At 47.6% G+C, this 70,055-nt stretch overlaps 4 protein-coding genes and 1 long non-coding RNA gene across 10 annotated transcripts in view; 2 read left to right on the top strand and 3 right to left on the bottom strand.

Annotated features, from left to right (window-relative positions):
• Positions 1–6,613, bottom strand: part of LOC121296402 (phosphoribosyl pyrophosphate synthase-associated protein 1) — a 17,880-nt gene extending 11,267 nt beyond the window's left edge. Inside the window, exons 1-4 of one of the 4 annotated variants that reach the window (XM_041221918.1) lie at positions 6,596–6,613; positions 5,736–5,842; positions 2,190–2,242; positions 2,025–2,091 (exon numbers count right to left, since the gene is read on the bottom strand). In XM_041221918.1, the coding sequence (XP_041077852.1) occupies positions 2,025–2,091; positions 2,190–2,242; positions 5,736–5,818 (203 nt within the window). In that variant the 5' untranslated portion in view covers positions 5,819–5,842; positions 6,596–6,613. The other 3 variants (XM_041221916.1, XM_041221917.1, XM_041221919.1) reach the window with 3 other exon arrangements.
• Positions 6,614–7,999: 1,386 nt separating this feature from the next.
• Positions 8,000–13,077, bottom strand: LOC121296117. Of its 2 annotated transcripts, XM_041221336.1 has the most exons (4): positions 11,624–13,077; positions 10,151–10,415; positions 9,831–10,042; positions 8,000–8,686 (listed from the first exon to the last, which is right to left on the bottom strand). In XM_041221336.1, exons 1-4 carry the CDS (start codon positions 11,637–11,639, stop codon positions 8,358–8,360), a joined length of 822 nt encoding a protein of 273 aa, XP_041077270.1. In that variant the 5' UTR covers positions 11,640–13,077; the 3' UTR covers positions 8,000–8,357. The 2 variants fall into 2 exon arrangements, with proteins under 2 accessions (XP_041077270.1, XP_041077269.1); XM_041221335.1 differs by lacking the exon at positions 11,624–13,077 and having other exon boundaries at positions 10,151–11,614.
• Positions 13,078–27,442: 14,365 nt separating this feature from the next.
• LOC121296052 lies at positions 27,443–31,584 on the top strand. The gene is made up of 5 exons (XR_005947007.1): positions 27,443–27,598; positions 28,288–28,379; positions 29,522–29,592; positions 30,580–30,630; positions 31,194–31,584. It is a non-coding gene; the product is annotated as an uncharacterized LOC121296052 (long non-coding RNA).
• Positions 31,585–38,012: 6,428 nt separating this feature from the next.
• LOC121296426 (inactive rhomboid protein 2-like) lies at positions 38,013–61,308 on the top strand. The gene is made up of 19 exons (XM_041221993.1): positions 38,013–38,156; positions 45,144–45,291; positions 45,608–45,735; positions 46,295–46,472; positions 46,626–46,844; positions 46,962–47,090; positions 47,540–47,676; positions 48,205–48,274; positions 48,757–48,890; positions 49,336–49,447; positions 49,972–50,046; positions 50,197–50,358; positions 50,452–50,555; positions 53,062–53,125; positions 53,292–53,386; positions 55,920–55,995; positions 56,509–56,609; positions 57,273–57,426; positions 60,418–61,308. Exons 2-19 carry the CDS (start codon positions 45,169–45,171, stop codon positions 60,835–60,837), a joined length of 2,481 nt encoding a protein of 826 aa, XP_041077927.1. The 5' UTR covers positions 38,013–38,156; positions 45,144–45,168; the 3' UTR covers positions 60,838–61,308.
• A 3,735-nt stretch (positions 61,309–65,043) lies between these two features.
• Positions 65,044–70,055, bottom strand: part of aanat1 (arylalkylamine N-acetyltransferase 1) — a 5,573-nt gene continuing 561 nt past the window's right edge. For both annotated transcript variants that reach the window (XM_041222262.1, XM_041222261.1), the window contains 5 exons: positions 69,952–70,055; positions 68,803–69,015; positions 67,672–67,952; positions 66,178–66,332; positions 65,044–65,479 (listed from right to left, as the gene is read on the bottom strand). The exon at positions 69,952–70,055 is cut by the window's right edge. In XM_041222262.1, the coding sequence (XP_041078196.1) occupies positions 65,174–65,479; positions 66,178–66,332; positions 67,672–67,828 (618 nt within the window). In that variant the 5' untranslated portion in view covers positions 67,829–67,952; positions 68,803–69,015; positions 69,952–70,055 and the 3' untranslated portion in view covers positions 65,044–65,173. The remainder of the gene's footprint in view (positions 65,480–66,177; positions 66,333–67,671; positions 67,953–68,802; positions 69,016–69,951) is intronic.

The raw sequence follows: 70,055 nt of genomic DNA, 5'->3' as shown, positions 1-70,055 counted from the left end.
GAATCTAAATACAAAAAGAAAATGCATCTCAACACTGATCAACGCTAGCTTAAAATGAACTGCAATGTACTGCCCCTGATAAAGGAAACTGGTTTGAAACTACTTTTTTAAAAAGTGTATCAGAGAGGGCTCCCAGGTGGCGCTGCGTGTGGAGTTCCCTGATGCGCCCTATAGCCTGGACGTTGCTGGTTCGAGTCCAGGCTATTCCACTGCCGACCGTGGACGGGAGCTCCCAGGGAGTGGCGCACAATTGGCCGAGCGCCGCCCGGGGGAGAGGGGTTTAGGTTGGCCATGGTGTCCTCGGCTCACCGCGCACCAGCCACCCCTGTAGTTGCGGGCTCGCCTGTTAGCTACCCAGAACTGCGTTGTCTGCCGTGGCTCTGAGGTGGCTGCACTGTGGGCCTGCAGTGTGTAAAAGATGAGGCTATTCCAAAATTGGGGAGAAAATAGAAAAAAAACTAACATTTCCGGCTACTAAATTTAAAAAACAAAAATAAAAAAGTTTCAGTGCAGCAGCAGGGGTTACAGCACGCGCAGCAGCAGTGGTGGTGGTGGTGGTTACAGCATGCGCAGCAGCAGTGGTGGTGGTTACAGCACGCACAGCAGCAGCAGTTACAGCACGCGCAGCAGCGGTGGTGGTGGTGGTGGTGGTTACAGCATGCGCAGCAGCAGTGGTGGTGGTGGTTACAGCACGCACAGCAGCAGCAGTTACAGCACGCGCAGCAGCGGTGGTGGTGGTGGTGGTTACAGCGGGGGGGGGGGGGGGGTTAAATCCGTAATTACATTTTTTGCAACAGAAAGCATTTAGTGGATCTGTTCAATTTGCCAAATTCTTGTACGTTGGAATTCACCTCACCCCTAATTAGTGTATGAGTAGCATAGTTCTGGTGTCAATACTCCCAGCATGGGAACTAACCCACACTGCTCAGAAATTAGTTTTCATTACACAGTAAAAGTTACTCATCCCGGTACACACCCTGTGTCCTCAAAATAATTAGTCTGAAACTCTTCAAGATGAACCACCAACATGTGTCGCAGGGAGCGGCTCAAATTACTGATGCATTGTCTAATTAGTGCTCAAGTCAATATTTAAAATGAGCTTTGGTAAGGAGTCAAAATAAACAGCCTGAAATAGCAGCTTTGAAATGTGCAGGCACCCATCACGCAGTGGACTATGTTAATCCACCCTTCTGTCACTTCAAGACATGAACCTCAAACTCCTGCTTAAAGTCACTCTGCACATTTGGAGCAAGCCGTGATCGCCTGAGAATTTACTACATAGAAAAGATCCAGGAACAAAGGTCATTCTATTAAATCTATGGGATTAAGAGCAGAAAAAAAAACTGCTGGGCATGGCTCAGCGGGCAGGGAGCGTCTGCATTGGGGGTGTTTTTAACACGCTCGCGGGAAACCGGAGCGCAACCGAGGTGCAAGGTTCTGGGTTCCGGAATGCAAACTATGAATATTTCTATTAGCTTGCACTGCTATCTTCCACTGTGTGCAGCACGCAGACAGTTTGCTGAGAATGGATTTAGGAGAGATGGCTTGCTGAGGCCATGGCTACCTGCTGAAGCCAGCGAGATACTGAAGTCTCTGTTGTAGGGACAAGCAGTTGAGAAGAGAGACCTGGAAGCCAGTCCCTCCAGCATCTCACTCACTCAGCAGGTAGTGTTCTGCATGCAGTTTTATTTAGAAGACGGTTATTCAGAAAGCATGTTGCATGCACATGGTTTAACGAGTCAATACAGTGTTTGCATGCAAGCCAATATAAAGAATACTGCTTGAATTCACACAGGGCAGTGTACATGCAAATTGGGTTTACATGACATTGTCTTTCAGACTGTTGCTAGCAAAGTGCAAAACACCTGGACCGAGGAGCAGGGTTGGGAACCACTGAAACCCCAACGCTGCTCAGAGGTGGTGACCCTGAGCCAAACCAGCTCCAAATAAAAGGCATCAGTAATATGAAGGTGAAGCAACAACCCTAGCAAGGCACTGTGCACCCTCTCACTCCGCCTGCTTACCTGGGAATCGTCTGTATGATGAAGATGTCCTGTCCACGCACAGACTCGTTGATTTCCACTCGGGTTTCTAAAAAATAAATAAATAAATAGAATATTAACGTCATATTTCCGCATGTACTTATTTCAATGTGTCAGAACAGTCGCTGATGGGTAGGTATTGCTTACCTCTGTTGGGTTCCTGGTAGACCACTGCCTTCCCCAGCTCAACACCAAGACGTCTACAAAGAGAAACAGCAGCAGCAGCAGCAGGTCACAACCGGGTTTAAAACAACGCATTACACAAGCTTTGGGGTGTAAGGGTTGCGTCTGTGTGCATGAATTCAGTGTCTCCATTCACACAGAGCAGGCGCCGTGGTCAGAAGGGAGTTCCAAAGCGGTTTGTGCCAGCCACCACAGCGCCTGGACTTGTTTGTAAACACATACACCTTGGTCCCTTTTGCACAATTCCGATCCACACAGATGTCTGTAGAAACTATGTCAGGTCCAGTCAGTCCCAGTACAGGACCTAGTGTACTGCACACCAACCAATAAGCCTTTTAGTTCAGCTTAAATAACTACTGTATAAACAGCGATAGCGTGGCAGCAGAGGTATTGGGTGTCAGCACAGACAGCACAAGGACACTCTCCGGAACAGCATGGCGGGTCTGTGGAAATGGGGCAAGCTTGTAATTCGCTGTGTGTTGGAAAACATGGATTGAGAATTGATTAGCAGTTTGCTACGCATGTGGACTGGCAAAGCTATACTGGTGTTTTTTTCTGAAAAGAGACTAATATTGCAGATAGCAGACTGTTTGGTTCAAATTGCATGTACTGCTAACAATTGATAGAGACATTGCGTCTACAAGCTTCTTGCCCAACATTGAATGCAAGCTAACGAAATAACAATGCTGTGGACTAGAAGGGAACAGGCGCTAGACTTCAGAGAAATCAAAAGAGATAATCCCACTGGCATCAAAGGGGGTCGCAAGGAGATAACAAAAGGCAGATGTATGGACCTTTTGTCTCCAGGAGTGTGAAGAATGCACTGAGTTCAGAGGTTGTCACACTAGACCACACACACAGACACACACACATTAACACTCACACAATAAATTAAATTACCTTGACCATTGGTTAATGTCAGAGAAAGGGGAGGTGGACCATCTATACAGAAGGGTATTTAATGTCATGCAAACATTGTAATGATGAGTATTCTGTTTGTCCTGTACCTGGGACCAGACTCCCTGCATATTTCAATAAACCTGGCAACTGATTGAAGAAAAGGACTCTGTGCATTTTCTTGAATCTACTTAGTCACCATCTATTTTTGTAAGTTACTTCACTGTGCTCTTCAGGAGATGCAGAAATGTTATGTTGGATGTCCTTCTGTTGCAGCTGGCACTGTTGGTAAACTTCTACCCTTACGGTGAAACCATCTCATAATATTTATCGATTTCAGTTTAAGAGATTTGCTGCTCAAACAAGCAGAGCTGAACACTTCTTATATAGGCCTACATTATCCCTGAATTAATGGAGAGCATCCAAAAAAAAAACAAGCTACTGCCATGTACACATACAGTACAACAAAGCAGGCTTCCACAGTGAAAACACGCGTGTAACTCACAGACACATACGACACTGCCACAATCAAAACACAGGTTAAATAAAACTATCAAAAAAACAATGCCATTTGAGGTTTTACTTGGGAGAGTCTGACTCCTGTGTGCGCTAAACAATCAAACACTGATGGGGCTGACCTCACTGTGCAAGCACACACACACAAGGATGGGCAGGACTTTAGACTGAAATGTATTGATACAGGTTGGTTTTGTATACTTTTTTTTTTTTTTTTTTTTTTAAAAAAACAGGCTCCTCTGTTGAGCAACAGTGGGGCAGCTTCAAACAGAAACAGGTTATTTCTGTGACTGACGACCACAGAATAACCCAGCCATTAAACTCGTGAGTATATAGTTGTTGTAACACACACTGCGCTACATGTTCGCAGCGCTTGCTCCAGTCTTTAAGGAACTGCTTTTGAAGCTCTCTAAAAGTTGTGTGCTTCTCACTCCTGTATTATTATGACATGCTTCTTCTTCTAGTAAATCCTTAGGAAATATGGCCCGCTGTCCTTTGTGAAATCTTTACCTCTAATAAGATTATCAGAAACCGTAGCTGCTGCTGTTGCCTGGCCAGTCTTGCTCTGTTACTGTAACAGAAGCGCTGTGGAGTCCTTCGTCTGCTGGGAGCTAGTCTCTGCAGCAGAGCTGAACTGGGAGCTAGTCTCTGCTGCAGAGCTGAACTGGGAGCTAGTCTCTGCTGCAGAGCTGAACTGGGAGCTAGTCTCTGCTGCAGAGCTGAACTGGGAGCTAGTCTCTGCAGCAGAGCTGAACTGGGAGTCCAGTAATAGTCCCTGCTGTACCGGGGTTGGCTACAGATCCCAATTACAATTAAAGACACCTGCAACTAATTTTGCGACCATTCAACTATCAATCCATAACCACTTGCATTATTATTTTTATTTTTATTTTTTTTTCTTAGCAGTCACCCTTATCCAAGGCGACTTCCAGAGACTAGGGAGAGTGAACTATGCATCAGTGTTGTAAGTGCACTCCTGTGTTAATGATGGGCATAACTTGGATATATAACACACCAGTGCCTGCAGTGTAAATTGAAACCCGTTTCTCATATTAAATATGCATTGGAAGTATACACATGCAGATGGAACACGGCTTTCGTAACCTCAGCACCCTTTATCCAGCTGCCATTGCAACCCCCTGTTTTCTAATAGAACCGCGCCAAGCACAACACAAGCTAGACTGAAGCGACTGCTGTTTGACCATAATTTAAAAAGGGCAGGCAAGCAGGAGCTCAGGGGTTAAATGGAGGAATTGCTCTGCCATTGTTTTAACTTGAATTCCCAAGACTGTGTTCACACAGCTGACCAGCAGGTTCTCTTCATAGCTCATGTTTACTACACCCCTGGCACATTATCAAAACAAGCTTATCACACACGTTTGTTTATAGTGTCTATGAAAACTTTCAATTGACTCACTATATTTTTATTTACTATTCCTAACTCCATACAGGGTGAAAGTCAACAACAAACAAAATATTTGGGCACTTTTAGTTTGTTTGAAAAAACAATAATTAAACAAAGTAAAGTGCATCCTCAACTGGTCGGAGTTACATTACCAAACGATTATAGTGGGCTTGCAATACACCAGAGCTCTATTAATAAGAAAGCTGTATCCAACATGCATTACCAAGGAGAGCAGCGAGATAATACCGGACAGCAGGTACAGAACAGAGCCAAGCACAGCCTGGCCCGTGCACATCGGTACTGGGAGCACTGGACAGGCACAGAACCTGAAGCTGTGGCTGCATTTCAACTCCCTCAGACCCCTCCCACAGACCCCCAGGACAGAGCAGAAACTGCAAGTCATTCCAGCATGTTTGGCCATAAATACTCCTGATAACAATAAACATTTACCTGGGGCTCTTTACCTTGGTGGCATTTAAGTGAAAAATCACTTGAACACTAGAAAGTTCTACTGATTGATAACCAGTCAGCTATGTGACGATCAAGAAATAAATAAACCATTCAATACATACAGACATTATCGAATAATGCCACATTGTCAGATTCCAGCATGATACACTTCAATTATTATTATTATTATTATTATTTTATTATTATTATTATTATTTTATTATTATTCTAATAATACTCACTCTGTTATCCTCTTGCCCAGTTCTGTGCACGCTGCAGTCGAATTGGCCGAAAAGACCCGATATCCACTTTTGCCCACATTCATTGTCGAGTACTCATAAGAACCTCTCTGAAAGAAGAGACTTATTTATAAGGGACTAACAGCCGTCTCTTACACAGCAAAACAAAGCAGATAAACTGGACTTTAGATAAAACACACTTCTTCAATAACACAACTAGCACAGCTGTAATTACACAACCCCCTAGATACAGCCTGTACTCCCTGTCCACAAAACTGACAACTCAGTTTCACAACAAGGAAATCTTCGACAAACAAAGCACTATTCATTTAGCAACCTAACCTTACTGTGTGCAGCCGCAGAGGGACGGTCCTCTTAGAAAAACGCGTTGCTATTATGTATTAAATCTATTAAACTACAACGCCATTTTACAAATAAACAAGAACAAAACTGGAAAAATCAAACCAAAACACTTTTTCGTAATAATAATAATACGATTTCAGCCGCGGTTATTATTAGATTACAAGGCAATTAAAAAAAAATATATATATATGTATGCAAAATGTTAGTTGTCGATAGAAAAAAATAGCGTACTGAGCTGCGTAATGTGTGTGTGTATCAGCTACCGGTAAATCATACGAAGTTTACAGAGAGGTAGATGTGCTTTCACTGAGTATCCTTAATCATCATGTTTGTTTACATGATCAGCCCTACCAAGCGCTTCAGCTCAATGCAATGGTGTTTCCCTGATTTAACAAACGGTAAAGAAGACGCTCGGTTCAGGAGTGCCAAAACCCACAACAGTTTTGAGTAAAAGTTAAATATCCAAACACGAACTGCAAACTATCGAGCGCATTAGTTACACTTGGAAACTGCGGACTTCGTGTTGCAATGCGGTCGGCTGGCTGCCCAATAGGAGCTCCGAATTGGGTAACTCGGAGGCGGGCTGTTCCGATGCTCAGCCAATGGTAAGTCGCTCCACAAAGCGGAAGGCTCAGTAATTGTGCCGGGTCCGTTAAAGAAACGCATTGAAGATGTTTCTATTATTTTTATTTACTTATTTGTTTATTTTTTTTTGCAGACTAAGACCCAAAGTTCGAATGGAGCGTTTTGTGAATCTTAAAATCTGAATCATTTGGTAATATTGTTACCACTACAAAATTACTATTCATAATGCATCGCTGGTAAAAAGGTGCAACCCAAAACGTTAGAATACTCTTCATAGTCCAGCTGAGAAAACTGGTCCTAATATTTAAGATAAAAAGGGGCGGGTGCACGGGCAGAAATGCTGGACAGCGGTGACTTTCTTGCGGGCCAGCTGGCGCAGTCTTGTCTTCAGGCGCTCCGTGGTGCAAACTGAAACTGTGGATCGGTCCTGCAGAAGCAGACTGGCCCAGAATCGGAGTTCTACTAGTTTCTACTAGGGTGGCCAGTCTCATTACCGAGGTGCATTACGCTCCAGGTTTACAGTGTCGGGGTCTAGATGTAGGGTTACAGTAATCGATTGAATTGCGCAATTTGGAACAGGGTTGGAGTGGAAGGGATCTCTTCAGCCACCCTGATCTGTATGGTGCTCCTGGAGAAGTGGAAAGGGGGTCTGTGCTCTGACACTTTCTTTGTAAGAAATAATTCTTCTTGCTGCATTTTCTTAGCAACCAACAACGCCACCAAAGACTGAAGCTTTTAACCCAAACACACATTATCAACGTTTTTAACATGAGTTTACAGCTCAAAGATGCTTGGATTCAAATGTGCCTCTTTTCTCCAGCATTAAACCTGGAAACAACAGGCTATGCTCAGGTTATGGAAGTAAAATGTCCTCTGGTTGTGCTGCCCACAGTTTATCATGCAACGAAGGCAACCCAGCATCTTCAGGAAACGCGTTAACTTGGTTCTTTATTACAGCCTGAGTCCCCTTTAGTAACTCTTACTGTGTATACTGTTCTTTACACAATTCACTTCAGAATACCAGCATGTATATCCAATAAAAACAGTACTGTTGACATTTATAAAATGTATATTTTACTTCCATATTTCACATTGTACATTTGTTTTCAAATACAGTGGTAAAGTACAATATTAAACAATTGTGGTCTACAGTATTAAACATATTGAAAAAACTAAAATTGCAATGCCAGATTATCAGCATGCAGTATATCTACTGTTTGGCTAAAGTAAAAAAAATAAAATAAAAATAAAATATATATATATATATATATTTTTTTAAATTATTTTTTAAATTAAACATACAGAAATCTATTTTGGAGTACCAGTTTATATGTTTTTAAACTTCTACATCTTAAAATAAAGCCACTGTTAATTTTTCAAAAGAATAATCTTGGTAATCTGGCTTCCTCTACTGCACATCAGCCACTCAGTTCCTTCTCCAGCTGTTCCTTTCCCTGAGGAACAGCTTTAACTTCCAACTGCTAACTAACCTATTTCATTTTCATTTCAGCACAGACTGAGTCACCTCTCTGACTTCCCACCCTATTAGAGAAAGCCTAGTGGCCACAGCTCAGGTCTGGGTGCAAGGTAAGGTGATCTAAGCTCCGGGATCCAGAGAGGGCCTGGAGAGCCGGACTCCAATGGGAAGCATTGTTGTCTCTCCCGTAGCCCAGTCGCTCAGTACTTCAGCACCCTGTCCTTGAGCAGATCCAGTATGACCTGCCTCTCCTGACTCTCCAGCTGGAACCTCCTCTCCCGCTCCCTGCGCTCTGCCTCCAGCCTCTCCCGCTCCAGTGTGATCTTCCCCCTCTGGATCTCCAGCTCCTCCCTACGCAGGGCCATCTCCTCCTCACGCAGACACTGCTCTGCCTCGGAGCGCTTCTCCAGGAAGGTCAAGATCTCCGAGTAGGTCTGGCAGCAGCATTGGCAAGCGCGCTTCGCCATCGGGGCTGGGATTTCGGGAAGCTGCTCCTGCTCCTGCTCCTCCACCTCAGGGGCGACTGGACCTGATGAGACACAGCACAGAGGGCTCAGAAACACAGACACACACACACACACAAAAGAACAAAAACCTCTCACAACACACCGAGGTTGCTCTCTCAGAGATTTGGTCGATCTCTCTCACACACACACACACACACACACAGAGGACTCAGAAACCATCTCTCTCACACACACACACACACACACACACACACACACACACACAGTCTTTTGGTCTCAGAACCAGCTCTCACACACACACACACACATACACATACACACACACACAGAGGGCTCAGAAACCAGCTCTCTCTCACACACACACACACACACACACACACACACACACACAGAGGGCTCAGAAACCAGCTCTCTCTCACACACACACACACACACACACACACACACACAGGGCTTAGAAACCAGCTCACACACACAGACATGCACACACACCAATGCACTGTACGTACACAGACTCACACACACACACCAATGCACTGTACGTACCTGTGTGTGCCTGCCCCAGTGTGCTGTACGGAACTGCTCTGTACCTGTGTGTGCCTGCCCCAGCGTGCTGTACGGAGCTGTTCTGTACCTGTGTGCGCCTGCCCCAGCGTGCTGTACGGAGCTGCTCTGTACCTGTGTGTGCCTGCCCCAGCGTGCTGTACGGAGCTGTTCTGTACCTGTGTGCGCCTGCCCCAGCGTGCTGTACGGAGCTGTTCTGTACCTGTGTGTGCCTGCCCCAGCGTGCTGTACGGAGCTGTTCTGTACCTGTGTGCGCCTGCCCCAGCGTGCTGTACGGAGCTGCTCTGTACCTGTGTGTGCCTGCCCCAGCGTGCTGTACGGAGCTGCTCTGTACCTGTGTGTGCCTGCCCCAGCGTGCTGTACGGAGCTGCTCTGTACCTGTGTGTGCCTGCCCCAGCGTGCTGTACGGAGCTGCTCTGTACCTGTGTGCGCCTGCCCCAGCGTGCTGTACGGAGCTGTTCTGTACCTGTGTGTGCCTGCCCCAGCGTGCTGTACGGAGCTGCTCTGTACCTGTGTGTGCCTGCCCCAGCGTGCTGTACGGAGCTGTTCTGTACCTGTGTGTGCCTGCCCCAGCGTGCTGTACGGAGCTGCTCTGTACCTGTGTGTGCCTGCCCCAGCGTGCTGTACGGAGCTGCTCTGTACCTGTGTGTGCCTGCCCCAGCCCCGGCAATGGCTGCTCTGGCTTCTCGCTCTCCTGGTGAGCCAGCTCCTCCAGCGCTCTCTTCCTCAGCTCAGCCGGCATCTCGTCCTGGTACTTTCCCTCCACCGAGCCCAGCAGCCCCCTCTCCACCTCCAGTTCAAGCACTTCATGAAGGAGATCCTCCTTCTGGGCGTACAGCCGCTCCGTCCCGAACCTGCCGCGAGACAGAGGCGCAGGCTCAATTGAAAAATTGAAAGTAAATTAGCATCTGGACAGCGGGCGGCGCACTGTTGTTTGTGAGACAGGCTGGGCTCCTTCTCACCTCCGCAGGCTGGGGAAGTCCAGCTTCTTGTAGTAGTCGAGGAGCAGCGCAGTTCTCTCACGGCACCGCCTGGCGTCCACCTCGAAGCTCTCGTCCTGCAGCGCCGCGGTGATCAGCTCGCCCACCTTGGCCCAGACGCGGCCCGGCTCCTTGGAGGAAAAGGGGTTCTGAGCAATCACCTCCCGCAGCAGCATGATGTCGTGGCGGGCCGAGAAACGCACCTGCCTCTTCCGCGGGTTGGAGGACGGGCCTGCGAGGGGGAAGCCTGCAGAAGGGGAGAGGGCACGACCGTGGGGCTGAGACAACCAGGGTCCAGTGCAGCCAGGGCAATCACAAGAGAAGAGAGTTCCACTGGCCTCAGCCTGGCTAGGAGTGGACACGACTGGCCTAATTAAGATGCACATGTAAAAGTAAAACATCACGCATGGCTTTACTCTTATGAAAGTTCACCGTATTTCATGCATAGTGAATTGTAGTAAAGCATACTTAAGCATGGCAAGGCATAGGCAAGGTTGCCATTGTAAAGCCCAGGGAGGTATGGTAAACATGCTATAAAACATAGTAAAGAATATTAAATTGCACATCTACCATGGTAAACTTTAAAAGGCTACACAGGATTTCCAAGTAACTTCACAGACCTTGACACAAAAAACGCCAAAGACAAAAACAAAAGCCCTTGATAAGCCTACAGGTACAAAACTACAGGTACCATTATTATACTTTGAAACAATCTGTGGCGGGTGTTTGCCGCTCAAGAAAGCATCACTGAAGAACGTCTAATTTCTCCACAAAGGCCAAGGGCGATCCTGCCCCCACAAGCCCGGACTCTCCACCACAGCTGTGAGGTACAGCTGAGAAGCAGCTGTTCATTTTGAGGATTGGTGGAAAACAAAACATGACCGGCCACTTTAGTGATTTTTTTTTTTTTTTTTACTTAGCGTGTTATTCAAACAACGTAATTAACATTTTAAATAACTATATTAACACGCATTTCCCTCCTGTATTTGAAACTTGAATGCAACACGTGGGATGCCTCCCGCACTGTTATTCTCTGCTGAATAGCTGTACACGTGACGTAGCAACCGTCTGCACCAGCACTAAAACAAACTGCTCGATACAAAAAACAGTTATGTATAATAATAAAAATATATATACCTCTTAGGAAACTGGTGCCCACAAAATGAACGAATAGAAGAGCGTGAACAGGTCTATTTATTTATTTTTGTTTAGTATTTTTGCTATCATTCATTTTTTTAAAATTATTGTCCGGTTTAAAACGCGATTTGCAGCTGCATACCTCTATTTTGCAAAATGTTTGGATAGAGAGTAGGCCTACGCAGATTGAAAACGCAGCGGTGTGAATTTTTTTTTTTTTTTTTTTAATGTAAATCGAAATGAGATAATAATGTATTCAACTATAACCTGCATATTGATGTACTGGATGAGGTCTAATTGTGTAAAAAGACAGCTTACCATTGTTGTTTTGCATCTGAGCTACACGTTCCTTGCTTCTTGTACACGGTCAGCTGATACGCAGGAACTGCTGAGGTCACAGTACACGTCTTCTCACCAGTACAGGTTCCATGGTGACGTGTAACTCAACTTCTCAGAAAATCTGGCAAAACTGGAAAGTCAAGAATATAGAGGAGTTCCGCAAATCAGCCACACGGGGGCAGAAGGAGACCGTTAAAAAATATGTACCCTTTGTTCTAATCAGAAAATGAAGCACATTTGAAATCTGGAGTGCGGTAACGTACAGCAATCTTAGAAGATGTACCAGTAAAAGCATGGTAAAAGCATGGTGAAACACGGGTAGGCATGGTGAAGCCCAGAGAGGTGTGGTACATCATATTAAAAATAACATGGCAAGCCACAGTAACCTAGCACAAGCATGGGGTGAGGAAACCTCAAAAAATAATTCAAAAATACTGTGGTCAGTTTGTATAAAGGAAGCCACAGCCAAACATAATTAGAGCATTTTACAGTGCTCTATTGTCTCGGAATGAACTGCACCCTGACAGTGTAGGACTGTCACCATTTCCACGATGTGTTCAATCATCGCCCTCCTGTCAAACTGGAGTGTGACTGGTAATGCTGTGAAAACAAAAGACAAGCCTGGTTCCTTCATGTTCCCTCGAACTCTTGTCCCTGTTGTGAGGAGGTGGGGAGCTCTCTCTTCTGAGCTGGCCTAAGTTAGATAGATACAGGGCATTCTGCTGAGGCTGGGGTATTCCTCTAAGATAGACAGATACAGGGCATTCTGCTGAGGCTGGGGTATTCCTCTAAGATAGATAGATACAGGGCATTCTGCTGAGGCTGGGGTATTCCTCTAAGATAGATAGATACAGGGCATTCTGCTGAGGCTGGGGTATTCCTCTAAGATAGATAGATACAGGGCATTCTGCTGAGGCTGGGGTATTCCTCTAAGATAGACAGATACAGGGCATTCTGCTGAGGCTGGGGTATTCCTCTAAGATAGATAGATACAGGGCATTCTGCTGAGGCTGGGGTATTCCTCTAAGATAGATAGATACAGGGCATTCTGCTGAGGCTGGGGTATTCCTCTAAGATAGATAGTACAGGGCATTCTGCTGAGGCTGGGGTATTCCTCTAAGATAGATAGATACAGGGCATTCTGCTGAGGCTGGGGTATTCCTCTAAGATAGACAGATACAGGGCATTCTGCTGAGGCTGGGGTATTCCTCTAAGATAGATAGTACAGGGCATTCTGCTGAGGCTGGGGTATTCCTCTAAGATAGACAGATACAGGGCATTCTGCTGAGGCTGGGGTATTCCTCTAAGATAGATAGATACAGGGCATTCTGCTGAGGCTGGGGTATTCCTCTAAGATAGATAGATACAGGGCATTCTGCTGAGGCTGGGGTATTCCTCTAAGATAGATAGATACAGGGCATTCTGCTGAGGCTGGGGTATTGTAGGTTTATGGAAAGTTGGGGTATAAGATATTACAGGGCATTCTGCTGATTATTCCTCTATTATTATTATTAGGCTTATTATTATATTATTATTATTATTATTATTGTTGGTATATATTATTATTATTTATGGAAAGTTGGTAATTATTATTATTCTTGGTAGGAGACATCAAAGAATCCTAAAACTATTTCTTTTTAGGATTATTAATTAGTTTCTGGATAATCAAAGATCCTAATCAAAATCCTCTTGTATTCAAACCAACAGACAAATATGGCAGGTCTGGAAATCCGTCCACACATCTGGAAACAGGCAAACTTTTTTTTTTTTATAAAAAAAAAAGAAAAAGGAAATTTTAACCTCTTGTGAACAAACTATTAATGATTAATTAATAATATGATTTTATTATTTATTCATTGGGAGAGAAATCAATATATGTTCCTATACATGTAGCGAGTTAATAATAATTCTTGCTGTTTTTGTTTTAGCTCAGTTTTGTTTTGTTTTTTTGTAGCATGTCTCTCTGTGTTTGTCACATTACTGCTGAATGTCTCCCTCTCTGTTTCTCTCCTTCGGGAATCACATCATCCCAGCCCTCCTGAGACACTAATACAAGAGAGAAAGTGAGCGTATACATCCCTGCTCGTGGGAGGGGGGGGGGGGGGGGGGGGCTGTCCTCCACACTCCAGCGACAGTCAGAGGCATGCAAGCATAGGGCTGGGGAAGTTAGAGAGGGAGGCAGGGAAGGATCTGCTGTTGAGAGTGAGAGATAGAGAGAGAGAGAGAGAGAGAGAGAGAGAGAGTTAGGAGTCATCTAGTAGCAAGTGCAGGAGAACGGATTGAAACAAAAAAAGAAAAGAAAAGACCCCGGGAGCGCTTGATTTCTTTTTGTCGGGCCTCTTTCTTGAGGAGAGGTCTTCTGGATGGAGAAGGTCCAGGGAGAAGGCGAAATGGAAAGACGAGAAAGAGTGGATCAGCTCACAGAGGCAGAGAGAGTGATGATCCAGCACACCTGGAGCAAGGTGTACCGTCAGCGTGAGGATGTGGGAGTCTCCCGCGATCTCCTTCTCATCAGTCAGGGAATCTGGAATACAGTAAAACCCTTTCATTCAAACCACATGCAATATACAGATATCATATATATATATATATATATATATATATATATATATATATATATATATATATATATATAGACACACACACACACACACACACACACACATAGAACATAGACGCACACATGCATGCATGCATACAGAACATTCATTCATACAGTAACCTTTTGACATCTTTGAAGTTATTTTTCTGGGAGATGCATCACTCGTCCGGCTCTGTTTCTTGTGAAAGGGGGTCTCAAGCTGACAGATTACATGCACACTAGGGGTTCACTGTGGGATACAGTGTTTTCCCACGGTGTGGCTTGTCCATTCTGTCTGGCTGGGAGTATCTGCACCCAGATATGTGGTTAAGCATAGCCCCTTAAACAGTGAGCGTTTGCTGGGTTCTCTGTGATGTCTGATAGAGCATGTTAATCACGTTTGGAAAGTGTATTATTTACAGTGTGCTCTAGATATACACCGAGTCCTAAAACTGTTTAACGACTGGACTTTGGACTCTGTACATGTGCAGGCACCCAACACACACCATTTAAACTGCTCAATCTTACACTGTATTTGAGAAACTGTTCCTCTTTCTCTCTCTCTCTCTTTCTCACTCACTCTCTCTCACTCACTCTCTCTCTCTGTCTCTAGTTTCTGGGTCTTCATGACAGTTCTGCTCATTAGATCTGTTAGCGCTGTTATTTTGTGTGTTGAAATGGAATCTGTTCTAGAGAAAGATGGTTCACTTTGCAGATTGCACGCCAGGCAGCTTGGCTCTCTCAGCACCTGGAAGGGTTGGAAATGTCTTCAATCCCTCATAGCTTCCCTCCTTCCTCGGAGTAAGATTCAAACTTTAGAAAGATCCTCTCTACCCCTAAGATACCACTTAGTCCTGCTGTGCCTGTGCCATTGTACTGCTGGTTTCAACCCTTTACTGTCCAGGGTATCTTCCCACACCTGTTTAATGCCTATTTTCTCAATGTCAAATATATTGGGCACTGGGCTGCAAAAGGGTTAAAATACAGAGGGAGCACTGTGCATTCAGGTCTGTCGCTCCGGAATAAAACAAAACCCTAACCGGATCCCTGCCACCAGGATCTGGAGCTGAGAACCAGAACCGCACACAAGCATCAGCCTCCAGATCTGCAGCTCACTGCCACACTGGTCAAAGCCTTCACTTTGCAAGATAGCTGCCAAGAAAGCAAATGGAATCCGCTGCATGAGGATGCCCTCCTTCATGCAGCAGCAACTCAGATATACTGTACTGGGGTCCATTCAGTTGATCCAACAGAGCCCAATCAAAATGATGCAGCTGGTTAGATGAGTCGGGCCCTCTGTGTATAGAAGATTTTAATTTCTAAGTTTGTATGGAAAGGCATTTTTGTTTAAGTTTGTAAAATAGAACTATGTACTTCGCCAGGGACAGAGTTTGCACTGGCACCTGCTCGAAGCTGATTTGATGTTATGATCTGCCCTCATTCAGAGCAACTGGCTTGAATCTAGTATTATGTAACACTGAATGCATTGCAAAGTGTCCACATGTGTTATAGCGTTCCTTACAGAGAGATGCTCACACTCACAGCCTCCATGAGTTAAAGGTTCACAGGCAGCACGTGTTGCATTAATGGAGTATGCCGTGTGTTTCAGCTTACATGATCCTGTGAAAGCTTCTCTTTTGGTACAAGGCACATACGTGTGTCCCACAGGGAACACACTAATAGCACCAGGGCTTGCAAAGCTCAAACTGAAACTACAACCCATTAGCACCATGATGCTGCAGAGAGGACACCAGGAGTGTTGCCCTAGCATCTCCTGTACGTGATGAAAGACAGGCAGCTGCTGCATCCCAGAGCAGCCCTGGACTGTCAGGGGTTAAAGAAGAACCCAGAACTCACATTGAGGGATTCACATTGAAATGCTGCCGATGGAAATTTGATTTCTTTATAACTAATCCCAAGCTTGGATTGGATTTCAGCAGTCCCAGCGGTGCTGTGAAGAATACCAAGAATAAGCTAACTATGAAATACAATTGGAAATACACGAGGAAATCTGTGACTCCCTTTCCAAATTCAGAAGCCAAGAAACTGTGTCTCTAGTGCATTTCTGCTGCACCCAGGGCTTGCCAGTAGAGATCCTATGTTAGTGCAGTTTGCAGCGGGCAAAGTTGAGAGCCCCCCCGACCCCTTGTGTCTGCACTAATAGAGCTCCTTATTCAGAAGGCATCCCCGAGCGAGCCTGCTACACTCAGCCCTCAGCCCGCTACACAGCCCTCAGCCCCCTATACTCAGCCCGCTACACTCAGCCCTCAGCCCACTACACAGCCCTCAGCCCGCTACACTCAGCCCTCAGCCCGCTACACAGCCCTCAGCCCGCTACACAGCCCTCAGCCCGCTACACTCAGCCCTCAGCCCGCTACACTCAGCCCGCTACACTCAGCCCTCAGCCCCCTACACTCAGCCCGCTACACAGCCCTCAGCCCCCTACACTCAGCCCACTACACAGCCCTCAGCCCGCTACACTCAGCCCTCAGCCCACTACACTCAGCCCTCAGCCCGCTACACTCAGCCCGCTACACAGCCCTCAGCCCGCTACACTCAGCCCGCTACACTCAGCCCGCTACACAGCCCTCAGCCCGCTACACTCAGCCCGCTACACTCAGCCCGCTACACAGCCCTCAGCCCGCTACACTCAGCTACCTCAGCCCGCTACACAGCCCTCAGCCCGCTACACTCAGCCCGCTACACTCAGCCCGCTACACAGCCCTCAGCCCGCTACACTCAGCCCGCTACACTCAGCCCGCTACACAGCCCTCAGCCCGCTACACTCAGCCCGCTACACAGCCCTCAGCCCGCTACACTCAGCCCTCAGCCCGCTACACAGCCCTCAGCCCGCTACACTCAGCCCGCTACACAGCCCTCAGCCCGTTACACTCAGCCCGCTACACTCAGCCCGCTACACTCAGCCCGCCCTCAGCCCGCTACACAGCCCTCAGCCCGCTACACTCAGCCCGCTACACTCAGCCCGCTACACAGCCCTCAGCCCGCTACACAGCCCTCAGCCCGCTACACAGCCCTCAGCCCGCTACACTCAGCCCTCAGCCCGCTACACAGCCCTCAGCCCGCTACACTCAGCCCGCTACTCAGCCCGCTACACTCAGCCCTCAGCCCGCTACACTCAGCTACCTCAGCCCGCTACACAGCCCTCAGCCCACTACACTCAGCCCGCTACACTCAGCCCGCTACACAGCCCTCAGCCCGCTACACTCAGCCCGCTACACTCAGCCCGCTACACAGCCCTCAGCCCGCTACACTCAGCCCTCAGCCCGCTACACTCAGCCCGCTACACAGCCCTCAGCCCGCTACACTCAGCCCGCTACACTCAGCCCGCTACACAGCCCTCAGCCCGCTACACTCAGCCCTCAGCCCGCTACACTCAGCCCGCTACACAGCCCTCAGCCCGCTACACTCAGCCCGCTACACTCAGCCCGCTACACAGCCCTCAGCCACTTAGCCCGCACTCAGCCCGCTACACTCAGCCCGCTACACAGCCCTCAGCCCGCTACACTCAGCCCTCAGCCCGCTACCCTCAGCCCGCTACACTCAGCCTGCTACACAGCCCTCAGCCCGCTACACTCAGCCCGCTACACTCAGCCCGCTACACAGCCCTCAGCCCGCTACACTCAGCCCGCTACACTCAGCCCGCTACACAGCCCTCAGCCCGCTACACTCAGCCCGCTACACTCACTCAGCCCTCAGCCCTCAGCCCGCTACACTCAGCCCGCTACACAGCCCTCAGCCCGCTACACTCAGCCCTCAGCCCGCTACACTCAGCCCGCTACACTCAGCCCAGCCTACTACACTCAGCCCTCTACACAGCCCTCAGCCCACTACACAGCCCTCAGCCCGCTACACTCAGCCCACTACACAGCCCTCAGCCCACTACACTCAGCCCGCTACACTCAGCCCACTACACAGCCCTCAGCCCCCTACACTCAGCCCGCTACACTCAGCCCTCAGCCCGCTACACAGCCTGCTACACTCAGTCCTCAGTCCGCTACACATGTACTGTGGATTCAGCTTTACTGTTGACCATGTTTTCCAGTGCTTTACTGTCTCATACGCTTTCCTCAGTGGAAAGTGCCCCATGTCAGTGTGAATCTTCCAGCTTGATCCCCAGCCCGCCACTGTCTTTGTTCCTCTCCCTAGGTGGTCAGTCACAATGAGAAGTATTTGTTTTAAAAACGCTCAGCAGGGATCTGCTTGAGAACCACGAGCAGGGGAAAGCAGAGGAGCCGAACTTTCAGCAGGCGCCAGTGCAAACTCTGTCCCTGGTGAAGCACATAGTTCTGTGGCAGGAGATACTAACAATTACCAGATGCTTTGTAGACTAGACTGCAGTTTCTCTCCTTGGACTAAAAACAGGCACACCGCAGAGACTGGTAGAGGTTATTAAAAGAGTTTCAAATCCATGTCTTACATGTTATTAGCACTCAGCATGATCACCTGGGTCCTTTGCTAAAGATCTTTTAGCTGTTTTTTCCTTGCTTGCTTTTTCAATATTAATGATGACAAGCAAATTTCTTTAGAATTTATCTCCATAATTAAAGGGTTAAAACCTTGTGTCCTGGTCCCTGATCACTTCCTGTGCTGTAGGGCAGTGTTTCTAAGTCCCAGGAAGCAGTGCTCTGGGGTACACAGGCAGGTTAGGGCACCTCCAGTCATACAGTAACAGTGATTGTTCTGGCTTCCAGTTCCTTTGTAAGGTGTGGTGCTATCCTCCGTGCCCTTAAAACACAAAGCATTAGAAGCATGTGTCTGATTTCAAGAGGGATTATGGGGAGACAGAGAGTCCACCAGGTGGAAAACTCTCTCGGAAGAAGTTGTTGTTGTTCCCAGGTAGCTCTCTGAAGCCCAGCTGGGTATTGCTGATGGTATTAATTGGTGTTAGTATGAGTGCAGCCCAGCGCTTCTCTCAGCTGTTTCACTTGAAGCACCCGCCCCACATAGATAACCCGAGTTACGCCAAGTCACTCCTTCAGAGAGGAGGACCAGAGGAGCAGGGCAACGCTCACAGCAGAGAGGAGGACCAGAGGAGCAGGGCAACGCTCACAGCGGAGAGGAGGACCAGAGGAGGAGGGCAACGCTCACAGCGGAGAGGAGGACCAGAGGAGCAGGGCAACGCTCACAGCGGAGAGGAGGACCAGAGGAGGAGGGCAACGCTCACAGCGGAGAGGAGGACCAGAGGAGGAGGGCAACGCTCACAGCGGAGAGGAGGACCAGAGGAGCAGGGCAACACTCACAGCGGAGAGGAGGATCAGAGGAGGAGGGCAACGCTCACAGCGGAGAGGAGGACCAGAGGAGCAGGGCAACGCTCACAGCGGAGAGGAGGACCAGAGGAGCAGGGCAACGCTCACAGCGGAGAGGAGGACCAGAGGAGCAGGGCAACGCTCACAGCGGAGAGGAGGACCAGAGGAGCAGGGCAACGCTCACAGCGGAGAGGAGGACCAGAGGAGGAGGGCAACGCTCACAGCGGAGAGGAGGACCAGAGGAGCAGGGCAACGCTCACAGCGGAGAGGAGGACCAGAGGAGGAGGGCAACGCTCACAGCGGAGAGGAGGACCATAGGAGCAGGGCAACGCTCACAGCGGAGAGGAGGATCAGAGGAGGAGGGCAACGCTCACAGCGGAGAGGAGGACCAGAGGAGGAGGGCAACGCTCACAGCGGAGAGGAGGACCAGAGGAGCAGGGCAACGCTCACAGCGGAGAGGAGGACCAGAGGAGCAGGGCAACGCTCACAGCGGAGAGGAGGACCAGAGGAGCAGGGCAACGCTCACAGTGGAGAGGAGGACCAGAGGAGCAGGGCAACGCTCACAGTGGAGAGGAGGACCAGAGGAGCAGGGCAGAGATAATGCTCACAGCAGAGATCCATTCTTCCCATGGGCTCTTCATCATCCTCTTCTCACTTACAGCACGTTTGGTGTTTCTGAATAGTTTCAGGGTGCGTTAAAGACCTATTTCTTAAAGTTTATGAGTAAAAGTAAAAGCTTGTTATTATTCTCTTTATATTAACCTCTGAGCAACCTGGATACTGCCATCGTATTACAAGCTCCAGAGATGGGTTTTTTTTAATGGCACGCAGTTTGCAAGACACTGAGAGCGCGCTGGATTTCAGGAGGTTTGTTATTTTAAAACGCTCTGTGTTTAATGAACAGCAGCCAAACTTCTCATTTGGTGCCAGGGAAGCTCACACTAGAGAAAGAGTGGAAAGGGAAGCCAACGTGGAGTGTTCACAGAAACAGGAGAGTCACGGGAGAGATGGACCAGCCAACATGCTAATACACTGAAACCAAAACGAGAGCACAGAGTCTGCTCTGCTAATACACTGTGAAGAGAGCACAGAGTCTGCTCCGCTAATACACTGTGAAGAGAGCACAGAGTCTGCTCCGCTAATACACTGTGAAGAGAGCACAGAGTCTGCTCTGCTAATACACTGTGAAGAGAGCACAGAGTCTGCTCTGCTAATACACTGTGAAGAGAGCACAGAGTCTGCTCTGCTAATACACTGTGAAGAGAGCACAGAGTCTGCTCTGCTAATACACTGTACCCTAAACGAGAGCACAGAGTCTGCTCTGCTAATGCACTCTGCTCTAAGTGAAGAGAGCACAGAGTCTGCTCTGCTAATACACTGTGCTCTAAATGAAGAGAGCACAGAGTCTGCTCTGTTAATACACTGCTCTAAGAGAAGAGAGCACAGCACCAGCGTCTCATGAAAGAACATGCCCTGATTACCCTTCCCCTCGAACTGCCAGCGGCTCATCTGTAGGCTTGTACTGTTGCTGTAGTATTCCTGCAGTGCCCTGGTTCAGGGTGCTGTGTGCTTGCCCTGCAAGTTCTTTGTGGTCTTCCCGTAGTATCCCTGCAGTGCCGTGGTTCAGGGTGCTGTGTGCTTGCCCTGCAGGTTCTTTGTGAACTTCCAGTAGTATTCCTGCAGTGCCCTGGTTCATGGTGCTGTGTGCTTGCCCTGCAGGTTCTTTGTGAATTTCCAGTAGTATTCCTGCAGTGCCCTGGTTCATGGTGTTGTGTGCTTGCCCTGCAGGTTCTTTGTGATCTTCCAGTAGTATTCCTGCAGTGCCCTGGTTCATGGTGCTGTGTGCTTGCCCTGCAGGTTCTTTGTGATCTTCCAGTAGTATTCCTGCAGTGCCCTGGTTCATGGTGCTGTGTGCTTGCCCTGCAGGTTCTTTGTGAACTTCCCCTCAGCCAAGCAGTACTTCAGCCAGTTCGTGCACATGGAGGATCCTGAAGAGATGGAGCGCAGCGCGCAGCTGCGGAAACACGCCGGCCGCGTCATGAACGCCATCAACAGCGTGGTGGAGAACATCTCCGACCCCGACAAGGTCTCCTCCATCCTGGGGCTGGTGGGCAAGGCACACGCCCTCAAGCACAAGGTGGAGCCCATGTACTTTAAAGTAAGTATCAGATTAGAAAGGTCACCCTGTAAGAGCACCACAGAAAGCAGGACCAGAGGGCAGGACAGAGGGAAGGAGGCATTTCTTTACACATAGAGTGGGAGGGGGTGTTGAATGGGTTACCAAGGGTTACCTAGCTATGCTCGTGATAGTGAATTACTGAACTCCTTTAAGAAGTGATAGTTTTGGGATCAAGCAGCTGCTAGGTACCGATGGACCAAATCTCTTCTCGTAAAGCTTCTTGTTCTTCTGTTCCTAGGGGCCAGCCACAGGGAGGGATGTAGAGGCCACTGGCTGATTGTATTAGGTTGTCTGAGACTGACTGTTGGTAACTTCCTGGCAGCTTTCCACCAATCACACACAAAAACTGACTGTACAAGTTTCCATGAAGTCACCCAGCATGTGGCTGAACACAGTCTGGATAAACACACACTGACAAAAAAATCAGAGGCATTCAGAAATAAAGGGTTGTTTGCTACAGAATGAATGGTGTCTGTTAGATTAAACGACCTGGCAGGCTGTGAGAATGAATGCTGTTCAGCTGACCCGTCTGTGTCCTGCTCCAGATTCTCAGTGGGGTGCTGCTGGAGGTGCTGGGGGAGGATTACTCGGACTGCTTCACCCCGGACGTCCAGAGAGCCTGGACCAAGCTGATGGGCCTCATCTACTGGCACGTGACGGCCGCCTACATCGAGGAGGGCTGGGTGCAGCTGTCCAGCTCGGCAGTGTGAGGGACCTGGCCTCTGAGCCCCGGACGAGGCCAATGAGAGACTGGGAGCTATGGGAACCATGCCAGACCTTACTGGTGTGAGACTGTGGGAGTGGATGTCTTGCATTCCCTCCTTCCCCGGGAGTTTTAATCAAAACGTTAGCTTACTACATCATCGTCATCATCATCATTGTCTTCATAAGTGTAGAAGCATGGTTCATTTGGATGTGCTTTACATTGCAGATCTAGATTCACTCTTAACACTCCCACTATACTCCCACTATGTATAGTGGACACTGTCACCATCTCCCCATGTATCCTTCTGTGTTAAGAAACTATATTTCAGACTCACACTTTACTGTCATTTTTATAATTGCATTTAAAATATTTCCTGTTTGTGCAGGATAAAAACCCAATGGGATTCAATGTCTTGTTTACAGTGGTGTGTCCTGTGGCAGGTAAATCACAAAGCAAGCCATGTTCATTTATTTAAACGATAAACAAAACCCACTCACCCACACACACCGTGGTTTCATATTCACAGGGGAATAAAAATCTGGAAACTGCAGTTCTGAGTTTCTAACACAGAGCAGCTCGTGCCACTTATAGTATAGTCAGAGAAAACAGAGAGAAGAATGTACAGAACCACTGAAAATACAAACTGGTCCCATCACCCCCAGTCTAGCTTTCAATAGCCTTGCTAGCGGACCTGCCTTTCAGCACTAACAATAATGTGATGATCCCCACCAGCCATTCAGCACTGCCTCAATTCCAGCCTTCTCTCCCTGCACTGAATCCTGCTGTCCCTCTGTGTCTCTTCCTGCACTGAACCCTGCTGTCCCTCCGTGTCTCTCCCTGCACTGAACCCTGCTGTCCCTCCGTGTCCCTCCCTGCACTGAACCCAGCTGTCCCTCCGTGTCTCTCCCTGCACTAAACCCTGCTGTCCCTCAGAGTGATTTGTGTTTCTTTTTCAGTTTTACGGAGCAGTAAATAAAGTGTAAAAGGTTCAGGCACACACACTGTCAACACACACACTCCTCTGTCAGCCTGGAGCGATCGGGGACAAAACCGGGAACTCCGAGCCGGCAGTTATGGTTCTAAATCATTGCAGTGTGTGGGTTTGTTCGGGGTTCTAAATCATTGCAGTGTGTGGGTTTGTTCGGGGTTCTAAATCATTGCAGTGTGTGGGTTTGTTCGGGGTTCTAAATCATTGCAGTGTGTGGGTTTGTTCGGGGTTCTAAATCATTGCAGTGTGTGGGTTTGTTCAGGGTTCTAAATCATTGCACTGTGTGGGTTTGTTCAGGGTTCTAAATCATTGCAGTGTGTGGGTTTGTTCAGGGTTCTAAATCATTGCACTGTGGGTTAGTTTCTTTTTTTATTGCATGGACTCAGGGGGTGTTGGGTCTCTCATCTGCAAAGGAGGTTTCACACTCTCTGAAGGTGTCACTCAGTGCTGAGATACACCCCTGTATCACCATCCTGTTTCACAACTAACATATTAAGAAGAAGCAGCAAATAACACTTGTATTCCAAGATGGCAGTGTACTGTTAAATGCACAGAATAACTGTTTAGTGTCCTCGAGGATTGTGTGGACATCGCTTGTGCATGCTTACATTGTGGGGCAGATCTCTAGTGTCGCCCCCTAGAATCACTCTGAACAGTCTGCCACTGCTGCTCTGTTAGCTGGTGTGTCGCCTGTCAGGGTCTGTTGGTCACTGGTTCCAAAGACACAGTATGTAATTGCCAAGTGAATATCATACTCAATCAAAACTAATACAGGCTGCTGGAGCGATGGTATCACTACAACACCTTATTTAACGATGATTCACAAATTCGCTTCATCCAGAGCTAGTCTGTGTTAAACTCCCTCACACAAGTTCACTGGGGTGATCTAGCTGTTTCCCCCCATGCTTTTCTCATGGTTATACAATGCATTTACCATGGTTTGCCAGGTTTTATTATGCTTTACTATACCTCTCTGTGCTTTACAATGCTTCTCTGTGCTTTACAATGCTTCTCTGTGCTTTACAATTCTTCCCTGTGCTTTACTATACCTCTCTGTGTTTTACAATGCTTCTCTGTGCTTTACAATGCTTCTCTGTGCTTTACAATGCTTGCCCTGTGCTTTACAATGCTTCTCTGTGCTTTACAATTCTTCCCTGTGCTTTACTATACCTCTCTGTGTTTTACAATGCTTCTCTGTGCTTTACAATGCTTGTCCTGTGCTTTACCATACCTCTCTGCGCTTTACAATGTTTCTCTGTGCTTTACAATGCTTTCACTGTGCTGTATTACACTTTGCTGTGCTTTTACCATGACAATGTCTTATAATGGTGAGGCATGCATTATGCTGTACTGCATCAGGCTCCTTCACTGATTCACTGGCGTTTTCATCAGCAGACTTCACAGATGTACATTTACTTCAAACAGCATTATAACTTGTTCATTTTGATACATGCAGAAGTATTATTGAGTCCTGTCTGGTGTAGAGTTTGAACTTGCTATTTTTCTATATATGATAATGTTGTATACATTTGACCATTTATTTGGGAGATCTAGTTTGTAATGCTTCAGCATGTTTGCACAGTTTGACATTGACTTGTACTACTTTCAAAAAACAACTGAATAAATAAAGATGTTGATATATGAGTTAACCCAGCACTGTGCAGAGATCTGAGGCCGACTCTTCTGTGTGTTAATTGAGATGGGGAGCTCCACTGCTCAGGACAACACAGCTATCTCACAGGCAGCTCTGGTTCGATGTGCTTGACCGCGTGACCTTGGCTGATAAGCTGGAGAGGTAAGCTGGTCTCTTGTTACGCATCAATTCAGTGCTTATACTCAAGCTGTAGTAAAACAATCTCCAGCTGTGTTTTTTGGTTTCTTCTTGCATTGTAAAACACTCAGGAGTAGACAGACCCCTCTAGAGCAGTAATGATGTGCTTGTATTCACACAGTGCACCCGCTTGAATTCATGCAAGCGTTTATTTTCACAAAGCGCTGAAAAGAAATGAGACAAAGTGACAGATTTATCAAAGGTCTTGGCACCAAAATACAATTTGCACACTTTAGTTTTTTTTGGTGAAAATCAAATCAAATAAACCATTAATGCTGCTTATTAGAAAACAACAGCCTTGCAGCACCCTGCTCTTTTGAGTTGTTAACACAGGACTGGTCCTTCCTGGCTTTGCATCATTTCAGTTTTTGGTGTAAAGTCCTTCTTAATTCTACAGCAATGTTTCTTCTTGCTGTGCATTATCACTGTAACCACAGAAATGGTAGAGAATGAAGAGTTGGAACGGCAGTGGGACAGCAGTCACTTCAGGAATGCCCATCGCTTTGTTAATTGGGCATGGAGTCCAGAGCTGAGTGCAGGATGCTCCAGTGGAATGCTAGCTAACCCCAAAGAGAATCTCACTAATGCGGGGCTTTGGCAGGGCAGGGCAGGGCTGGCTCAGTCTGGGTGGGATTTTAAGCAAGCCTGAGGGTGCCAGCGGTTCGAGAATGCAAAGTATGAGCAGAGACGGAGCTGCTGTCTGCACACTTTGTTCTGTATTCTGCTTCAGATGAGCTGCATTGTCCTTGCTCTCCTTCCACTAATGAGAAATACCTTTAGACTGCACTGCATTATGACAACATTATATATCTCGGTTTGTATGAAGCCTCACAGCTCTATCTGATCCTGGCGGTGAAATGTTGAGAGATTCACATTTCTATGAGCACCCAGAGCAGCCCATGGTGCACAGTGGAGACAAGGTGGGCAATGACAAGCAAGGCAGGACTCTCCATCATCACAGACCAGTACCGTGCCCGACTGATTCATGAGTGGGTTTGAACCAAGCTAAGATACATGGCCACAAGTAAGAATGAGTTTGGTAGCCCTCAGAAAACACTTGACTACCTCATAAAACCTACGCAGTTCAGAGAAATGGGCTCCGTTACAGAAAGGACTGGAAAGCCAGGAGGTGGTCCCTCTAGGGCAGCATGGTCCAGCTCACGCTGCTATCACTGCCTGGCTGCCCTGCTCTGTGGATTCACATGGCCAGTCCCTGAGGCCTCTGTCAATTCACATGGCCAGTCCCTGAGGCCTCTGTGAATTCACATGGCCAGTCCCTGAGGCCTCTTGCATTGTTCTCCTGCGGAGCGCACAGGCCTACTGTTCTTCTGTATGCGTCAGGTGGCTCCTCTTCATGGGCTGCAGCGCAGAGCAGAAACAGATGGTTCCTCTGGGGCTGTGCCTGCAGGGAGCTGTCCCGTTATTTACCTTCCATTTGAGTGGGTCCACAGGACAACTGGGAGGCTGACAGACAGGCAGGCAGGCAGGCACAGCCAAGGGCTTTGCAAACTTAGGGAGCTGACTTTTTAAAGTCAATTCAAAACCCACTATGAGATACAACTGTATCTGTGTTTGAATTGCTTTGATTTCATAAATTATTCTGCTTACATTCCATTGCTTTTTCCCTTGGGGGTTGGCTTGGGGGTTGTGGTGGGGGGGTGGGCGGGGTTGTATTTTTCTATTTCTATTGGACCATTGGCATCTCTTTTTGAAGATGACTCTTAAATTGCTTTGCTGCCAAAAGAGCTGACTTGTTGGATGGATTTGTGACCTTTCTGTGCCAGATAACTGCTGTCAGTCATCCTACAGATGTGCAGCACACTATGTGCAGTGCCCTCACACTGCCGCATGGGTGAGAGGCAGAGAGGGAGAGGGACAGAGGCAGACAGAAGGGTTAGTGAAAGAGAATTGAAACACAGGTAATGAGTTCATTAATGGCTAAAGACATTAAAACAGGCACACACCGTATGTTTAGTCTGGAAGTATACTAACTGGAAGCGAAGGGTTCCATCTAAATGTTCCAGCAGTCAACTGCAATGCCAACAAAGTTGTACGCTTGTCATTAGCTTGTAGTAGCACTAGAGAATTAATAGAAAGTGCCCACACAACACATTGTGACTTACCCTCCCTGCCTGCCCTAATTACATTGCATTCTTAGCGTTGTCTAATCCGCAGGTTAATCAAGCAGCAGGAGGGGTAGGGAAGGGCCAGGAATAATCCTCTGGCGCTCACTGTTTTCTCTTCTCTTGACGGGGTCGGTTAGCTGCAGGCGATGGGGTGTGAGTGCTGACCGGCAGCCCTGCTCCTCCAGGTAAATGGGGAGGGATCATGTGCACCACTATCATGGTCCTCAGTACGCTCGCCATATTCCTGCATCGAAGGTTCTTCAACAAAGTCAAGCCGTGAGTAGCTTCTCTGTTTCTTGTAGTTGAGGCGCGGTCTGTCTGTCAGCCAGCTGCTTGCATTGAATGGTTTAATACCAGAACTGGGAAGTGCAGGGCTTTGTATCCCTGCTGTGAACTGCTGTGCTTAGTAACCACATTCCCACACAGTTAATGTGCTGTCTGCTGCCTTATGTTTTATATTGTATGTGCCATAAAACACATTTCAGATGTGTGAAAAAAATACAGCCAAGCCATGGATTGCAAAGTGCTTGCAGGCAGATTTTGAAGATACCAACAGGGGCTCTTCGCAAAAAAACACCTTATTAAAGTGACTTTATTCATAAATGAACATGTGAATATTACTTTGAGTGTCAGTAACATTTTATTCTTTCCCATCTCTCTGAGATCTCTGTGGAGAACGTTAGGAGCAGGGGTAATTTTGGGATAACCCTAATTCACAATTAAATCCTAAACAGCTACTTCATCTTTTCCAATCAAACCACCACTTAAAGCTTCACCAATTCAATGCCAGACCTGGTCGTTCCTGTTCTTCACGGTGGTTGAAGGCTGGGTTAATCTCAGTGCTTTCTATTCAGAGTTCAAGAACCAATGTAGCTCTGAAGGACCTATGGAGAGGTTATACCAACAGAGACAAACGGTACAGCTCCTGCTAATGTGATGTGACACTGCATGCTTCTGCCTTCCAGGCACCCTGAGGAATTCGATGAGAAAGAGGCCACAGTGCGCGGTGAGGGCAGGTAACTCTCCCACGCTCACCAGTGGAGGCTGCCACTCTCAGGTACTGGGAACGCTGGTTCGCCTGCCAGGGGGGGGTGTGTGTGTGTGTGTGTGTGGGGGGTGGGGGGGGGGGGTGGGGCGATGCTACCCCCACCCTCCCCCCCTTGTATTCCGATATTTTTAAAACAGAAAATGAAATTTCAGTATCCAATGTTCTGTGTGTTGGATGCCACACAGCAATTATCACCAATGCTAGTGTGATAACAAGCACAATCAGAGAAGTGGCTTCACTGAACAAGCGCATATCAGCCATCATCAATCCCTTATTGATTTATATAGCACCCGAAGCACTTCACGGAAAATAGAAAGGAAATGACAGTAAATATAATGCTAAACAATAAACAAATAAACAATACCGAACCCAGTATTTGTGTCGGCTTTAACATGGCTACCTTGCAAAACTACTTTTATACACAAATCCTGGGTAAACAGACAGGTCTTGATGCTTTAGATGAAGGGCTGTGTCTTTCTTTGCAGCTTGTATTTGCTTTTGGATCGGGCTCACTGCTTCTTTTTGTGTTTCGATGCTGCCAAGCCCATTAAAAAATAAAAAAGGAAGAATCCATTTGAGGATGTTTCTGATTTTTAATTTTTTTTTTCCTCTTCTGAGCTCCACTTTGGTGTTGATATTGACACGTACTGCCTGCCCCTGTTTCGAGCTTGCTCTGGTTTTACTGAAACATCTCTGCACTTATATAGTTCCTTGGCAACCAAAGTCCAAAATACTCATAGCGATGCTGATTGGCCTTTATCAGTCTCTTGACCTTTGACCACTCAGTTAAGAGTTTACTTTAGAATTTGGGCTGGGTGTGGCCTGTGTCGTGTGGGGTGCAAGCATGCGCTCTTCACATGACAAGAGAAACTCTGCTCTTCTCTGTTGGTGCACTTTTTTTTTTTTTTTGCAGTATTTAAAATTCCCCAAACTTAAAATATGGCCAAATTTCAACTCTTTGCAACCCACACGAAAGGGGTCCGTCTGTGATTGTTGTGATGAAAGACGACAGTGCTCTGTGAAAGTGAAGGAGGAGGGCAATGAGAGGACGACCACCCCAGACTGTCTCTATGCATGTGCTTGTATTAAAGTGCATATGCATTCTATAAAGCAGTGCCCAGGCTCAGCTCTTGCTTGCTTTGTTTTTCCAGGATATCAGAAGGCTAATACTTCTCAGCAGCAAAGACGGATTCTCCACGCCTGCTTTAGGAATTGCAAGCAGGTAATTCAATGCAATCTATTTTGTATGCAATCCTGTTTTTATCATTGCTGGTCTGGGCTCCCTGTTCTGTGGCCTGACCTCACAGAGGATGCTTCTGCTGGGGCAGCTGCAGTAACAGACCTGGGAGTGACCCCCCCCCTCCCCCGCTCCCCGTAATCTTATCATCAGAGCCGGCGCCGTGCTTCCGTTCTTGTTAGGGTGAAGGGTTCCAGGGCTGTGAGACGGACAGGAGATTCTTCAAGCTCCTGTTATTACTGGGAGACTCAGCGGTCTCCAGTGCTGTACCTAAATAATGGCATCCATGCTAGCATGCAATCTCAGAGACAGACTGCTATGCTTATATATTCTGAGGCTCTGATTCAATATCTATACAACAGTGAGGCTCCAGCGACCCGATTCAATATCTATACAGCAGTGAGGCTCCAGCGACCCGATTCAATATCTATACAGCAGTGAGGCTCCAGCGACCCGATTCAATATCTATACAGCAGTGAGGCTCCAGCGACCCGATTCAATATCTATACAGCAGTGAGGCTCCAGCGACCCGATTCAATATCTATACAGCAGTGAGGCTCCAGCGACCCGATTCAATATCTATACAACAGTGAGGCTCCAGCGACCCGATTCAATATCTATACAACAGTGAGGCTCCAGCGACCCGATTCAATATCTATACAACAGTGAGGCTCCAGCGACCTGATTCAATATCTATACAGCAGTGAGGCTCCAGCGACCCGATTCAATATCTATACAGCAGTGAGGCTCCAGCGACCCAATTCAGTATCTAAGATAATATTACGAAATTGTCAATGGTTCAAAAGCGAAAGAATAAAACAGTGCAAGAAATGGTACCGAATCGTCTTCGGCACGCACTTGAATTGTTCTTGTTTGAATGGTTGGTTGCGTTTGTTTTTTCTTTCTATGACAAACGCAGTCCCAGGGAGTTTAATAATGCAGAGCTCTCATCTGCCCTGTTTTGTTTTGCAGATGCAGGTTCTAGAAGCGCAGCGCACCCTCCTAACTATGGCTAGAAAGACGGTAAGTGGAGATTTGATCTATTCCGCTATTATGTTCAACTGGTAGACTCGCCGTAGGCCTGTCTGCATAGCAACTGATTACAGTGCTGCTCCATTCATCTGACTTGCAAATAATAAAACTGAAATATTGAAAGCAGTATATTAGTGGGGGCTGATTATAAAGTGAAGTAGTGCACATGTACTATTGAATAAACAGGAATAAGGAGGTTCTCTGTATGAACTCAGTCCCTGACCTCAGACCACTCAGCAGTACAGAACCCATTGGTACAGCGCTATCCAAACACACTCACAGCCACACGCATGTGCCTTCACCAGGTGGAGTTTAGTCCTTTCATCAGCGCGGATAATAACCAGCTGTTACGAGTGCTGGCCTGTTTCTGGTAACAGTTATACATTAATAAAAATAAAGAATAGGTTTTTAAGCTTAACCGTGTTTTTTTGTTGTTGTTTTTGTTCCAATATTATAATTGAGCTCTGTGTGAGCCAGTAAGCCCTTCTCATCAGTAGCGACCCCTTAGCTATAAAGCAGTTATCTCCGAATGATCCAATCCCTTTGTTTTCCAGTGAATTTATCCTCATCCCAGCTCTGGAGCTGGCCTGGGCAGCCTCTCCCGACAGCTCAACGCAAGGCTGCTTCTGCAGAACTCCCCGACGTCAAAACCACCGCCCTGAATAAGCCTGCAATGACCGCTGTACAGCCAAGGAGCAAGCCTGCGCTGGGAGGTCACTGGGAGGACTTGCCACCACGTGGCATGGTCTAATAACACTGGGAGATAATAAGGAGCGCCTCTGCTCCTCACAACCTAAGACTGACATTTCTTCAGGAGGTTCTAGGTGCACAATGTAGCTCCCGGGATGCATTCAATGCAGCTTTGCTTTAATAAATAGTTGTCTTTGTCCCGCTTCTCTTTCAAATATGTGAAGGTTTGTTGTCCACCCCAGTGAACGCCTCATCACTGGCTTTACAGCAATACATCACAAGGCTGATCGAAGACTGAAATCACAGGACAGGGAGCCGTGGTAATGCAGAGAGTCAATGACAAGATTAGAATAAGGGAGAAAGTGTAATTACCGAGCAAGCAGTTGTGTGCTGTTTTGCAGTCGAGGTTCGAAAGAAAGTCAGGTGGGATATGACGTCAGAGACGGTAATGATCTCTTAATGGAGGGTTGATTAATATAGAGCGGGAATGCAGTTTCTTAACCTTCTCTCAACTCTCAGCCTTGCTATACAGCACAGAGAGGAGGAGGGTATAATAGTCCATGAGGAGGCTCTTCAGCAAATGCATCCATCTGTGAGACTGAAGAGCTTTTAAATGTAACATAAAAAGCACACAAGTTTAATACAGCAGGAGAGCTTTCCCTAATACACACCGGACCTTGAGATAGTAGCTGAACGATTTCCAGCAAAGCAAACACTGCAGGCTAATGGTATGGGAGAAAGCTCATGGTCTTTTCCCGAGAGGCTGACCATGGGTTCAGGACTCCTAATTTAACGTCATGTCCTCATGACTCTCTCTCTCTCTCTCTCTCTCTCTCTCTCTCTCTCTCTCTCTCTCTCTGTCTCTCTCTCTTTCTCTCTCTCTCTCCTCTCTGTCTCTCTCTCTCTCTCTGTCTCTCTCTCGCTCTCTCTCTCTCGCTCTCTCTCTCTCTCTCTCTCTCTCTCTCTCGCTACTTCTTGCTTTCGATATTCCTCTGGCACACACAGAAAAAAAAAAGTCTTATCAATGTTTGAGCATTTTTAAAGTAATATAATAATCTAAGAGCTAAGAAAGGGGAGAAGCGTAGACAGTGTGTCATTATCTCTCAGGTTCTTTTATGAAGGAGAAAGAAAGACAAAAAAAATCTCAAAGGCTGTTCCTTCAAGCCAGCAAGGATTACTCGTTGAATTATTTAGCTTCTCCATTAATCTGAAAGGTGATGAGATAACGAGTCTCGCTGACCCTGCAGCTTCTTTATATGATCCGCGAGGTCACTGCAAATGCCAAGGATAATTAGCGCCTGCATGAAGATGGAGTCAAGCACTCCCCGGAATGAGACTCACCCAGGATACCCGTCTAACGCAACATTACAGGGTCCTGCCCAGTCCCTGCTGTGCAGCCAAACACACTGCAAGCACACTAAATAATCTACACTTTAATCAAACTGGGGGCTTCTTGGAGATTAAAAATTAAAATAATGTGTGAGACTGGACAAAGAATGCAATAATTCAGTTGCTTTGTATTCTTTGACAAATTCAGTCTCCAGCACGTTTTCAGTAATTAATCAGTTCACACACACATCAGAGGCATTGCAGGTGTGCTGCTAGATCAGTGTGTCTTCCTCCTCGAATCCTCTGTGCTCATATTTATATACACAAGGAGACATACTAGCACGGAGAAGACAGGGTAAAGGAACACACAGACAGAGTTGCACATCTGGTCAAAGTGATCTCCTGCTGACCAGCCCGCATCTCCAGCCTGGATGGTTACTTGCATGGGGATGGGACCTGGGTTCAAACTATAAGAGGCGAGCGCATGCATAGAAGGGACCAACATGCAAAAAGAGCCAGCAGCCTTTATTTCTTGTTTGTTTATTTTTGTATGTATGTGAAACCTGAGGATACAAATTAATAAACACAGCAGTTCAATCACATCTCGTCATACAAGCAAAGCACATCTAGAACAGAAGTCATTGCTACTCAACAGCAAAAGCAAATCTAATGTAATCCCTAGAGCATGCAGAACCCCTCCTCCCTGTTTGAAGTCATCCCCCCCCCCATCCCTCCCCCACACTTTTTCCTTGGGTGCAAATATCAGTTGAACAAACGCCTGTCGTGGGTGGTTACGCAACCCCCACCCCCCGGATCCATGGTTAACTTGGATCAATTAATCTGGCAGCCTTGTCTTCAGCATGTTGGTTTATTGTATTAACTCACTGAAATATCAGCACTGGGCAGGAAATGTGCATCAGGATTAAAACTAATCACAGCTGTCAGGTTCAATTGCACCTACTGCTTATCTGAGAATAAGCAGCCATGGATATTCACTGAAGAGAGGTGAGCGAGAGAAATCTCTGCTGCAAAAAAAGAGAGACTCCAGCCACGGCACTATTAATAAGCAATATGCACAACTGACTACCTGTTACTAACCCTACCCCTACCCCTACCTCCTACCCTACCCCTACACTACCTCCTACCCTACCCCTAACCTACCCCTACCCCTACCTCCTACCCTACCCCTACACTACCCCTACCCTACCCCTAACCCTACCCCTACCCCTACCCTTACCCCTACCCTACCCCTACACTACCTCCTACCCTACCCCTAACCTAACCCTACCCCTACCCCTACCTCCTACCCTATCCCTACACTACCTCCTACCCTACCCCTAACCTACCCCTACCCCTACCCCTACCTCCTACCCTACCCCTACACTACCTCCTACCCTACCCCTACCCCTACCCCTACCCCTACCCCTACCCCTACCCTACCTCCTACCCTACCCCTAACCTACCCCTACCTCCTACCCTACCCCTACCCTACCTCCTACCCTACCCCTAACCTACCCCTACCCCTACCTCCTACCCTGCCCCTACACTACCTCTTACCCTACCCCTAACCTAACCCTACCCCTACCCCTACCTCCTACCCTACCTCCTACCCTACCCCTAACCTACCCCTACCCCTACCCCTACCTCCTACCCCTCCCTACACTACCTCCTACCCTACCACTAACCTACCCCTACCCCTACCTCCTACCCTGCCCCTACACTACCTCCTACCCTACCCCTAAGCTAAACCTACCTCCTACCCTATCCCTACACTACCTCCTACCCTACCACTAACCTACCCCGACCTCCTACCATATCCCTACACTACCTCCTACCCTACCCCTAACCTACCCCTACCTCCTACCATATCCCTACACTACCTACCCTACCCTAACCTACCCCTACCCCTACCCCTACCTCCTACCCTACCCCTACACTACCTCCTACCCTACCCCTAACCTACCTCCTACCCTATCCCTACACTACCTCCTACCCTACCCCTAACCTACCTCCTACACCTACCTCCTACCCTATCCCTACACTACCTCCTACCCTACCCCTAACCTACCCCTACCCCTACCCCCTACCCTACTACCCTAACCCTAACCCTACCCCTACCCCTACCTCCTACCCTACCCCTACACTACCTCCTACCCTACCCCTAACCTACCCCTACCCCTACCCCTACCTCCTACCCTACCCCTACCCCTACCCCTACCCCTACCTCCTACCCTGCCCCTACACTACCTCTTACCCTACCCCTAACCTACCCCTACCTCCTACCCTATCCCTACACTACCTCCTACCCTACCCCTAACCTACCCCTACCCCTACCTCCTACCCTACCCCTACACTACCTCCTACCCTACCCCTAACCTACCCCTACCCCTACCCCTACCTCCTACCCTAACCCTACACTACCTCCTACCCTACCCCTAACCTACCCCTACCCCTACCCCTACCTCCTACCCTACCCCTACCCTACCTCCTACCCTACCCCTAACCTACCACTACCCCTACCCCTACCTCTTACCCTACCCCTAACCTACCCCTATCCCTACACTACCTCCTACCCTACCCCTAACCTACCCCTATCCCTACCACCTACCCCTACCTCTTACCCTACCCCTAACCTACCCCTACCCCTTCCCCTACCTCCTATCCTATCCCTACACTACCTCCTACTCTACCCCTAACCTACCCTTACCCCTACTCCTACCTCTTACCATACCCCTACCCTACCTCCAAAACTACCCCTACACTATCCCTATGCCTACCCCTGCCTGACCCCTACCTCCTACCCTAACCCTATCCTCCTACCCTACCCCTACCCTACCCCTACCCCTACCACTACCTCCTACCCTACCCTTACATCCTACCCATACTACTACTACCCATACACTACCCCTACCCTACCCCTACCTCTACTTCCTACCCCTACCCTACTTCCTACCCCTACACCTACCCCTTACCTTACCCCTACCCTACCTCTACCTCCTACCCTACACTACCCTTACCACTACCTGCTAACCTTACAACTACCCCTACCTCCTACCTTACCCCTACCCCTACCTTACCCCTACCCTACCCTACCCCTACCCCTACCCCTACCTCTGCACTCAGATGTATAAGCACCATTTTGCAGGATTTTGTGTTGTACTGTGTTAGTTTTCTTCTTATCCCACTCAGGAAATTTGACTTTTCACGTTGCACTTGTTTCACACCCTTAGTGTTGGTGTATACTGGCTTTTCTCTGTATTACACTGCTTTAGACACCCTCAATGCACAAGCCTGCTGTATGAACACAATTAATCATTTCACCCCTGTACAGGGCTCTCAGAACACACGACCTATACGCCTCGCTGCAGCTTCAGCTCTCGGCAGGCTAGGGTCCTTTTTTGTTCTGCTGGCCTGGCTTCTGCTGGTAAAAACAATATGGGAATAGGGCCCACTGGAGATCCCAGGCTCCGAGGCCCCTAGTCCGTGGAGAGCAGGCAGGAACATGGCTAGGAGCCGGGGGATTAGGAGGAGAGGGACCCAGCAGGCCTGCGGGAGCCACAGGGAGACTCACTACCTTCTTCAAGTCTTTCATCTTCCTCAGTTTGGCCTTTGACAGGCGCTTGTTTTCCAAGAGCTCATGTTAGATTTATCCATGGATTAAATGAATTGCACGCTGATGGGTTCCGTGGACGAACACACAACTCTTTCATTAGCTCGGCCTAAACAGGAGAGCCAGAAGTGTGCTGAGGAGAGGGATGTGATAAAGAGGACTTCTCTCTCTCGCTCCTATGTGATTGGGGTCTGAGTGCTTGAGTGCTTGTCTCTCTCTCTCTCTCTCTCTCTCGTGTGATTGGGATCTGAGTGCTTGAGTGCTTCTCTCTCTCTCTCTCTCTCTCTCTCTCTCTCTCTCTCTCTCTCTCTCTCTCTCTCTCTCTCTCTCTCTCTCTCTCTCTCTCTCTCTCTCTCCCCAGCCCATGCAGTCTTGTTTGAAGAGCTCTGAACTCAGTGAAGGGGGTGGCTGCTGAGGGGAAGCCCTGATCATCTATTGGACACTTCACACACTCTGAGTGAGCGGCTCTCCCAGGCCTCTCTCTCTACCCCGTAGGCCACGCTGTGGCCTGAGGCACTAGCCGTGGGAGTAAGAGATAGATGGGTCGACATTGGTATGTTAGTGGAAATACCCCAACACTAGTCAGCTAAGTCGAGTCGCGGGCTCTACTGTGTTTTGACTGCCCGTAGAGCCAAAGTTGGCTCCCAGGTCTACTGCTCCTCTACCTAGATCTTTACGTCTCAGCCGTGTTTCGTTCGTGCCGTTCTGGTACCTTTAGGTTTGGTCGGTCTCGGTCTGTCTGATATATATATATATATATCTATATATATATATATATATATAATATTATATATATATATATAGACGCTCATTCGGGTATATCTGGGTTACGAGGTCCCCATATAGACCCAATGCTCCAGAAACATTACCTTGCCAGGGACCACGGTCCAGAGCTACTGATGATTCAGACCTGCAGTCTAAACTGTAAAAATACAACCCTTTAAAAAAAAAAAATGTAAAGTTCAAATGAGAATATCCATGCAAATGCTGTAGAGGCAGCACTGCTGTGCGACATCAACAGCATGCATTTCCTTTCACTGAGAAATAACTGGGGCCCTGGCCAAGTATTTCTCAATACCCCCCTCCCCCCCGACCACTCCGCCTTGTCTCTCCACACCATCCTGTCCCGTGATTTTCAAACTCAGAGGGCCCTCTGGTGGTGGAATGAAAAGAGTGCAAAGAGCACAAACAAGGTGTGTGTAAAGAGCAGATAGCGTGATGTCTGGGGTATGAGTTAAACCCTGCGATGTTTTTTTACACATATAAACACATCTTATTGCACATATTAGAAATGTAAACCAAAATGCTATGCAACATGTATTTAGTAAAAAAAAATATCAGAAATTCTGATAGAGGCAAAATAATAACAATATAGTGTTACCGAAGGACCAATGTGTGCGCCCACAAAGGCCCCGACGCGCTCAGGTGAGTTCACCTTTCTGCAGTGTGCTGGAATGGGAGGGGCCAGCTGGCTGCGCGCTGAGGTGTAAGAAGCACCAGGGTGGAGTGACGGGGAGTTTGGAACGGAACCCTGTCGGTTTGTGTGCAAGGAGGTGGTAAGATGTTACAGCACTTCAATCTGAATGTAAGCAATGCAACCACCCTCTCCTTCTGCCCGTCTTAGACCTGTGGGGCTGCTTTAGCAAACCTGCTTTATCAGACACGACTCGTTCCCTTGGGGGGTGTACCAAGTCCTCCCCACACTAACGTCAGGTATACAAGCCCCTCCCGTTATGGTGAAAAAATATACGTCAAGTCACAGAAAGGAAGTGAAAAGGACTATTACTTTTTTTTTTTTTTCATTCACTGTATTATATAAAACTAACTTTACGCAAGGAAACTGTTTCTGGTTCGTCACGAGTTGGAGAGTTTGGAATCTCCGCTGCCGGTGAGTCCTACTCGTCTTTACAATCATTCATTTAATTGGTTTAAAACACTAGATTTGCCGCTGCACACACACGCACACATATGTGCAATGGTATAGCTTGCAATACTGACCGTTCTTTTCACAGCAGGATGAGGTGTCTTTGTGTGTGGATCTATACAGTAAAACAAAGCGGCTCCGGGCGGGTAACCGCTCCAGTGGCTCTGGGGCTGGCCGATCTCATTTAGGAGTGGACCAATTGTTCACGGTACGCAGATGTATGACGAGAAGTCTTCTGCCTTGAGAAGGACGTTGTAACACCAAGCAATGTTCCTTAGCTGGTTCTGAAATATTAGAAAGAAAAAAAAAACGCTTAAACAAAGATTATTGGTACAGCTGTGTAAACTTTTAAAATACAACCAGTAAAGTAGCACGCAAAGTAAATCGAGATTGCCTGTCCAACTTTTTCTTAATGCATTGTAGTTGTGCAAGAATGCAGTTTATTTATTTGTGAAGCGGAAAAGCGTGTGGAAGGAAGCACGCTGACAGACAGACGGCTCTCCCTGAGCTGCAGCTGTGCTGCTGGACCGTTTCTGAACGGTTATTTTTACCAGCGAAACTCCCCACAGAGGTGCATTTCCACTGTTCTCTGGGCAAGGTACTCAACGTGTGTCAGACCTAGACAAGTGAACAGTGAATGCGACGTGCTTGTGGTCGCGTTTTTGTACTTCTCGGTTTGCAGAGGGTGGTAAACCTTGCGCAAGCAATGCTTCGCTTCATTGTGGTGTTACCCCACCGTGTGTCACTTATTAGGTTCCTGTCACACTTCTTTATAAACTGATGGGATCTGTCCTTCGCGATGCTGATTTCACTTTGCTGATTAACACTGTGAGGTGGTGCAATCTGAGCATTTCCTCAGAATTGTGTTTCTTTGGCACAGCAGTACATGCCACCTCCATGACCTGGCTTCTCCTGCATTCTGTGTATTTCACGTTTTGTAGAATGGCAAGTAGGCGCCAGGGTGGAGAGATCTCTTTCTGTCAGAATGAGCTCACATTCATCTCTGCAAGGGCTCCCTGTGGAACACGTGATTAATAGTAACATTATTCCCTTTATTATAGCATGCACCTGTCTCTCTGTAATATCAAAGCCATGCTCTTAGCTTTGCTTTCACTGTATCTGGTTATTTACTTACTTTTTTCCAGCTCTTTGCAATTTAGGACTGTTATACAAATACTCATCCAACATAGAGCAATCCCACTCTGCACAGTGTTATATCAAGGCTTGATTCCCGCTCTGCACAGTGTTATATCAAGGCTTGATTCCCGCTCTGCACAGTGTTATATCAAGGCTTGATTCCCGCTCTGCACAGTGTTATATCAAGGCTTGATTCCCGCTCTGCACAGTGTTATATCAAGGCTTGATTCCCGCTCTGCACAGTGTTATATCAAGGCTTGATTCCCGCTCTGCACAGTGTTATATCAAGGCTTGATTCCCGCTCTGCACAGTGTTATATCAAGGCTTGATTCCCGCTCTGCACAGTGCTATATCAAGGCTTGATTCCCGCTCTGCACAGTGCTATATCAAGGCTTGATTCCCGCTCTGCACAGTGCTATATCAAGGCTTGATTCCCGCTCTGCACAGTGCTATATCAAGGCTTGATTCCCGCTCTGCACAGTGCTATATCAAGGCTTGATTCCCGCTCTGCACAGTGTTATATCAAGGCTTGATTCCCGCTCTGCACAGTGTTATATCAAGGCATGATTCCCGCTCTGCACAGTGTTATATCAAGGCTTGATTCCCGCTCTGCACAGTGTTATATCAAGGCTTGATTCCCGCTCTGCACAGAGTTATTGAAAGGCTTGATTCCCACTCTGCACAGAGTTATTGAAAGGCTTGTTTCCCGCTCTGCAGTGTTATTGCAGCTGTGTACACATGGTATCTGAAAGGCTTGTACAAGGATGCTTGTTAAAAACAATCTTACTAATCTGGTTTGCTTGTTTAATTTCTAACATCCTTCACCTCTAGCACTGCACCTCTTGGTCAGAGGTTAGCAAGTCACTTCTGGGAATTGGCCCTTGTGTTCTTGTGAAACTTTCCTTGTTGTGCGCAGACCCTTTCTCAACCCTCCTTGTGTGCCCCAGCCTGATATTGAAACTAGAGGAGTTTAAAACACTGCACGTTTACATTTGCATAACAAGCGAACCGAAGGTAGAAGCCAGGTGTTCAGTGCAGGGATGCAGCAGTTAAATGAAAGGAGGTTCTGTTGGTTTGTAGCTGAAGCGCAGTTTGACTGGTTTGTTCAGCCTCCTCTGGGAGGAGGGTTAAAGCTTGTGTAATGAGGGAGGAGCAAGATGTCAGCTGGATCGGTGTTGAAATTCTGTTACACCACAGAACCTCATAAGGGGAAGGGCTGAAGCACAAACCAAACCAAGCACATACCCATTTTCTGAATTGTCACTTCTTAAACTCTAGTTCAGAATTGCTTTATGTAGTGCGTATTTTAGCAGCTGTCCTGTTTTCCGTTCTCAGAACGTGACGAATGTGGAAAAGAGCAGGTAGGTTATCTGAGCCAGCCATTCATGTCTCTCTCAGGAATGTAGTTTGAATAAAGGAGAAGCAAGGCAGTCTTTGCAGGGACTTGCAGCGAACTCTCCCCCCCAGGAGGAGCATGGAGCTGTGCTGCTTACCTGCTCAGACATGCCTTAATGAACAGACACCCTGCATCGCCTTCACAAGGGAATTCAGTGCAGGGTTTAGGAAACCACAGTGCAGAGCAGTCCCAGGGTGTGAGGTGTGTGTGTGTGTGACCCACAGCAGAGCAGAAATCCCTGCAAGAAGCCAGATTGAGCTGCTAGAGCCTGGTCGAGCTAGATGTGCAGTGTATTGCATTTTTAAGTAAAGGAATTTGGGGGCTCATCTCTGGTTAGAGGTCTAAAGCCCGACACGTTTCCCCCCAATTTATAAAAAGTTGTTTTTAACATTTTCAAGTGGTATTTGAAGCTGTTTACAAACGCAGGGAATCCGAGTCATTGAAGCTAGACAAGCGTTGTCCAAGTGTGGTGCACTTTTGCTTGGGGATAACAAGCAGGCCAGAGTCAGAGGACCTCAGCTTGCGGGCAGGGGCATAGGGGGTCAGCAGGTCGAGGAGGTACTCGGGACTTGTGTGATGAAGGGCAGTGTAGGTAAGCAGGAGAGTTTTTAAAATAATCCTGAACTATATTTAGATTCTTAAATTGAGTTTTAGATCCTACTAGGAGGAGTTCAGATTTGCTAGTGTTCAGCTGAAGAAAACTGGCATTATTATTAATAATATAAACCAGAGAGTTGCTCCTGGGATTGTTTTCTGGGTTTAAAAGAAGTGATTACTCCTTCATTCAGGACCTTGTTTTGCGTGCAGTATGAGGAGTTCTGGCTAGCTTTCAGAGCCTCGTGGAGTAAATGCAATGTGTTGGCAATGATGGGTACCAGTCTGCCAGCGTTGCACCCATCACAGTTTCCTCTGCATGATGATAGCAGTGTGAGTAATGGAGTGCTGTGCTTTGTTTAGATGCGTTTGTACTGAAATAAATCTTTGAGACGTGGCAGCAGCAGCAGCAGCAGCAGTGATGTGTGTTGAAAAGTTTTGACCCTCAGACCCCATTGTGCACAAGGCTGACGTTTCTACAGAGCCCCGGGCTTCACACACAGTAAGTACTTTGAGGAATCGCTTTATTTGATTGTATTCATGATAAGAGAGTTGCCCATTGGTTGTTTCCTTTTACTGCTGTTTGAACACAAGTCTCTTTGAGAATTATCCTTGAAGGTAGGTCATCTTTTCTTTGCAAACTGAAAGCAAATAATGAGTACTTTTTTCCTACTGTTTTTTAAATAATTTAAAACCCAGACCTCATGGTTATTGATTTATTCATGGATTGTGTATTCAGCCACCTCGGCACTGCCTTCACAGCCAGGTCAACAGAGTTGTGGTGAAGTTGTGGGAGTCTTGTGCTTCTGACCGACTGAATGATTAACAGTGCAGAGGAGTGGCTGTAGTTCTGAGAAAGCAGCTGCCATTTCTCTTCCCGATGTGTGTGGAAGGAGTGGCCCTTCCTGCTTAGCGCTCAATGACAACAGATGTGCACTGAAACCTGACCCTGCCAGCGTTACCACCTGCTGGGAGCTTTATTCCAGCCTGGCATCACATTAAAACTCCTTTTCAAGTCCTCTTGACATGCCATGCTATGGAACCCACAGACCACAAGCTTCCACGCAGCTTACAAGGGCAGGAGCCACGTCAATCAAAGCTGCAACTTGAAGAAACCAAACCCTAACCCTGCACCAGGGGGACAGCACACAAAGCTCGAACTCGATAAGGATGTTGATGTGACTGTTTGAAGGGAGTGTTGTACACAGGAAACCTGCATCAATATCAAGCTTCATCGCATGGGCTGAAACTTTTCTCCCTTCACATCACCTAGATGGCAGCAGATTTACATGCTGTAAGTGCCTTGTGGAAACTTGCAAGGGAGAAGTAACATCAAGATGTGGTCCTAGTGTCCATCGCTGATGTCTTGTTTAACTTCCTTTTTATCGCATGCATTTATAGCAGTGCTTTTTTGTTTGTTATTTTAGGTTTATAGGGCTGGAATGTTGTTTATTGCTTTATAAACACGGATCTCCTGAAGCTGGTTATACAGGATCCCACGGAAAGGGAGTTTCATTTCTGGGAAAGAGAGCAGTAAAGTTCTAGTATAGAACTGCCAAACTAAACAAAAACAGAACAAGGTAGCCCTGCCCTCGCAGAAGGGGTAAGAAGCTTTAAAAGGCTTTAACCAAGAGCCGAGAGTTCACACGTATTATTATTATTCCAACCCTTATTAATGGTGCTTTCTAAAAGATATTCCAGTTTTCAGACCTCGTGAGTTTTGTTTATTTCCTGGTTCGGAGCACAGTGGCAGATGTTTGGAGTCTGGTTCCAGGTCCCACTGGGGCTCTTAACAGCTGTCGGGGGATCTGACAGCCCCCCCCCCCCCCCCCCCCCCCCCCCCCAGTTTGGAGTTCACTCACATGTGTATCAAGGTTGAGGTAATTAGGTTTGTGTTTCCAGTGGAGCTGCCATGCTGATGCTAAGAGGCAGGGTATTGATCTGTACTGACTGAGAGGAGTGCTTAGCACGGTCTGTCCAGCTCTGACTAGAGGAAGAAAGGCGAGTCTTATTGCAGGACTGTTCTTACGTTTATAGCATTGTCGCTGGGTAAGTGACTTCATTTTATAATGTACTGCCTTGGATTTGCTTTGAAGTTTCTTTTGGTATTTCTGCATGAACCTCTAGTGAGTGTTTAATAGCAAAGGATGAATGTTGGGTTGGGTTAGTCGTCTCCTCTGTGAAGCTCTCTGGATTTCTCTGCGGTTCACTGTGTTATAATGTAGTAACGAAGCCTAATTGTGATCCTTCTTACCCTGCTCCCTTTCATGTGGTGCTGCTGTGAAGTGCTGTTTTGAAAACTGGCCAGAAAGATGATCGGAGCACACAGGCACAGCCCAGTAGTCTAGCAGTGCTTTTCAAACCCTTTCTCTACCTACACAATTGGACTGGAGAAGGTGTAAAGGGTACGCTTTTTGATTCAGATAGCCAGGTGGCGTACATCATAAATACATATGCAATTTCTTTTCTTCTTTGCTAGCCTGCCCTTCACTGATAGTGTTGGTCTTTTCAGCAGGCAGCTTCGCGATCTGGGAAAGTTTGTAACAGAAATGTGTCCGTTGTGTGCAGGAACACTGTGATTCTGTAATTCTGCAAGCTGATGTTAGATACAGAGCGTCTGTTAACAAAAGCCAGGGCAACGACTTTCTCCTACTAAAGCAAAGCGCGGGCAGAGAAATGGTTTGCAGCACATGTGATCTCCCCTCCATCGCTGTGTATTCATTCATACAGAGTTCACAATACCCCCCCCCCCCCCCCCCCCCCTCCACCGTTGTCTCCACGCCCCCCCCAGTCAGTTGTGATATTCATTCATACAGAGTTCACAATACACCCCCCACCCCCCTCCATCGCAACTAAGTACCGGTTCAACAGAGCGAAAAGGAATGGAGCTGTGTTTATACACAGCCTCACTCTACCCTCTTACCCAAGTACTGCTGACTGCTTGTCCTCTCTGCCCCTATGCAGTTGCCCCTGGCACTATGTGACCTTGCCTGCTTAGCAAGTCTGGTTAACGTGTCTGATTTGTACAGCTGGATTAGGGCTGCTCCTCTATTCAGCGCTCACCCCTGCTCTGTCTGTTCTAGCAGGACCAGGGCCTTCTCCCATGCTGGGCGATTAATTCATTCAATAGCAGCTTCCCTTTTAGCCAAGCAGCTGTCTTCTGTGAATTAGTGTGCTTCTTTCTTTCGAGTGCGGGATTAGCAGAGCAGTCATTCTCACTGAAATCCACACACACAGACACTAGAGCAGGGCTGGTCTTTTGTCCCAGCCCTAATTGTTTAATCGAACCAATTAAACTTCTGTCCAGAACCCTGTAGAAGTTCATTGTGTCACGTTGCCGCTTTACTCTGGAGTGGAATGGTCATTGCTAGCGGAAAACAGTGGAATGGAACTGATGGGTCTTTTTAATTTAGATTTTTCTACATGTACAGTATTTTTATTTATTTATTTATTTATTAGCATGCCCCAAATGAACAGCAACAAAATACTTCAAATTAAATTGAGTTCCAACCTTCCAATTGAAATAAATATAAATAAATACATTTGAGTCAGCTCCGAAGACCCCGGCTCTCCTCCCCCTCAGGGCAGGACCCTGCTGCTGTCTGGGAGGACTGTTATCTGCTGGGGTTGGAGTGAGGTTCTGATGCCTTCTGTGGCGAGTGGATGGAATGGGTTACCTAGTCATGTTGTTGAGGCAGAATCACTTGGATTCCTTAAGGCCCAACTTGAAAAAGTTTTGAGATCAAGCAGCTACTCGGAAGAGAGGAGGCCATCCGGCCCGTCTGCTTGTGTTCTCAAGTTCCCTCTATCTCTTGGTGTTGCAGTTCTGACCCGAGTCTCCCTGCCAGGATGGCCTCCGAGGAGCAGCTGAACGGGGGCAGACAGTCAGACACCCGGCTCCAGAGCAGGAAACCGCCCAGCCTGGTCATCAACATCCCCCCGCCAGAGGAGGACAGGGGGGGCAGCAGCAAGGTGAGCATTCACACTGGCGCTACCAGGGGGCAGCGAGTGTGTGTGTGTGTGTGTGTGTGCGCACCTGCGCGGGCATGTTTACAGTGTCTACAAGATTAGAAAAAAAAATTAGAGCAGTATTTACACCTGTATTGATCCCCACACCCTTCTTGTTTAGACCAGGACTTCAAGTCAATGCAAATCCTGCGTCAATCCTGAAAACTGCAGCAGTTCAGGCTGCTCTGGAGACTGTGTCGTCCTTAGTGGGTTTGTGTATCGTGAACCCCCTCCCAGTGCAACTCCTTCCCTCTGACCTGTGCTCCTCTCTCCCCTCCAGCTGCTCCGACCGTCTCTGAAGAAGAGTGCAAGCCGGCGTGGGTCAAGTGATGGGCAGTCTGACAGCGATGCCCAGGAGAGACGCGGTGCGTTCCAGAGACAGAGCTCCCTCACACAGAACATCCGCAGGTACAGAGACACACGCACATGCATGCACACACACACACACACACACACACAGAGGGAGCCTGACATTCTGCTTACACAACAGGGCCTGTGGTGTGGCATGCCAGGATGTTGCTGAATTGCACCCTTGTGATTTGAATAAATGAGTATGGCTTTGCTTCAGATTACACATTTACACTGAACGTGCTTGGGCCTCATGTTTCTTCTCATTGAGGGAAGTTCCACGCTGAGAATTAATTATTTTCCAGTGTTTTTCATGTTATGCTGTACTACAGCAGGGATGGAAAGAAGACTCCTATTGCATAGCAGTTTTATCCATTCCAGGTTTTAATATGTGCTTGATTAGCCATCGTGTATAGGTAACAAGCTCAGGTGTGTCTTATTATTAAACTAGTAAAACCAGCAATGCATCAAACTGCCCTGCAGCGGGAGTCTTCTTTGTGTCCCTGTACTATGTGGGCTGTGTAGAGCATCAGGTGGTCCTGGTGGCTCCTCCCTCCCTGCAGTTTAAATGTTCCTCTGTGCTCTGTGAGTGTTGACTGTGAGTCCTCCTGCCACACAGGGGCACTGCGCAGTGGTTCGGAGTGGGCAGCGACTGCGAGAGCAAGCAGCAGGAGTGGCAGCGCAAGAGTGTGCGGCACTGCAGCCAGCGCTATGGGAAACTCAAAGCACAGTACAGGGACCTGGAGCTGCCCAGCCAGGACGGGCAGGAGTCCCCCGCACCCTGCAAGCTGCCAAAGGTAACCTCCTCCCTCCTCCTGCGCACAAACAAAACCCTTTTCCCAGCTGATTCGTCTTGCCTCTTCTCTTTATAAAGTCTTTAGCAGGGTTTGTGGTGTGGGCAGTAGAATCAGCTGCAGGTGATCATTCAGTTTCTTCACCCAACTCCTCAGATTGTCGACCCTCTGGCCCGTGGGCGTGCGTTCCGGTACCCTGATGAAACGGATCAGCCACGGACCCCCCACCACACCCATCCCCACCCCCCTCAGACCCCGGGCGTGACGTCGCTCAGCTCCTTCACCAGCGTGCGCTCCGGCTACGCCCGCCTGCCGGCCAGGAAGAGAGAGTCCGTGGCGCAGATGAGCTTTCGCGCCGCTGCCTCCATCTTCAAGGTAACGCTGCCATTGTATCACTCCGTGGCCACGCCAAGCCTTTTCCATTGTGCCCAGCCCCATGCTCTGACACCAGTCCTCTCCAATGTCCCTGTTTGCTTGTGTGTGTGTTTGCAGGGGCGACCCGTGCTGTCCAGCTCGCTGCCCAAGAGGAGTCTCCCTCGACGCAGCTTCGCTCGGCCAAGCTGGCCGGAGGACGACATCGTGGACACAGCAGACACCTTCGACTCCTCCTTTTTTAGTAAGGCAAGAGCGGCTCTCCTCCTTCCCTTTCTTAGACGAGCTGTTTGTTCTGCACCACCAGTTAGGATCTTTGAGTGTGATAACGGAGTCAGTTTGGCCTCATGAACAAGGATAGTAGCATTTCCAGTTCTGAGCTGGGTGGGAGATTGTCACACAAGGAAAAGTTCTGTAATCTCAAAATACAGCTCTGAAACAACGTTTTGAGCTCCACTGACTCTGATCTTTGAGGCTGATCTTTTAGATCAAAGACCGGTTATATAAGTAAACGAGCAGCACAGCTACAATTGCGAGCAAACAATAATAATCGCCTCATAATAAGTAAATCATCCCTGTGTTTCAAAGGCAGCCAGCGGGCTCTTGAGATACGGCAGGTGTCTGAAGTGCCTGTCCCTTGATTGCTGTGTTTTCTGTTTGATCTCTGACTCTATGTGGCCACTGCTTCCTCTCTGCAGATGGACATGCACGAGGAGATGTGCTCGATGGCAGACGACGTGTTTGAATCCCCCCCACTCTCAGCCAGCTACGCCCCGCCTCCCCCAGCGCCCTTCGGAGGAGACATGCAGCCAGGGGAGAGCATGCAGCCCAGCATGTGAGTGAGAGAGCCACAGAGAGGAACACATCAATGATACTGTGTTAGCTACGCAGTGTGGCTTTATATAGGCTCTACAAAGCTGTCCAATTCAATTAAGCGTTGCCTCAGGAGTAAAGGGCAATTGATTACTATGATTTCAATGATAAATCCATAGCTCTGTTCTCTGTCACGCCCCCATAGCTTTCAGTTTGCTTGGAAAATGAATCAATAAAAATGTTATCCTGGATAATGACCCACAGAACAGCTGAGCAATTCTGTGTCACCCAGAAGAGTCTGGTGAGGGTTAGGGCACATTAACTCCCTTTAGTTTTGAAGATGCAGATGTATTTATGTTTTATTTTGGGTTCTGCTGTGTGTGTGTGTGTGTGAAGGGGTCTCCCTGTCTCCTCTCTCTGCAGTAAGGGTTAGGGTTAGGTTACATTAACTCCCTTTAGTTTTGAAGGTGCAGATGTATTTGTGTTTTATTTTGGGTTCTGTTGTGTGTGTGTGTGTGTGAAGGGGTCTCCCTGTCTCCTCTCTCTGCAGTAAGGACGTGTCGAAGACCCCCGCTGTGGGCGGGTCCCCCCCTCGCAGGGGCCGGCGCATCGCCTCGCAGGTATGGAAGGAAACTGCAGGATTATTCATTTGGTATTTCTCTGTGTGAAGCAGCGCACACAAGGATCTAAGAAGAATTGAATACGTTTCCTTTTATCGATTTCCAATATTCAAAAGTTACACACATAGTGCTTATACATTGACATAATAATGTAGCCTTAATTATAAACGGAACTGAGACGGTGACCAGTGAGCTAATCCTGTGGAAGAGGCACGGGCACGGCATGGTCAGTCTTCGGGAGAGAACTCGGGTCTGCTTCTTGAAAGCATCTCCAAGGGCTGCTGTTTTATATACAGTCTCTGCACCCCAAGTCGCTGGCTTATTCCTGTGTGCCAGCAGCGTGTTCGTTTTATAGCCCCTTTCCCAGGTACTGAATCGTTCTTTGCCTGATGGGAGCACATGCTGCCCACGTGGCAGCAGCACAGCTGCGTCTCAATCCTAGTTTTGCAGTTGCATTCTTTTTATAAACTCTTGCCCTACAGGTGAAGCACTTTGCCTTCGACAAGAAGAGGCGTCAGTACGGGCTGGGGGTGGTGGGGAAGTGGATGAACCGCACCTACCGTCGCAGCCTGAGCAGCACCGTGCAGAAACAGCTGGAGGACTTCAACAGCCACAGGTAACCAGGCTGGCAATGCCACTCCCATTGCGTAGCAGTCTGATCCATTCCTGGTTTTACTAGGAGTTTAATAAGACACGCCCCTGAGCTTGTTGCTTATAAACTGGGGCTAATCCAGCTAAAATCTGGAATAATTGAAACTGCTGTGCAACATTTCTATCCCTGAGTAATCGATAGCCCTGCATGTACACTGCTGTCTCCTGCAACACTAAAACAAGACCAACAAAGATCTTTACTTAACTGTAATATTGACAGCAGTAGATGGAGTGCATCTGGACTGTGGCCCAGGGTGCTGTGTGATACAAGTGGCTATCCTTCCACAGTTTAGAGCGCAGAGTGGGTCCCCATTTCCATAGGATGCAAAGCAACTTCAGGTGGCTGTGTCACATCAGTACCAGGCTCCCAGATAAAAGATGTCTTTTCTCCATGGCTCCCTTACTTCCAGGCCCTACTTCACCTACTGGATCACGTTCGTTCACATCCTCGTCACTCTGCTGGCTATCGGCACCTACGGCATCGCCCCTGTGGGATTCGCTCAGCACGTGTCCTCTGATCTGGTGAGTGTCCCGGCTGGACCGGTGTGGATATTCAGAGTGTCCCGGCTGGACCGGTGTGGATATTCAGAGTGTCCCGGCTGGACCGGTGTGGATATTCAGAGTGTCCCGGCTGGACCGGTGTGGATATTCAGAGTGTCCCGGCTGGACCGGTGTGGATATTCAGAGTGTCCCGGCTGGACCGGTGTGGATATTCAGAGTGTCCCGGCTGGACCGGTGTGGATATTCAGAGTGTCCCGGCTGGACCGGTGTGGATATTCAGAGTGTCCCGGCTGGACCGGTGTGGATATTCAGAGTGTCCCGGCTGGACCGGTGTGGATATTCAGAGTGTCCCGGCTGGACCGGTGTGGATATTCAGAGTGTCTTGGCTGGACCGGTGTGGATATTCAGAGTGTCCTGGCTGGACCGGTGTGGATATTTAGACTGTCCTGTGTAGACCGGTATGGATATTGGGATGTTGGCGTCAGTATTTACTCCAGACCCCCATCGTTGTCCTGCGTCTGACGTGTCTCTTTGTTCTTCCCCAGGTCCTCCGAAACAAAGGGGTGTACGAAAGTGTGAAATACATACAGCAGGAGAACTTCTGGATAGGACCCAGTTCAGTGAGTGTTTGTGATTCATGTCATTGCATTCCAGTGAGTATGGATTCAGTGCTGCCATGATTTCAATGTCTGCCCATGTCTCTGACTCCTGTGTGTGTCTGTGTCGCTGTCTGTGTGGTGTGTTGGGTTTGTGTTGTGTGTGTTTCCCAGGACTCGTTGATCCACCTGGGTGCTAAGTTCTCCCCATGTATCCGGCGTGATGAGCAGATCGCTGCTCTCATCGAGAGGGCGAAGGAGAGGGAGAGGGGATCAGGCTGCTGTGTCCAGAACGACAACTCCGGCTGCGTGCAGACCCTGCCTGACGACTGCTCAGTGAGTCCAGCACTGCAGCTGCCTTACAACACTGAGCTTGGGACCTCAGGATAATAATAACGATGTAATTTGTGTGCCCCTCCCTGTTTGCAGGAGACTCTCGCTAGCTTTGAGAAGTGGACTGAGAAGACTGGCCCCCCGATGGAGGGTTCTGATGGAGTGAGGTCATCGGGATCGGTGTGTCACCAGGACCCCCGGTATAGTAGCCCCACTCCGCTCCTGTTTGGTTTAGAAAGTGAACTGGGAATAATTCCTCACTGAGCCCGAAGCCTCCTCACCAATGATTCCCCGGTGGGGGGGTGGGGGGGCGGCTGATTACAGCTGTTCCAAGCAATGAGCGCATCACAGCAGCACCAGCGCTCTGTTTCCAGGCTGTGCTGTCTTTCCAGGATCTGCTCTGTTTCCAGGCTCTGCTGTGTTGTTTAATTTCAAATATTGTCTCCTTTCTGTTTCTTGCGCAATGCTGTCATCTTCTGGAGTGTTGGAGTAGCGCAATTCTCCTTCATTCAGCTTGATGCTTGAAGCATTGTCAGCACACTGAATAATGACCAATTACCTCTGTGAATGTTAAAGGACTGTCTGTGATATACATTAATATAGCATGTGTGCACCACCACTGCACTTGTGGGATGGCTTGCTCATTCACATTTATTTCATGCATTTGAAGATGGGGGACAATTATTATTCAGAGTTTGGTGCTGTCACTGTGTCAGTGTGGTGAGTGTGCGCCCCTGTCTCCACTGTTTATTCAGAGCTTGGTGCTGTCAGTGTGGTGTGTGTGTGCCCCTGGTCTCCACTGTTCATTCAGAGCTTGGTGCTGTCAGTGTGGTGAGTGTGTGCCCCTGTCTCCACTGTTCATTCAGAGCTTGGTGCTGTCAGTGTGGTGAGTGTGTGCCCCTGTCTCCACTGTTCATTCAGAGCTTGGTGCTGTCAGTGTGGTGAGTGTGTGCCCCTGTCTCCACTGTTCATTCAGAGCTTGGTGCTGTCAGTGTGGTGAGTGTGTGCCCCTGTCTCCACTGTTCATTCAGAGCTTGGTGCTGTCAGTGTGGTGAGTGTGTGCCCCTGTCTCCACTGTTCATTCAGAGCTTGGTGCTGTCAGTGTGGTGAGTGTGTGCCCCTGTCTCCACTGTTCATTCAGAGCTTGGTGCTGTCAGTGTGGTGAGTGTGTGCCCCTGTCTCCACTGTTCATTCAGAGCTTGGTGCTGTCAGTGTGGTGAGTGTGTGCCCCTGTCTCCACTGTTCATTCAGAGCTTGGTGCTGTCAGTGTGGTGAGTGTGTGCCCCTGTCTCCACTGTTCATTCAGAGCTTGGTGCTGTCAGTGTGGTGAGTGTGTGCCCCTGTCTCCACTGTTCATTCAGAGCTTGGTGCTGTCAGTGTGGTGAGTGTGTGCCCCTGTCTCCACTGTTCATTCAGAGCTTGGTGCTGTCAGTGTGGTGAGTGTGTGCCCCTGTCTCCACTGTTCATTCAGAGCTTGGTGCTGTCAGTGTGGTGAGTGTGTGCCCCTGTCTCCACTGTTCATTCAGAGCTTGGTGCTGTCAGTGTGGTGAGTGTGTGCCCCTGTCTCCACTGTTCATTCAGAGCTTGGTGCTGTCAGTGTGGTGAGTGTGTGCCCCTGGTCTCCACTGTTCATTCAGAGCTTGGTGCTGTCAGTGTGGTGAGTGTGTGCCCCTGTCTCCACTGTTCATTCAGAGCTTGGTGCTGTCAGTGTGGTGAGTGTGTGCCCCTGTCTCCACTGTTCATTCAGAGCTTGGTGCTGTCAGTGTGGTGAGTGTGTGCCCCTGTCTCCACTGTTCATTCAGAGCTTGGTGCTGTCAGTGTGGTGAGTGTGTGCCCCTGTCTCCACTGTTCATTCAGAGCTTGGTGCTGTCAGTGTGGTGAGTGTGTGCCCCTGTCTCCACTGTTCATTCAGAGCTTGGTGCTGTCAGTGTGGTGAGTGTGTGCCCCTGTCTCCACTGTTCATTCAGAGCTTGGTGCTGTCAGTGTGGTGAGTGTGTGCCCCTGTCTCCACTGTTCATTCAGAGCTTGGTGCTGTCAGTGTGGTGAGTGTGTGCCCCTGTCTCCACTGTTCATTCAGAGCTTGGTGCTGTCAGTGTGGTGAGTGTGTGCCCCTGTCTCCACTGTTCATTCAGAGCTTGGTGCTGTCAGTGTGGTGAGTGTGTGCCCCTGTCTCCACTGTTTATTCAGAGCTTGGTGCTGTCAGTGTGGTGAGTGTGTGCCCCTGTCTCCACTGTTCATTCAGAGCTTGGTGCTGTCAGTGTGGTGAGTGTGTGCCCCTGTCTCCACTGTTCATTCAGAGCTTGGTGCTGTCAGTGTGGTGAGTGTGTGCCCCTGTCTCCACTGTTCATTCAGAGCTTGGTGCTGTCAGTGTGGTGAGTGTGTGCCCCTGTCTCCACTGTTCATTCAGAGCTTGGTGCTGTCAGTGTGGTGAGTGTGTGCCCCTGGTCTCCACTGTTCATTCAGAGCTTGGTGCTGTCAGTGTGGTGAGTGTGTTCCCCTGTCTCCACTGTTCATTCAGAGCTTGGTGCTGTCAGTGTGGTGAGTGTGTGCCCCTGGTCTCCACTGTTTATTCAGAGCTTGGTGCTGTCAGTGTGGTGAGTGTGTGCCCCTGTCTCCACTGTTCATTCAGAGCTTGGTGCTGTCAGTGTGGTGAGTGTGTGCCCCTGGTCTCCACTGTGCTCATTATCTCTTGTGTTGCTCTGACAGGACCTGTGAAGAGCCTGCTTCCGCCGCGCCTCACATCTGGCCGGACGACATCACGAGGTGGCCGGTGAGTAAAGCCAGTCAGCCTGGGTGTTCCAGAATGTGCCCCCAGTCAAGGGCCAGATTATTTTCTCCCTCCACGTGACTTCCTGGAATAGCAGATCCTGTTGGGCATGGAGGGGTTTTATCACAGTGAAGTGTCCCTTGCAGCCTGTGCTGTGTCCTTGTTTCAGATCTGCACCTATCAGGGCAAGAATAACCACACAGGCCTGAAGCACATGGATTGTGCCATCAAGGGCAGACCCTGCTGCATCGGGACCAAGGGAAGGTACGGATGCACTCGAACCCACACTGAACCCCTTAGATACAATGCCAGGGTCTCTGCGATACAGTGCTCTGATGAACAGGTTAATTACAATATACACTGAACCCCCTAGATACAGTGCCAGGGTCTCTGGGATACAGTGCTCTGATGAACAGGTTAATTACAATACACACTGAACCCCCTAGATACAGTGCCAGGGTCTCTGCGATACAGTGCTCTGATGAACAGGTTAATTACAGTGCACACTGAACCCCCTAGATACAGTGCCAGGGTCTCTGGGATACAGTGCTCTGATGAACAGGTTAATTACAGTGCACACTGAACCCCCTAGATACAGTGCCAGGGTCTCTGCGATACAGTGCTCTGATGAACAGGTTAATTACAGTGCACACTGAACCCCCTAGATACAGTCCCAGGGTCTCTGCGATACAGTGCTCTGATGAACAGGTTAATTACAATGCACACTGAACCCCCTAGATACAGTGCCAGGGTCTCTGGGATACAGTGCTCTGATGAACAGGTTAATTACAATATACACTGAACCCCCTAGATACAGTGCCAGGGTCTCTGCGATACAGTGCTCTGATGAACAGGTTAATTACAGTGCACACTGAACCCCCTAGATACAGTCCCAGGGTCTCTGCGATACAGTGCTCTGATGAACAGGTTAATTACAATGCACACTGAACCCCCTAGATACAGTGCCAGGGTCTCTGGGATACAGTGCTCTGATGAACAGGTTAATTATAATGCACACTGAACCCCCTAGATACAGTGCCAGGGTCTCTGCGATACAGTGCTCTGATGAACAGGTTAATTACAATACACACTGAACCCCCTAGATACAGTGCCAGGGTCTCTGGGATACAGTGCTCTGATGAACAGGTTAATTATAATGCACACTGAACCCCCTAGATACAGTGCCAGGGTCTCTGGGATACAGTGCTCTGATGAACAGGTTAATTACAATACACACTGAACCCCCTAGATACAGTGCCAGGGTCTCTGGGATACAGTGCTCTGATGAACAGGTTAATTATAATGCACACTGAACCCCCTAGATACAGTGCCAGGGTCTCTGCGATACAGTGCTCTGATGAACAGGTTAATTACAATGCACACTGAACCCCCTAGATACAGTGCCAGGGTCTCTGCGATACAGTGCTCTGATGAACAGGTTAATTACAATACACACTGAACCCCCTAGATACAGTGCCAGGGTCTCTGCGATACAGTGCTCTGATGAACAGGTTAATTACAATACACACTGAACCCCCTAGATACAGTGCCAGGGTCTCTGCGATACAGTGCTCTGATGAACAGGTTAATTACAATACACACTGAACCCCCTAGATACAGTGCCAGGGTGTCTGCGATACAGTGCTCTGATGAACAGGTTAATTACACTGCACACTGAACCCCCTAGATACAGTGCCAGGGTCTCTGGGATACAGTGCTCTGATGAACAGGTTAATTACAATACACACTGAACCCCCTAGATACAGTGCCAGGGTCTCTGCGATACAGTGCTCTGATGAACAGGTTAATTACAATGCACACTGAACCCCCTAGATACAGTCCCAGGGTCTCTGGGATACAGTGCTTTGATGAACAGGTTAATTACAGTGCACACTGAACCCCCTAGATACAGTGCCAGGGTCTCTGCGATACAGTGCTTTGATGAACAGGTTAATTACAATGCACACTGAACCCCCTAGATACAGTGCCAGGGTCTCTGCGATACAGTGCTCTGATGAACAGGTTAATTACAATGCACACTGAACCCCTTAGATACAGTGTCAGGGTCTCTGTGATACAGTGCTCTGATGAACAGGTTAATTACAATGCACACTGAACCCCTTAGATACAGTGTCAGGGTCTCTGTGATACAGTGCTCTGATGAACAGGTTAATTACAATGCACACTGAACCCCCTAGATACAGTCCCAGGGTCTCTGCGATACAGTGCTCTGATGAACAGGTTAATTACAATGCACACTGAACCCCCTAGATACAGTGCCAGGGTCTCTGGGATACAGTGCTCTGATGAACAGGTTAATTACAATGCACACTGAACCCCCTAGATACAGTGCCAGGGTCTCTGGGATACAGTGCTCTGATGAACAGGTTAATTACAATGCACACTGAACCCCCTAGATACAGTGCCAGGGTCTCTGGGATACAGTGCTCTGATGAACAGGTTAATTACAATGCACACTGAACCCCCTAGATACAGTGCCAGGGTCTCTGGGATACAGTGCTCTGATGAACAGGTTAATTACACTGCACACTGAATGTTATATAAACCAGAGGAAAGAAGGGAGGAGTACGTTCATATAGCAGATGTAAAACATGTAGCATATCAGTGGATTCAAGTGACAAAGGAATATCCAATGTTCTGGGAGGAGGTTAATCGATCAGAATGAATAGATAAAGACTGTGTGTGTGTGTGTGTGTGTGTGTGTGTGTGTGTGTGTGTGCGTTGCTGTTGTATGGAATGGATCATGTCCTCATGTGCTTGTGCCCTTGTCCTGCAGGTGTGACATCACCACTCGTGAATACTGCACTTTCATGCAGGGATACTTCCATGAGGAGGCCACGCTCTGCTCACAGGTACGCACCCTGCAACTCTCGAGAGCCACAGAGCCCCTCCTCAGAGCTCAGCACAGGCAGAGCAGCCGGTCTGGATCACACACTTGCAGGGCTACTGATGAAGCCGGCATATTTCTGTACTAATATATCATCAAGATGCTGCTACTGTTCATTTATTTAATGTTTAACTTTGGCAAATCATATGAAAATGAGGCTCACACTTGCATTCAAGGATCCATTCCTAAAACGCCTGTGAGCACATTATTAAAGGTGCTGATGATTTTAACTGAGGATAGCAATAGTTTATTACAATTCAATATGATACTTATAGTAGAGAAAAGCCTCATGTCCTGATATGTAGTAATTGCACTACAGCACTGTATTACCATAGCATGCTGCTGTTAATATTACATATTTAAACACCCTATGTACTGGATTAACAGGTGCATTGTTAATTCCACACTACACTCCCCTGAGCTCCAGTGTTACCAGTATAGGATCCCAGTGCATCTCACCCTTGGTGTTTCCCCACAGGTGCACTGTCTGGACAAGGTGTGTGGTCTGCTGCCCTTTCTGAACCCAGACTTTCCAGACCAGTTCTACAGACTGTGGCTCTCCTTGTTTCTGCATGCTGGGTAAGGCAGCGCTCCCTCACCACACACAGCAGGCTGGTGCTTAGTGTGTGAGCCACCACTGATAAACAGCTTGACAATCTGTAATGTATGAACCTCTGACACTTCATTACACAGTGTCAGTAAACTCGTGTTCTTTCCCTGTTTGAGGAGAGGTGCTGCAGCTAGGGATTGTCCAGCAGGTGGCAGCATTGGGCTTGCCCTTACAGCAGTGTTGACTCTCAGGCTCTCTGTCTCTCTCTGCAGCTCCCACACACAGGCATGTGGTTCCAGTTGTTCAGGGTTTACTGGTATATAAACAGCTGAGACTCAAGGCATGAGACGTTTACCCCGTGCCAGTAATCAAGATTAGATTAGATTAGTTTCTACAGGAGTCAAGTACCTTCAATTAATCCCCATAAAAATTCAAGTCACTGCATTTGTCATTCAGCATTTGTTCGTTTGGGTGTAAAAGTTTGGATGTTTCTCCCTGGTTTTAAGATCTGAACATTTAATAATAGAGGTCAGAAAAACCGTAATGGAAACAAAAGCCTGAAACTCTAGTGTGAGTTTGTAACCCTGCTCAAGCGCCTGGCTCCTGATCATTTCAGTAATATATCTGTAGAAGAGGAGTCCTGAGTGCAACAGGGTGGTGTGAGTCTCAAGCCCTGTTCCTGCTCCCTGCAGGGTTATCCACTGCGCCGTGACAGTGGTCTTCCAGATGACGGTGCTGAGGGACCTGGAGAAGCTGGCGGGCTGGCTGCGCATCTCTATCATCTACATCCTGAGCGGCATCACTGGGAACCTGGCCAGCGCCCTGTTCCTGCCCTACCGAGCCGAGGTGAGCCGCTGTGCCAGGGCTGTACTCTGTTACTGCAGGAGGCACGCCTCTCAATGAGTACCCTTGAGATTAGCTTACTGTACTGGAGGATGGGGGCGCTACAGCAAGGTTGAGTGTTAATACTAAGAGGGTTTTAACAAAAGTGTTTTAACATTATTGACTCGCTAATATGATGCAGATCAGCTCAGTGACTCACTGATGTGATTCAGATCAGCTCAGTGACTCACTGATGTGATTCAGATCAGCTCAGTGACTCACTGATGTGATTCAGATCAGCTCAGTGACTCACTGATGTGATTCAGATCAGCTCAACAACTCACTAATGTGATTCAGATCAGCTCAGTGACTCACTAATGTGATTCAGATCAGCTCAGTGACTCACTAATGTGATTCAGATCAGCTCAGTGACTCAATAATGTGATTCAGATCAGCTCAGTGACTCACTGATGTGATTCAGATCAGCTCAGTGACTCACTGATGTGATTCAGATCAGCTCAGTGACTCACTGATGTGATTCAGATCAGCTCAGTGACTCACTGATGTGATTCAGATCAGCTCAGTGACTCACTGATGTGATTCAGATCAGCTCAGTGACTCACTAATGTGATTCAGATCAGCTCAGTGACTCACTGATGTGATTCAGATCAGCTCAGTGACTCACTGATGTGATTCAGATCAGCTCAGTGACTCACTGATGTGATGCAGATCAGCTCAGTGACTCACTGATGTGATGCAGATCAGCTCAGTGACTCACTGATGTGATTCAGATCAGCTCAGATGAAGCTGCAGGAATTTTTTTTCCTAGTTAGATCAAGGAAAGTAGATTTCATTTTGATGGGCGATATCCCGTGATTATATGAAGTGTCTCGGATTTCCACCAGAAATACCCGGTTCCGCTCCTTTCCCTGCTAAGAATTCCTATGGGAGTTGTGCTCCGAAGCAGCTGCCGGGAATGCTGTGCAATCCCCCAGGAGCATGCAGTGCCTTCCTCTTTCCTCACTTTGAAAATGAATCCACTGATATTTAAAGTCCATTAGCACCCTCTTAATTCAAGTACAGTTACACTAATCTGTCTATAAAATGAGTTACCTTTTTGTACCGAAAGTCATTGAATTGAATGAACAGAACTATTGCTGAATGTTCAGAAGGCTGGATGTTTTTAGTATCCTGTAAAATATATCAATTCTACATTCTATAGCTTTGAGAGGCACCCTAATGGGATCAAGTGACCAGCTGACCACTGAGCTAGTGAAAGGACTCTGGGTTTTATCCTTTAGTTGAGTGTCATCTGGGTTTGAGTGTCTTAATCCAGGTGTTTATCTCTTCAGTGTTTGCTGATGGAAAGTTCAGATAATCCTGATTGATGGATTAGTTATTGTGCTGTGCTTTCAAGATGGGTGGTTTGCCTGATAGAGATGCAAGTAGCTGCTAATGCCTCATGCTTTACACAGCCCATGCAGTACAGGAATGGAAAGAAGACTCCCATTGCAGAGCAGGTTGACCCATTCCTGGTTTTACTATGAATTTAGTCAGACATGCCTGAGCTCGTAGTAAAACCTGAAATGAGTGAGTCATGCTAAACTCAGAGTATAGAGAAGCACCCTGACTGCTAGAAGCTGTTACTTTACTAACTAAAAACAGTCATTAAATAGCACACAGAGATATTAATTAGATTTAGGTGGCAGGCAGTCCCTTGGTTCCAGGATCTGGCTGTGGGTCAGTTAGCTGGCAGGTCACACCCATTCTAAGCTGAGTTCCGTTCTGTGATCCGTTCTCTTGTGCTTGCCTTAGCGGAAGGTTACTCTCAGAGATTAGCCATCTGCTGCATGCAGGAATGATGTCAGTCTGCCCCCTAATCCTTGCTGCTTGCTCACACAGGTGCCTGCCACAGAATCCTGATTAGGCTCTTGGCAGGTTTGATGGCTTCAGCAATTGTGTTGTAGAGTCATGTATATGCCACCTCTGAACCCAGCTGTCCCTGCATTCCACCCTGGGCTTGCATGCCATGCTCATGAGCTGTGACCTCGTTCATTGTTACCTTGGAGGTCTGCTGGGGTGCACACAGTCACCTATCCAGATGGCAAGCCTGTCTTTATCTGCTAGGGCAGGGGTCTCCAACCCTGGTCCTGGACAGCCCCTGTCCAGCAGGATTTCTAGGTGTCTCTGCATCATCAGCTAAAGATCTGGAACACCTGTTTGTCTGGACTAATTAAGCCAATAACTGTTTCAGTTAAGTTACAGAGATTGGTTGAAAGGAAAATGGTATGTAATTCACCTTTTAACGAATACTAACAATGTTTTTCAGCAGCCAGCATTGAACAAAAGGAGCACAGCTTTCCACTGCAGTCCGAGGGTAATTTGTACACACTCAACTGCCTCAAAATAGATTCTCCACTATGTGGGGCTGTAATTAGCCCGGCTGCTTTCCATTAGCAGTCTCATCGGAGCGAGGTCTGGCTGACAGTGCTGTCATTTCAAACACAATGCTATCTCTTCCACGCGCTGACAATGGAGTGTTCAGAAGCGATGGTTAACCTCTAGCAGCTGGCAAGGCGTGCAAGCGTCTGGTGCAGTCAGGAGGAACAAATTCCAGAGGGCTGGGCGGAGCAGTGGGTGGGAGGGTGCACTAGCCTCTCACACTCTGGAGACGTGGGTTCGAGCCTGTCCTGTGTTACAGGTGAAAGGACATTGGCAGTAGCGAGTTGACTGCACTGAGTGTGCACCAGCAGGGCTTGTATTTAAATGTTGGCGCTCTGTTCAAGCTCTTTCTTTCTGCTGCACTTTACTATACTGTACTGGGATCTTGCAGTTTGTATGCAAGTATCTAATGAGATTAACCGAAATTAGAATCACCTGCTGTAACCCTGTCCAGTCGGGTATAAGTTGACAGTGTCTCTTGTACAGAAGACTCTCGTATCGTCAGAGACAGAGTCAGATGAATGTATTAACTTGTAGTGTGATTGCCCCTCTCTCCCTCTCCCCCTGTTCCAGGTGGGGCCGGCGGGCTCCCAGTTCGGCTTGCTCGCCTGCCTGTTTGTGGAGCTGATCCAGGGCTGGCAGATCCTGGAGAAGCCGTGGAAGGCGTTTTGCAAGCTGCTGGGCGTGGTGCTCTTCCTGTTCCTGTGCGGGCTGCTGCCCTGGATCGACAACATCGCACACATCTTCGGCTTCCTGAGCGGACTGCTGCTGTCCTTCGCCTTCCTGCCCTACATCACCTTCGGCACCTCGGACAAATATCGCAAGCGCGCCCTCATCCTCCTCTCCCTGCTCGCCTTCCTGGGGCTCTTCTCCTTGCTCATCGTCTGGTTCTACATCCACCCCATCCACTGGCACTGGCTGGAACACCTCACCTGCCTGCCCTTCACCAGCAATTTCTGTGAGAAGTATGACATCGACCACGTGCTTCACTAGCCTCCCTCCAGCTGTGCAGTCCAGGGGGGCTGCCCGAGCGAGCGGTGTGGCTGTGCAGGGGGGGGGCAAGGAGGCAGGCTCACTCAGGCCACACTGTGTGCTGCTTACTACAGACTTTACATTTATGAGAGAGAGGGAGAGGGAGTTAGGAGTCATCTTTAGTTTTATACATGCTTTGAGGGCCCAGGGGAGCAAGGAGTGGGGACAGTAGGAAGGGCTAGCTGCCCTGGGAGCTGCCTTGCATGTCATCGGGGAACAGTACTCCAGGATTATGGGTCTTTTGAATTTTTTTTAAAACTACAATTCGTGAGCCTCTGAGAATTTGGTACGGATTTGAAAAGAAAGAGAGGTGCATTTCCTTCAATCGCATTGAGTTACGACCAAGTCTAAGAAAAAAGGGCTTTGTGTGTAATACACGGGGTATGCTAGCTGTGTTCTGCTACTCCTCATCAGTGTGCGGTGTTGACTCAGATCAGTCATACTGATGTCATATATATATATATATATATATAGGGACTATTGGGATACCTGTATTGTCAGTAGCAGTATCTGTACAATTGTTTCAAACCATTCCTTCCCGGCACGTTATCAGGTACGTTATCAAGTCTCTCAAACTTTTGAAATCCTGCATGGAAGTAGTTGTGGCGAGTGTGATTAGGATCACAGGGGAAGCCTGGCATGGCTCGGACTGCTGTGCAGCTGGAAGCCTTGTGTTTCCCTGCCTGGGTTAAGGAATTCTCTCTCGTCCTTGAGTGGATGTGAAGTGTATGCCCTGGCTGGTCTCTCCGTGGCGCTGCCATACAGGCTGTCAGGGGTGTTCAGGGATTAGGGAACTCAGTAAAACCAGTGTCTGTCACTGGCTTAAAGCTATAAAAGGTGACTGAGAAATGGATTAAGCCTTAACTGAGGGAGATTGTAGGGCTTTGATTAGTCATTCCCTCCTCATAGCTCCATATCAACCAAGGCACATGCGGTACTGCACGGGGAGATTAGGGTTCCATTCAGTGATCAGTGTTCTAGTTTGATAGAGTGCTGTTACTTTGTTTAATGCTGTGAGACGATCATCAGGACTGACAGAGCTGCATCATTCTGGTTGATCTCAATGAACCAGTTAAAGCACAGCCAGCCCGGTGAGCTTTTAAACTTTACCTTCATCTTCTACAAAACCACTGGGTGCTGCCATTCAGAAGCGGTCTGTCTGAGTGTCCCGGCTGAGTCTTGTACATTACCTGTTTTCTTACTGAGAATCTGTGTGTTTTGTTTCCTCTTGTCCTCACATTTCGTACTTGCATTTAATAACCTGCACTGTGATAGCCTGTGTAAATCCTACAAACTGCATGTGTGAGTGAGCACGAACAACTCCGTTAGTTACTCTACATGCATCATCGGACACGTTTTGTGTTACTTATTTAACAAAGGTGGTACCAAAATATTTTGTGGTGCAAATGTGCAAACATTGTTTTAGATCACTTGTTTGTTTGGCAAATTGAATTACAGAATGCTGTTTTTTTACTTGAAATAAAATGATTAAAGACACAGACCCTGCATTATTGTATGTGTGTCAGCGGGTGTGTGTGTCTTTTGATTCGATCCAATCCAGTAAGGTACAGCGGATCAGATCTGGAGAAACACAACTTCAGCTGTCGTGGGTTTTGGTCCTTTTCCTTGGTTTCACTCATCAGTGTGTTTCGGAACAGCAGAAGATTTCTCACACTTTTCTATTATTACAATGGGAAGGACAATATACTGGCCAACTGTGTAGAAATGCTATGTGATCACATGGCAGCGGGTGCAATACTGTGGTCCCATTTACAAGTCTTATATCCATGATCCTGTTCTATACAGCTGTTCAAGAATCCCACAATGATCCAGTTTCACTCTGAATTGTGTTCACAGGAAAGAAAGCATTAGCTAAGACTTTGTGCATAGGGTTCCACAAGCCTGTGTGTGAATATTCTGAATGTGATCATGACCAGTACTGTAATTAAGGGGCAGTAGTATAAGGCATTGGTAGAAGCATAGTGGTAACAGGTTAAGTTTTGAGATGGCAATAGACTCACAGTGGTATGAGTCTCACGTACACTGGCACACTGTGGTACCCTGGTGATATAGCAAGCCTAGTTTGCTGACTGGTTTCCACACTGGTAGTGTATTGGCATCCCACTGTATCATTATAAACCCAGTGCCCTTCATTCCAGGTGCTGACCGTGCAGAGTACCGCTCATTAGCAAGCCCGCTGATCTAGTACCAGAGATCTCTACATATCCTCTGCAAGTGGCATGTTCATAGAAATACAGAAATGTTGAAAAAGAAATCCTTTATTTTTCTAATGATTACAAAATAAAAGTTGTAAAAATCGATTCGAGACTCCTGGAAGGGAGAGGTGATAACCCAAGGGGGAAACACCGTTAACATCTGAGCTGGAGGGGGTGGGGTGGAGGAAACCTGGCTCTGGACTGATTCAGGTAAACTAATATAGAGAACAGCACCGTAGCAGTGAACACGGAGACAAAGACTAAAGCATTAGGGCTGTATTTACTGCTATGCTAATGCATCATGAATATGGCCCGCAATCTGATATGTAGTCAATTAAAAATGTGTCATTTTCAGCAGGTCATATCTCCAGTGATTGCCATCCCCATGTCAATATTGCACTTGACGTGTGCTATCCAAGGGGAAAGAGGAGGACTGGAGCGTCACAGTTCTATTCTGGGGTTCCTAACTCAGATCTCCGTTCACCTGATTGTTTTCCCACAGCCAGGCACTGCTCTAGTGTTAGTGCTGTACAAAAGGGAGGATTCAGAAGAGGTGTGCAAAACCCATTGTATTTTACATATGTACACAATACATCAATTTCCAAGTAACACAGAAAAGCTGAAATGAATGCAAAAAAGCGCTGGTTAAGAAAGCAAGCAGTAAACCCACTACCTACACCTTCCCTCCTCCACTCCCCTCCTCTCTCCTCCAGTCCTCCCTCCTCCCCTCTCCCTCCACTCTCTCCTCTCTCCACTCCCTCCTCCTTCCTCCCCTTTCCCTTTTCTTTCCTCCCCTCTACCTTCACTCTCCTCTCCTCTCTCTTCTCCACTCCTCCCTCCTCCCCTCTCCCTCCACTCTCCTCCACTCCCTCCTCTACTCCCTTCTCCCTCCTCTCTCCTCCACTCTTTCCTCCCTCCCTCCTGTCGCTGCCTCTCCGTTCTAAGGCAAAAGTAAAAAAAAACACACAAGCACGTCTGTTTCTCAGGCAATTCCTTTGCTCGATAAAAACAAGTCACTTGAGTTTATTATTATCATCCTCAGACAGGCTGCTGGTCCTTCCTTTGTATTTTTTCTCAAAACTTCACAAGAGATCACAAAAATGTGTATGGACTTGATGCTTTTTGTTTGACTTTTTAATGTTTTGATAAAGATGTACAGCTAGAGAAGCCATAAGATTAACAGTAAAGTGTTCCACCTCAGTGCCAGACCCCCAGTACTGACTGCAGAGGGAGATTCTGCAGGGACCTTGCACAGTATTCACAAACCACATTCAAATAGCCTTGGGCCGTTCAAACGTTCAAACCCTGTCTTCCACAAGAGCCCTGTATAAGGGACAGGAAGAGGAGGGGGAGCCTCATTTTAAAAACATACCCCAGGTTCATGAATATTACTGATGACCAGACCTGGGAGAAATATTGATTTTATTGAAATATTTAAAAAAAAATTATATGATTCAAAATAATTAAATATTTAATGTAGTGTTGAATATTTATAGATATTTCAATATTTCGATTTCTGTTTCAAATATATTTATGAATGTGTTACAATGATGTGAAACATTCAGTTTTACATTTAACTATTTTCAAACAAATATCTGAGTGCGGACAAAAATCTTGAAATATTATATATTAATAGATGAAATCTCAAATATAAATATATTTGTTCCAGGTCTGGTAAGGGCATCCATCCTGGCCGGTTTTATTACCCTAGACTCTCAGGATTTTTTAAATAAGTACGGACCTGAAGAAAAGCTTTTCTGGAAAAGTGACACACTGTCTGTGATATGTCTGTTATCATTACACTGGACCAGTCAAACAGGGAGAGACCTCAAACCTGAACTCTTTCAAAGAGGATTCTGTGCTTGTCTCTGCAGGGTTGCTCTACTGCACCAGCAGGGGCTAACACACAGCTGATGAAGAAAGTAAACTGTTATTACAAATGGAGGCTATCTTGCCACGCAGTGCAGAAAGCCTAGCCTCTAAATGCTGCACTACCTCAGCCAACATGACACAGCTAAGCTACAAACCCTGACGAGACGCCACCCTGGACCACTGCCTGAGAAACAGGCGGCAAGGCCAGCCTAACAGCCACTGTTGCGTCGCATGAAGGCGTGGCCCCTCACGGGGCACTGCATCTCGATGAAGTTCAGGGGCCCCACGGTGATCTCGGAGGGGCCCAGGACCTTGAACCCCGATTTCTGGTAGAAGGGCACCAGGAAGTCCTCGCACATGAGCATGGCGCGGCGCACGTAGGGCAGGCAGCGCAGGTACTGCAGGTAGCGCCACATCAGGATGGAGCCCTTGCCCTGCTGTCGGAACGTGCGGTGCACTGCCAGCACGTGGAGGTGCACCGTGGAGCCGTGGGGCTTGTGCAGGGTCAGAGCGTCCTGTAGGGAACATGAGCCACGAGAGGAGAGTCACACCAGCAGCACTGCCGGCACAGCAATCTGCTACTGTTATACACACTGCCACACCTGATAATAGGGATGTGACAGCTGACAAAAGAGGCTTCGTATAGAAGCTCACTGTAAAACCCACTACTGTACTTGAGGATTAAACATAGACCTCATGGAATCTTTCGTGTCGGCAAAAAGAAAACATTACAGTGTAGTTTATATATACTAAAAATGTGTTTAGAATCTGTTTATATTGTGCAAATCATCAAACACTTTGTCAGTTCTATAGTCTAGCTATATCATTGTATAGTCTAGCTATATCGTTACATAGTCTAGCTATATTGTTGTATACTCTAGCTATATCATTGTATACTCTAGCTATATCATTGTATACTCTAGCTATATCATTGTATACTCCAGCTATATCATTGTATACTCCAGCTATATCATTGTATACTCCAGCTATATCATTGTATACTCCAGCTATATCATTGTATACTCCAGCTATATCATTGTATACTCCAGCTATATCGCTGTGACTATGAAGAGTTTAGAGAGAGTGCGGTCTGCTACATATCCTCTGCAATGCATAGTGAGACAGAGTTCAAATCCCAGTAGAGATACTCTACCAATGAGTCCTTCGAAGTATCCACAGTTCACAGAAAGGAACGAGGAAGCTGTCTACGTACCACTGTGAGCTTCTCCTGGTCCCAGAGGGAGCCAATGATGAACGCCACCAGCCTGCCTTCTTCAAACCAGCCCAGAGACAGCTCAGGACAGAGGGTCAGGAAGTGGCGGACCTCGTCCAAATGGAGGGGACAATCTCCACATACCGAGATGAAGGCTGTGAGAGGGAGGGAAGAGTTTATTACTGGGCTCCTCTTTTATAACGCTCTGGACGGGACCCACAGTTACCAGACCGTGCAATTGGGGTTGCAATAAATGAAGTGCTAATGTTTTGGGATTATAGGGCATATCGGGAGCCACGACCATGCCCCATAATAATGAGTTCCACCACAGTATGAAGAGGAAGAAAAGGTTACGCATCAGCAAGTCAGAGCTGGATCTCTGATAACTGGACAGTTTCCTGTCAGAAACACTCCTCTGCTTAACCTGCTCAAACCCATCCTCTTTTACAGGTTGACTACACTATACGACTAAAGCACAGGAGAGGTTAGTACAGAATGGTGAATGCACAGACAAGCCTGGAGAATGCATGGTAAAGAACAGACAAGCCTGGAGAATGCATGGTAAAGAACAGACAAGCCTGGAGAATGCATGGTAAAGAACAGACAAGCCTGGAGAATGCATGGTAAAGAACAGACAAGCCTGGAGAATGCATGGTAAAGAACAGACAAGCCTGGAGAATGCATGGTAAAGAACAGACAAGCCTGGAGAATGCATGGTAAAGAACAGACAAGCCTAAAGAACAGACAAGCCTGGAGAATGCATGGTAAAGAACAGACATGCCTGGAGAATGCATGGTAAAGAACAGACATGCCTGGAGAATGCATGGTAAAGAACAGACAAGCCTGGAGAATGCATGGTAAAGAACAGACAAGCCTGGAGAATGCATGGTAAAGAACAGACAAGCCTGGAGAATGCATGGTAAAGAACAGACAAGCCTGGAGAATGCATGGTAAAGAACAGACATGCCTGGAGAATGCATGGTAAAGAACAGACAAGCCTGGAGAATGCATGGTAAAGAACAGACATGCCTGGAGAATGCATGGTAAAGAACAGACAAGCCTGGAGAATGCATGGTAAAGAACAGACAAGCCTGGAGAACGCATGGTAAAGAACAGACAAGCCTGGAGAATGCATGGTAAAGAACAGACAAGCCTGGAGAATGCATGGTAAAGAACAGACAAGCCTGGAGAATGCATGGTAAAGAACAGACAAGCCTGGAGAATGCATGGTAAAACACAGAACAGCTTGGAGAATTCATGGTAAAACACAGACCAGCTTGGAGAATTCATGGTAAAGTATAGGGCAGCTTGGTGAATGCATGGTAAAGCACAGGTAAGCTTGAAGAATGCATGGTAAAGCATAGGTAAGCTAGAGAATCCAACACAGGTCCATATCGATGCATGCCTAAAGTTCCTTATCTGGTTAAGCATTTTACATTTTGCACCGGCAATCTAACAGCAGCTCTGCTTTAACAGGTTGTGCTGTGTGCTTACCTTCTCTCTCAATCTCAAACACGCTGATCGCATCCTCTGGGGTGAGGCAGCGGAACTCACTGGCCGGGAGGGTGTGGCGCCGCTGTCGGCCAGGTGAAGATAAGGAGGTCCTCAGGTTTTCCGGCTTCAGGAATGGCAGACTGCTCATCACCGACATATCTTCTTGGATCGACGTGGCTTGCTGCTGGTCGGGCTCCTTGTTGTCTTATGTTTCGTGTCTTATGTAAGTACGAGACCTCTTCTCTTCTCTTCTCTTCGCCGCAGGCTGGTGGTCGGTACGCCTGTGTTGAAGCACGCTGTGTAAATGTGTGCTCTCATATTTATAGGCCAGGGCGCGCTCATCTAAATGCCATTATAGTTGTCACTATTACTGCAGACGCTATTGCTATTGCTATTAGGCTTGTCTTCGGAGCGCGGCACGGAGAGTTCATTTACATTTCAATTGTTAGGTGCTGGTGTTTTCACATTTACATTATAATGAAAGGTCTTGGGTCAACTTATTTTAGTCGCGAAAGTGGTCAGTTTTGCATGACGCTTTTCCCCTTCTGTAAAGCGGTCTGTTATTCTAGGCTCTTAGTGCAGGCTGTGCTGTTGATGTTAATAACATTAACAGCTTATCTTAAACAGCTTCTGCTATCATTGGCTTCCCGGACAGCTGCTTTGTTATGTTTTAACGAGTCACTCCGGGGATAATTGTACTCTGTTATGTTTCCTAATTATGTATCCATTTTGTAATGCACAGATGTTTTTATTTTGTTGTATTTTTCTTGGGGAAGGGCGTAAACGTTTCGAACCCTATAGTTCACACTAACATTTAGTGACAGAAGGGGATACAAAAGTTGTAAACACAACCACAACAATATAATAATGATAATAATAATATTATTATTTGTTTTCTTTGACATGCCTATGTTGTCCCATGTGTTGCACAGCTATCTATCTGTCTATCTGTCTATCTATCTGTCTATTTGTCTGTCTGCCTGTCTATCTGTCGAGGTGGGGGAGAAAAGGCAGAATGTTCCAGTGTCTTCATTATTATAATTAAATGCAACCAGCACAACAGAACTGCACAGCTACTGTCTGTAGTTCTTTAGTTTTCAGTCACAAGAAGACTATTAAAATATCACTTACCTAAAAACAACACACACACAGTGCTTTCCAAGAGAAGCACCCTCCCGTTCTGATGAGGTGTGCAGCTGCGGTCTTTCCCTTCTTCCGCGCGACTCTTAAGAAGCTGCTTAGACTCTTACACACACATAAGAAGTTCTTTACGGGTCACGTGTGAGGCTTTAGAAAGTTTAGCAAACCCCCCTAAAGGGTCGGGAGTACCCCAGTGGCGTCAGGCTGCAAGGCGAAAAGAGTTTACTAGAATCCACTAACTTTATTGAATGTGAAAAACAAAGTCACAATGCAATCTCTCTTGTTTAGGCACTATTAAAAAAAAATAATAATAATTTGTGTAAACTCAAGAATAAATGACCACACAGGCTACAGTGGGCTAGATATACACATATAGCAAATGACATGAATGTGTTTAACAGCACGTGTTTCATTTTTCTAACAGTTACTTCTGATCTGAAATGGTTGCATTGCTTTGTACAAACGATGAGATGTTCAAACTGGAATATATCATTTTATCAGAGCTGGTAAATAAAGGCAGGTGTATGCACAGTTGATCTTCAATAAAAGTTTGACTATTATTTTTTATAACTGTTACTAAATGTAACTTCTAAAAGTAGCAGTTAATCCATTCTCGAGCCAGCTATATGATCTTAGCATCACCCCATCAGACAATCCTCACGCGGGACTTGCCCTGCGGGGATATCTCCCCTGACGTCATACTGGTAAGAAACGTTTAGATCCATCAGCACTGAAAATGCATGTGAACAGACTATAGCATAATCAAGACTCTGGCACAATCCTGATGACATTAAACTCGCATTTAGCGACGAAACCGGCTCTGCTCAGTCAGCAAGACCACGTTTGAAGCATGATGATACGCGTCTGGGTCCAGCTGGAGGCAGAATAACATTACCTCATACTGCAGTTGTTTCCAGCGGCAAGTGGCTGGTGCTTGCAGAGTGTTTATAGCACAAGCTGAGCCTGACATCTTGTGGTGAGACATGGTATTACCCACGCTGAGACAAAAGGCCAATCCTTTTTGCCCCTCCCTGTCCCCGCACAAGCTGGCCGTGATGAACAACAGAATAATAATAACAGAAATACCTAGCGCACACACTTTTAATGGGCTGCCCTTAGCACGTCCGCTCGATTTCTTACCCTATAATACACTGTAGGATGCTCGGCTGGTAGGTGCTTCTATATCCAACGTTGAACAGATGACTTCATTTATGGGCAGTTCTTGGCAGGAGGCTCTAATTGAG

The sequence above is a fragment of the Polyodon spathula genome, chromosome 21 (assembly GCF_017654505.1).
Source record: "Polyodon spathula isolate WHYD16114869_AA chromosome 21, ASM1765450v1, whole genome shotgun sequence".
Lineage (NCBI taxonomy): Eukaryota > Metazoa > Chordata > Actinopteri > Acipenseriformes > Polyodontidae > Polyodon > Polyodon spathula.
The sequence above is the reverse complement of the archived record's forward strand: the minus strand, read 5'-3'. Positions and strand labels throughout refer to the sequence as shown.

Bases quoted from the DNA above. Each gene is read 5' to 3' on its own strand.
- LOC121296117 (XM_041221335.1), bottom strand. From the start codon at position 10,569: ATGTTTTACTTTTACATGTGCATCTTAATTAGGCCAGTCGTGTCCACT. The intron at 10,043-10,150 runs GTGAGAAGGAGC...GTCTCGCGGCAG, and splicing joins GACTTCCCCAGCCTGCGGAG to GTTCGGGACGGAGCGGCTGT. The intron at 8,687-9,830 runs GTACAGAGCAGC...GTGTCTCATCAG, and splicing joins GCTGGGGCAGGCACACACAG to GTCCAGTCGCCCCTGAGGTG.
- LOC121296426 (XM_041221993.1), top strand. From the start codon at position 45,169: ATGGCCTCCGAGGAGCAGCTGAACGGGGGCAGACAGTCAGACACCCGG. The intron at 46,845-46,961 runs GTAACGCTGCCA...GTGTGTTTGCAG, and splicing joins CCGCTGCCTCCATCTTCAAG to GGGCGACCCGTGCTGTCCAG. The intron at 47,091-47,539 runs GCAAGAGCGGCT...TCCTCTCTGCAG, and splicing joins ACTCCTCCTTTTTTAGTAAG to ATGGACATGCACGAGGAGAT.